The 72089-nt window shown below is 39.1% G+C and overlaps 3 protein-coding genes across 4 annotated transcripts in view; 2 read left to right on the top strand and 1 right to left on the bottom strand.

Annotated features, from left to right (window-relative positions):
• dpf1 (double PHD fingers 1) overlaps positions 1-15849 on the top strand; it is a 67975-nt gene extending 52126 nt beyond the window's left edge. For both annotated transcript variants that reach the window (XM_072690725.1, XM_072690726.1), the window contains exons 9-12: positions 11087-11206; positions 11294-11406; positions 11695-11776; positions 13180-15849. In XM_072690725.1, the coding sequence (XP_072546826.1) occupies positions 11087-11206; positions 11294-11406; positions 11695-11776; positions 13180-13250 (386 nt within the window). In that variant the 3' untranslated portion in view covers positions 13251-15849. The remainder of the gene's footprint in view (positions 1-11086; positions 11207-11293; positions 11407-11694; positions 11777-13179) is intronic.
• An 18123-nt stretch (positions 15850-33972) lies between these two features.
• Positions 33973-36474, top strand: LOC140565431 (endonuclease domain-containing 1 protein). Its single transcript, XM_072691335.1, has 3 exons — positions 33973-34313; positions 34472-34628; positions 35895-36474. Exons 1-3 carry the CDS (start codon positions 34014-34016, stop codon positions 36281-36283), a joined length of 846 nt encoding a protein of 281 aa, XP_072547436.1. The 5' UTR covers positions 33973-34013; the 3' UTR covers positions 36284-36474.
• Positions 36475-52984: 16510 nt separating this feature from the next.
• On the bottom strand, positions 52985-63693 carry LOC140565109 (TRPM8 channel-associated factor homolog). Its single transcript, XM_072690920.1, has 7 exons — positions 63398-63693; positions 56057-57636; positions 55673-55767; positions 55256-55469; positions 54931-55170; positions 54483-54820; positions 52985-53227 (listed from the first exon to the last, which is right to left on the bottom strand). Exons 1-7 carry the CDS (start codon positions 63691-63693, stop codon positions 52985-52987), a joined length of 3006 nt encoding a protein of 1001 aa, XP_072547021.1.
• Between the last annotated feature and the right edge of the window lie 8396 nt (positions 63694-72089).

The following is a 72089-nucleotide window of genomic DNA, read 5'->3' as shown; positions in this document are numbered from 1 at the left end:
AATGCAGCAAGCCAGAAAAAGTTATTATGCAAAAATGCACTGGCAATAAATCTAAGCTCAGGGTGCTGAGGATGTGTATATGTGTGTGTGTGTGTGTTTGCGCTTGTGTATATCTGTATGCGTTTTTATCCACGTTAATCTGCACGGCTGCATCTGCTAATGTGTTGCAGTGTGTGCCCTGTTTCAGTGCCAATATGCTCTCTACACGTTTCTGTGGGAGGTTTTTCTTCAGACTGCAGCAGCAGTGCTTCGCCCGAATGCTGAATGCAGTGCCTTACATGTGAGTGGCACTGGCTTCAGCAGACGAGCTGCCGGCAGACCTGGAGTTTTTCTCCTCATCCTCTGACTCACTCACTGCTCGGCTCCTCCTCACTGTCCTTCTCTGTCTGCCACCTCTGCTCTTCACACTCGCACTTACATACGAAAGTTCCAGAAGCTTGTTGGAAGCTGGCTTTCTTTCTGTTTCATAATCAGCCATGTTTAGTGCAGCGCAGTCCTGATTTATTTTTAACATTGTAGTTCATTTCAAGTATTCACAAAATCCTGTTTCTATACCTTTAAATAAATGAATAGCTGACTGAATGAATGTATTAATTAATGATTGAATGAGTTAATGACCTATGCAGACTGGGTTTTGTGTGTAGTTGCATTCAAAAATGTGTCACATCACATTGTCTTGTACCACCGGCGTGCTTTTTCCAGAGAGCTTGTAGAGAGAATTACCGCTTGAGAATATCGTCCGGGTTTGTCAGGCACTAGAGGGCGCTCCCAAGCGGGTCCGAAATGAATGGGGTTGCTTAAAGTATGGAGCATTGGAGCAAAACCTTAGTTTATAAATGTTTGATCATTTTTATACAAATGCCCTCATTTCTTCAACGCAGAACAGCATCGAGTGTTTTGGTACCGCAGACATTTTTTCTCTACAAGTAGTTTTGAAAGTGGTATAGCAGAGATAGGAACCCACAGTTCGTTTGGCATATCTGATTTATGACCTTAAGGTTATATTAATTACATTTCATGTAGATTTTGTATGCTATTTACATTCCTTCATTCTTTATTTCTTTTTTTCATTACTAATTTAAAGAAATAAGATGCACTCTGGATTCCCTATATTTCTATATTTCTATATAAGTTCCATCTTAAAAAGAAAGGTCAAGGAAACACAAGTTACATCTTATTTGCTGAAACAAAGTGGACTACAAAAGCTCCACATCTGAAAAGGTGTCGATTTTGGGTCGATTGGCTTATCTCTTGAATGGCAGCCTTTCAGTCCATGGGGATATGGAACCTGTTGACTGTAGACAGTGATACTGGTGCTGCAGGAGCTGCCAGCTCATGGTAGGCCTGTGCCTTGGTGGTTCTTGGCTTGCTACTGACCATCTAAACCGATTTCCTGTCAGCTGAAGGTTACAGTTTGGGTCTTCTTGCAGACCTTGGGAAGGTGGTTACGCCTCCCAATAACTTCTTGGAATCTTGAAATGACCAAACTGCTGAAAAGCAGCACAAAAGAAGTCATTTCCACTTCCATGCTTCACAGTTGACATACGTGACATCTTGTGCTAAAATGCTGAAGCTGGTTTATGTCCTCTGTTACTGTGTACAAATAATTCACACTTTTGGATGTCTTGGTGTTGGTCCAGGTGTCCTCTGGAAAAATGTAGTCTTACCCTAATGTTTTTTAATGTGCAAATGTTTCCTCCTTACACACCTCGCATTAAAAAATCTTACGTTTGTGTCCCTTTCTGATGGTAGATGCTGTACTTTGACTTCAGCTGTGGCAAGAGCTACCTGTAGATTCAGTGATGACATTCTAGGGTTGTTGGAGACTTCTTTATGCATCTTGTGGTCTGCTGTTGGACTCAACAAGCTAGTTGACTGCCTGACCTGGCCATGTTGCACTTGAACCAAGAGCAAACCAAACTAAATGTTTGAGGTTTAAATATGACAGGCGCCTCCAAAAACCCCTCTAATTTTAAGCTTTTGAAGTAGTAGTGAATGAATGTCCAGATGTTTCAATACATTAAAAAGGACAAAGGTTTTACGGGGTGTCTTAACCTTATCACATGACTGTAAACATGGGCTACTTGGATCTAATTAACTACATTACTGTTGCATTTCAAACCGTGCTCGGTTGTGCCTTAACCCCCTCCGTCAACCCCCACCCCCCCAGCCCCAGCCCCAGCCCCAGCCCCAGGCCTCTACACACTTTAGTTAAAAAGAAAAAACGCACACACACACACCCTCTCAACTCCAAACCCCCGTGGTACCCGTACAGGAGTGTCAGACTGGTGGTGTATTTTACTGCATCTCATTTTCCACACTCTTCTGCGCTTTTACTGTAGTTGTGGGTCTCATGGTGCACTTCAGGCGGAGAACGGCACAATTTGGTGAATTGTTTTGTTGGTCTTGCTCGCGGGTTGATGGGTACACTGAGACTGTGTGTGTTTGTTTATAGGGAGTGTATGAAGTGGAAGGGGCCTTTGTTAATGTGAACAGGTGGTTGCGGTTAATTCCTGGGGAAGCGCTAATTCAATAAGACTGCGGCTACTGTAGCGCCAACCAGGGACGTCCTGATCTGAACAAAATCGGATCGTGTTCCTCTGGAACGCACTGGAAAGAGAGAGAGAGAGGGAGAGGGAAAGAGAGAGGGAGGGGTGTTTGAGGAGGACTCTCTCTCTGTCTTTTAATTCCCATGGGGACTCGCATGCGCACACACACACACATTCACACGAACACACACACTTGAAAGCTGTGAAGTGTGCTGTTCTGCCTGTATTCTCTCTGTAATTGGACGAGGGCTGCACTGGGAAAGAGAGTGGAATACAGGCAGAGGAAGGAGGTGTATCACCTTCTACCCAAACATACGGAATCTGACAATGACTATTTTCTCTCGCTCTCTCATCATCCTCTCTTTTTCCTAACTCTTTCCTCTGCCTCTTTCTCTTCATTCCTCGCACTCTCTCTCTCACTCTCCTCTTTCTTTCACTCTCACTCTTTCTCTCTTAGTCTTCTTTCTCTTGCTCTGTTCCTCTCCTTGTCGTTTTCTCTCACTCCCCTCCTTTCTCATCTTATCTCTTCTTACTCTTTCCCTCACTCTCCTCTTATTCCACTCACTCACTCCCCTTCTCACTTTCTCATTTTCTACTTTTTCTCTCTCTCCTCTGTATTTCTCTCACTCTCTTTCTCACTATTCTTTCTCTCACTCTCTCCTCATTCTTATTCTATTTCACTCCTAAATTTCACCATTTTCTGTCATCTTTCTCACGCTTCTCTTTCTCATTCTCCATTTCCTTTCGTTCTCTACCTTTTTAGCTATCCTCATTCTCTTACTCTTTCTCTCCCTTCTCTGACTCTCTCCCTTTCTCACTGCTTCATCATCTCTCTTTTTGGATATCTTCTTTATTTCACCCTCTTTTCCCTCCCCTCTTTACCCTCTTCCCCTCTCTCCTCTTTCTCTTGTTCTCTCGCTTCTCTTACTATCCTCTTCCTCTCACTCTTTTTTCTATCCTCTTTCTTTCACTCTTTTTATTCTGTTTCTCTCACTCTTTCTATCCTTTTTCTCTCACTCTTTTTTCTATCCTCTTTCTCTCACTCTTTTTTTCTATCCTCTTCCTCACACTCTTTTTTCTATCCTTTTTCTTTCACTCTTTTTATCCTCTTCCTCTCACTCTTTTTTCTATCCTTTTTCTTTCACTCTTTTTATCCTCTTTCTTTGACTCTTTCTATCCTCTTTCTTTCACTCTTTCTTCTATCCTCTTTCTTTCACGCTTTCTGTCCTCTATCTCACTCTTTTTTCTATCCTTTTTCTTTCAATCTTTTTATCCTCTTCCTCTCACTCTTTTTATTCTCTTTCTCTCACTCTTTCTTTCACTCTTTTTTTCTATCCTCTTTCTTTCACTCTTTTTTTCTATCCTCTTTCTTTCATGCTTTCTGTCCTCTATCTCTCACTCTTTTTTATATCCTTTCTTTCACTCTTTCTATCCTCTTCCTCTCACTCTTTTTTCTATCCTCTTTCTCTCACTCTTTCTTTCACTCTTTTTTTCTATCCTCTTTCTTTCACTCTTTTTTTCTATCCTCTTTCTTTCATGCTTTCTGTCCTCTATCTCTCACTCTTTTTTATATCCTTTCTTTCACTCTTTCTATCCTCTTCCTCTCACTGTTTTTTCAATCCTCTTTCTTTCACTCTTTTTATTCTCTTTCTCTCACTCTTTCTATCCTCTTTCTTTCACTCTTTTATTATATCCTCTTTCTTTCACGCTTTCTATCCTCTCTCTTTCTCATTCCTCTTTCTCAATTTCCTCTTTCCCTCACTCTCTCTTTCTCATTACTCTTTCCCACTTTCCTCTTTCTCTCACTCTCTTTTTCTCACTCCTCTTTTGCTCCATTCCCCCTGGTCTCTCTTTCTCTCCTCTTCCTCTCACTCTCTCTCTTCCTCACTCTCTGCTTTTCCTTTTCTTCTCTCATTTTCTCTCTTGCTCACCCCTCCTCGTTCAGGTCCTGCGGTGCCTGTGGCGTGCAGCAGACGTTACACACAGCTACAGGCATTTAACTGTTGCTGTCCTTCTTTTTTTCAGTCAGGCAGGCCAGAGGGCAGCTCTGAACATGCTTTTTACCACAACAACTGCTGAATCATTGTCCGAGGCTGTGTGTTTTCTTATGTTTGGTATGTATGTGTGTGGATGTGTGTGAACAGACAGTCTGAGAGAGAAGGACAAGCAGTGCTTTCTGTTTGAGCAAGTAAACGAGAGTGCTGCATGTGTATGAGTGTGTGTATTTGCGTGCACATGTGTGTGCTGGCACGTTCGCTGCTTCTCCATGGGGATTCTTGAGCGCTGTCTGCAGTCAAGAGATGAAATAAAAGACAGAAGGACAAAAGAACAGATTTCCACTAGCGCGCCTCGTTCCCTCCTCCATGAAAAGGCAGTCAGGATTAGGCAGAAGGAAGCGTTTCTTTGGTGGCCTTTGAAGCATCCGAGCACATTCGTTCAATAATCCAGAGAATTCCTCTTGTGTGCTTCACATTCCCTCATTTCTCCACCTTCCAACGATGTTTACTCAACACTCTTGTCGCTCCATGTAATGCATGCTTATTTTTTTGTTTGTTTAACTACCATTGTGCCAATTTGTCTCTTTTAACATTGTTGCTACGCCATTTTATTGTGGATCACACGGAACACACTACCAGAGGTGCTGTTCCAATTATTGCAGTATTTGCCACTAGAGAGAGAGAGAGAGATAGAGAGAGAAAGAGTTTTTTTTTTAGAAAAACTACATTACATGTCCAAATGCTTCTGGACACCCCTTAAATTTATGCTTTCGGCTGCTTTAGGTTGCACCCATTGCTGATACTGATGTAGAGAAGTATTACCAATAGAATAAGACTCTCCGAAAGCAGCTAATCATGAATGTATTGGCACCATATCTAATGCCAGGCGTAGAATACAGGGATATAACCGACCCCCCCTCCCCAGCATGAGCTGTGGAGCAGTGGAATTGTGTTCTCTAAAATGATGGTGGTGCTCCATTCAATACTTTTGGAAAGAGTTGGGGATAAGGTGACCTCACAAATGCTCTTTGAATGCAATCAAATCCTCACAGCAATGCTCCCGTTGCAAGACAGCGTACCCTTTGGAATTATCTTGATTTCTGCATTGATTACTAATAAAATATGATCCGATTATTATCAAAGCGACAATTGTCTAACTAAACTAATAACACAAAGTGTTGTACTGTTCATGTCTTTTTTTGAGGACATTAAGTGAACACCCACAGTGCAGGCTAGAAAAAGTAAGTGAACCTTTGAATGTAATAACATAATAATCCCCCTTTATCAGTAATCACCTCCACCTCCATTTCCTGTTGCTGCATATAAGATTGCGGAATTTTGGACCATTCCATTTCACAGCTGGGGTTGCCAGGCCTCAACATTTTGATTCATTTAAAGCAGTATTATGTAGCATTATTACCCTAAAATAACAGCTTCAAAATCATTGTGATGTTCCACTGACCTGTAATAGGGGGAATAGCAAGTTTGTCATTGCTACTCCGGGCTCAACACTGTGCTAACTGCACTTGATAACAGGACTTACATGTGACCAAGGACAAGGCTTACAAGAACGACATATGCTGTGTAACTTTATTATGCAGTCATATTCGTGTAAAACTCTTGTACTATTCCTACTACTCCACCGCCTCAGTCTTTCTTTCACTATCAGTGATAATTCGCTATCTCTCAGCTTGTCAACAAATGTATGTGTAAAGTGGTGTCCTGCAAATTTCACTTCCCAACTGTAGGAGGAGCCAGTGAGCAATACGCTGCTTTAAGGCAACGACCTGGCCATTCCAAAACACAAATTTTCTTCATCCTCAACCATAAAGTAGTTAATTTACACATGTGCTTTGGGTCATCGTCTTGTTGCATTACCCAGCGTCTCTTCAGCTTGAGGTCATTTATATTCTCCTGTAAAATGTTATCCATACTACTATAAATTCATTATTCCCTTAATAATAGCAAGGTGCCCAGGCCCTGAGGCAGCAAAGTAGCCCCAAATCATGATGCTCCCTCCACCATGCTTAACAGCTGTTAAGCACCCAAAGCTTATGTATTTGTGAGAGCAACAAAAACAATCCCGTATAGGTAGATCGGACAGACCATTGACTTCTAACATTTTTAATGATAGCTATGGAAAGAACACCTTAGAAAACAGTACATCACTTTTTAAAGTCCTGAAAATGGGCACTGAAGCGTCTGGACTGGATGCTGGAGCTATGGAAGAATGTTGTCTGGTCTGATGAGTTTAGGTTTCTTGGATATAGGTGTACAGTAGTTCATGAGGCTCTGAGTGCTCCGCCATTGCTCGTGCACTAATTATAGAGATTAGACGCCGTGCTCTCGGTGTGAATACCGCAGAGAGTTGCTCGCTTCTTTATTTACAGTGTACTGAGGCTCTGCTCCCTTCACTGCTGCTTGCATACTCACCTTCTCCTCCACACCTCTGCCCTCCCCTGTGCTGTATGAATCACCTTGCTTTAAATGGGGACTTTAAAGCTTCCATCTGTTAACATAGACTTGATGTTAGCGCTGCATGATGTGAACATAGAATGAGATGTTCAGTACAGCTGCTGGGTGGTAGCACAATGATGATTTGAGGAGCAACAAAATGTGTACTAATAACAGATGTATCAACTAAAAAAAAAAACAATATTTAGTTAAACCTCTCAAAATGCTCTGAGCAATTATTATGGCCTCATGAGCTGACTGTTTTGATTTTACTGTAGTTCAGTCTTCCATGCTAGAGCTATCACAATTACACAGTTATCAAAATCATTAGGTGACCTAATGGTCATTTTTGTTGTGTAGTGTATTATTGTGTGTTTCTGTTTGTTTGCCACTTTTCCTTTAGTAGCCGTGTAGCGAGAAGGCCTGTGCTTGTTTAGGACCATGGACAGCAGCACAGCACGTCGCTTGCAATAGAAAACCTTCTTCTTCTGCTCCTAATGTAGGCCATTTGAGCCACTGCTGCAGATGAATAACATAATTTACTGTGTGTGCTTGGCCTCATAGTGTCATGACCAGCTCACATGATCTATACTGATGATGTTTAATGTACCAACCATTGTCTTTAGCAATTCAGGTCAATTCCAATTACTTGTATTTGTTTAGCTGTTTTCTAATGCTCATGGTCACTAAACAGCTTTACAGAGACCCAGGTAAAACCCCATTGCAAGCAAAATGAAGGTAACCATGGTAGGAAAAACTCCCTAACAGCATGAGGAGGAACCACTGACAAGAACCAGAACTCAAATGGGGAACCATATTTCCATCCAGTATCAGCAAGTGGAAAAAATCCAATCGCTAGTAGACATTTCCATGTAGTTAGCTAGATGCTTTTTACAATGGTAGCTTGAATTCTTACTGTTATTACAACAGGCAATGCCAAGACTCATTTAATCATTTTTCTTTAACCCTTTGGACTCCACAGACCCATCGTTTTCAATAAAATGTATAAATGACGTTTTAGATATTTAGTTTTTAATCCAATTATTTCCTTTTGATTTCTCCAACAATAACACTACTCACTCACTGTGTTCAGATAGGTGGGTCAGCAGCAATTATATGGAAGTAAGTTCAGTGCATACATTTGTTTTCTGTAAACATTATATATAACTTGGAAAGCTATTCCAGTATTTGATGAATGTTATGTATGCCTCCAAAGTGGTTTGTGTGGTACTAATAAGTCTTTTGGGTAAACCTGGTGAAATGTATGTCCAAAAATGTTAAAATATTTGCGGATATGTGTTACATTTAACCACTGCTCTCCCTTGGTTCAGCTTTCTACTTCTGAGACATGAAAACTGAAGTGCAGGCAAAAAAGTGACATGCTCAGAAACGAGTCCTCTGTATCAAAGTCTGCAGGAATCATTCTTTGGAGAAAACATAAATAAAAAGCTAAAATACAACGATTATAGGCTTTTCTAAAAATGGCTGAATAATGGTGCTTTTTTCTTGGACCCCAGTGATGGCAACTCAATTCTTACAGTAGATATGACAGTCTATAGAAATCTCATACATTTCATACATTAACTAAATTTTTCTTGGATGTCTTGGTTGCTAACAATGACCATTTCCATATTTAATTGTCTTTACCCATAGCTTTCTGTTCATGGTTTTGTAACATTCTCTTAGTTCTGATTGACCCATAGTAATTATATACTGTATATCTTTATCTAGGTTGCAAAAATACTGAATGTGAGTTGCTTCTGTGTTTGGGGGTAGACAATGAGGATTTCCATTCCTTCTTAAAATGAAACAAAATGATTCAAAACAGAAAGGGGACTGGTTCGCATTTGTGACTTCTGCTGGACTTCTTTTGTATGCTAACTAACAGCACACAGTCTGGAGCCCTATGCTGTTTCAGCACCATGGGCAGCGGCGCGGCTCATTGTATGCTTTTGGGCTTTTGTCTGTTTTACAATAATGCACACGGTTGCTTTTGAACCGCACTGTTTGCAGTGTGTGTTCAGTTGGGCCTGTATGGATCACAGCTTTTAAATACTGCACGGACTCGTCCTCTCTTCCTCTCATCCTGATCAGAGGCTTTCTCCTCTCTCTCTGGGGATTAGAGAACAGAACAGCCCCATGGAATCCCAAAAAAAGCAAAAAAAAAAAAGCAAAGAAACAGACCCCCCCCCCACACACACAACACATACACACACCCTTCCCCCCACTGATAGAATCTCTGGAGAGGGGAGTGGATTAATGACCTCACTGGAGAGGACCCGAGCTCTCTCCAAATCATCCAGCAGCCCAGCACACAGTGGCTGTCATTACTCTGAATTTGTGTGTGTGCTCGAGAGCTGGTGTGCAAACGTTTGCCATTTTCTGTTGGAGCACAAAGAACCCTCTGTGTATTATCTGTTAGTTCACCAGAACAGTGTATTTTTGTGTTCGTACCTTGCTTGAGCCACCCTCCCGAGTCACTCTTTAATTCCCTCTTTGCCGCGTGAACGTGCGTCTCCGGAAGCCGCCATCTGAGCGGCTAAGGCGTGGAAAGCACGCGTCACGGCTTGTCTTCCTTGTTAATGATATAACCCAGTGGCCTCCCGCAGCACACCTGTCTCTATGCACCCGGCCCTCCCTCTGTTCCTGTGACAATATTTAACAGAGCCCGAGGCCTCCCGCTGGAGAAGAGCCCCTCCTTTCCCTGCCCCTCCCCCATCTCCATGCTGTTACAGTGGCTGAGCCGGAAAGGCCCAGGCTTCAGTGGGCCTGCATACCCGAACTAAAACTAACATATGGAGAGAAAAAACCCAGCACTCAAACCAGCTGGGACTAACTACCAACTGGCACAGCTCCCTTGCTTTCTCTTTTTAAAATGTCCTCTCTTTTCCTGTCCTTTCTCTTTCATTTCGGTCATTTCTATCCTTTTCATTAATGTTTCTCTTCCTTGTTCCTTTGTTATCCTTTTATTTTATTAGCCTTTTCTCTTTTTATTTACCTTTTTACTTTATTTTTGTTTCATTTTTATTTATTTATTTGTCCTTTTTTATTATTATTTCCCTCCCTATTTTATTTCCATGTCCTGTATTGTCCCATCATTTACTGCCCCGTCCTTTCCTTCTCTTTCCTGCCCTGTCCTGTCCTGAGCTGTCATGTTTGTCCCTGTTGTTCCTGAGCTGTTCTGCCCTGTTTGTTGCTATTCTGTCCTGTCCTTTTCTGTTCTGCCCTGCTCTTTTCTTTCCTGTACATGTTCCCTGCCTTATTCTGTCCAGTCCTGAACTTTCCCTTTCCTGTCCTGTCCTGTCCCAAGGTGCCATGTTCTTTTAGGTGTATCCTGAGCTCTTCTGCCCTCTTTGTTGCTATTTTGTCCCACCCTTTTCTGTACTTGTTTCCTGCCCTATTCTGTCATTTCCTGCCCTATCCTATCATGTACTTTCCCTCAATTTCCTTCCCTGCCCCGTCCTGTCCATTCCTTTCCTTCTTTTCTGCTCTGTCCTATTCTTTGCTATCCTGTCCTGAGCTGTTCTGTCCTGTTCGTTGCTTTTCTGTCCTGCCCTTTGCTTTCCTGTACTTGTTCCCTGCCCTATTCTGTAATGTCCTGCCCTGTCATATCCTGCCCTTTCCTTCAATTCCCTTTTCTGCCCTGCCCCGTCCATTCCTTTACTTATTTTCTGCCCTGTCCTATCTTTTCAAACCTGTCCTGATCTGCTCGGTTCTGCCCATTGCTATTCTGTCTTGTCCTGTTCAGTCATGTTCTGTCCTTCCCTTTGCTTTCCTGCCCTATCCTGTCCTTTCCTGTCCCTTATTGTCCTTGCCTTTTAATCCCTGTCCTTTGTTGTCTTGTCCAAAAATGTTCTTTTCTATGCTACCTTGTCATGTCCTTTCCTTCTTCATTCCTTTATATCTCTTCACATTTCCTTGCCTTATATGTGTTTCTTTAATTCTCCTTCAATTTCTTCCCTTTTTTCTTTTTTTTTTATCCTTTCCATTTTTTCTTTTCATCACATTAGGCATAGTCACAGCTCATTTTTAAGTATGATCTCTTGTGGCTTCATTCCTTCCCTTCTGCCTTCCCTTGTGTTGCAGCCAAAAAAGCAGCAGACGGCTCAGTCATCCCCAACGGTTACTGTGACTTCTGCCTGGGAGGCTCCAAGAAGACCGGCTGCCCGGAGGACCTCATCTCCTGTGCAGACTGTGGCCGATCAGGTGCAGCAAGCTCACTTCAATAGCCAGACATGTTTTGTCAGTATGAAGAGCTTCAAATGCCTAAAGTGTGTATTTTGGTTCTCGTAGGCCACCCGTCCTGCCTGCAGTTCACAGTCAACATGACGGCAGCGGTGAGAACCTACCGCTGGCAGTGCATCGAGTGCAAGTCCTGCAGCCTCTGTGGCACCTCTGAGAATGACGTTAGTACTGTTCACTACAGAAAACTCTGTAGTTTAACAGCCCACACCAGGGGTCATCAGTTCAGGTCCTGGAAGGTCAGAGTCTAGCACAGTTTGCTAATTTCCCACCTAAAGTACACCTACACCAACTAAATCGCATGAACTGAATGGGATATGTTAGAGCAGTGAAATCACCAAATTGTGTTTGACCTCAAAAATAGAATGAATGACCCTCTGGCCTACACATACTTTATTTACTTGTTAAAGTTATAAGCAAATGATATTGAGACCTATTCATCTTTCCAACAGGATCAACTTTTATTCTGCGATGATTGCGACCGAGGGTACCATATGTACTGTCTAAGCCCGCCTATGGCAGAACCTCCAGAAGGTATGCATTTGAATTTATTTGTTTATTAATGTTCTAGCTATACTAGGGAGAGGTTACTGAACAGTTGGATCTGTTCTCCAAACAGTTCTTGACTATTTGAAGAAATTAAGACATGGCACCTCCGGATTTACTGAAACCTTGCAGTTCCTGCTGCCTTTACTGTTGTGTTTTACAATTTTGACACGTATCATTTATTGAAGAAAAAAAATGATGACTGCAACTGCATTTTTTGCAGAATTGCTTTATCCCAGCCACATTAGAGGGCTTTCAGTTTAAGGTCCTGCTGCAGAATCTCAATAGGTTTTAATGACAGGACTTTTAGTAGGTAAATCCCAACCATTATTTGTTTTCATTTGTTTTTTCCTTCTAAATGGGATGGACTTGCTCTTTGTGCTTATGTCATTGTCTTGCCACTGTAAAAACTGCCCTCCTAAATCAAATAATTCAGTTAACATAATTTACATACATAAGATAATTTAAGCTGATTTGGCCAACTAACTCAAAAATGAATGTTTGAGACGTGCTCAGGTAATTTGTGTAAGATCAAGTTTTGGGCATATTTTCAGTTCAGGTGAATTAACTCAATTGGGTTATATTGACTGCAGTGAACTGAGTTGTTTCAATGAAGTATGGTGACATTTAGGGTGTGTCTCATGTTCAGGCAGTGCAATCTTGATGGGTAAAACTCAACTCTCCCATTGGCTCCTGGTACCATCTATTTGCATTCTGGCCATGTCCCCCCTCTGCTCTTGGGTGTACATTTATATTTAATATAATGGTTATCTCTCTGGCCTCAGTGTTGAAGGACTGTAAGCACAAGTTCCCATTTTCTGTACTACTGAGTGTGACTGTGTGCTGCCACATAGTTAGGTGAACCCTATGGTACAGGATTTTGTGTTGGAAAGCAATTATGATGAGTCCTTCTAAAGCAGCAAAGCATACCCATAGCATTACACTACCACCACCATGTTTGACAGTTGGAGTGATACTCTTACTGTGGAATGCTGTGTTAGCTTTGCACTATGTGTAGCGGCACAACTCTTCAATCGACAGGACATTATGACAAAAATGACAAAAGCACGACATCTGACCTCATCTAGGGGTAATTGGTTGATTTTGTTTTAAAAGAACTAGTTATTACCTTTTTTTCCTTTAATATTTGAAACTATCATTTGAAAACTTGTTTACTCTGGTAAATTATACTTTGATTGAAGGTCTAAAACAGTTCTCACAGATATGGAAAAAGTGATGGGGTTAATACTATTTTTTTACCGTACTGTATGTGGAACTACCACACTTTTCCCTCATTTGCATTTACTGTTCATAACACCTCAACAACACAAGACTGCTCAGCAAGGAAACATCACATAAAAGTGATAACCATGTTGGCCTCTCTTTTGCAGGGAGCTGGAGCTGTCACCTGTGTCTCCGGCAGCTAAAGGAAAAAGCGTCTGCCTACATCACGCTAACCTAATCCATGGGCCCTCTCCTGTTGCGCCCACCCTGCCTCTGCCTCCATGAGCCCACCACCACCAACTTGGCAGATCCAAAGAAACCCCCAACCTAATCCCAGACACATTAACACACGTACTGTTCCATCTCTTGACCATTCAGTTCATGGCAAGATCAAGTTGCCCCTCATCTTGCACGTCTACGTACTGACTCTGAAGAACGGTACTCCCATCCCTGTACCAGCTCACCTCTCACAGTCAGGCCTTGAATGGGCTTTTGCCACATCTCCTCGATCTCCAACCTCTCTGGATGACTCATGAACTAGACAGCATCTTAATTCGATGCGTGAGTTTATTCGGTAGTGCTTAGCCTCGCTGACTGAGTGGCAGTTAACGCTTTGACTCGAGAGGGCACTTGAAAGGGAAGAGACCCCGAATGTCCCATTGGAAAGCGTGGCACCCGCTGATGATGAGGAAACGCCATATGATCTCCCTGCTCTCGTAAGCGGCTCTGGGTCGCCAGCACCCCGACGATGAGATTCTGTTCCATTTTTTTTTTTGCAGCTGTCACGCCACCCAATCCCTGCAGCTCACTGTGAGGAGGCTAGACACCAGCAAGCGACGTGAACATATTTAGCCAAGCCACCAGAATTGGTCTTATTCAGGCTATAATTAGAGGATAGCTCATTAAAGTTCGACGAGACAAATGAGTCCATCTATAATTCAGCTTCCTTTTCGAGGTGCAACTTTGAGAGCTGTGGAGTTTGACACATCGCCCTCAGCTGCGAGAAGCTCCATCAGAGCAAATATTCATGATGCGCGAGGTCTGAGAGACTCTCCAGTGCCGACTGGGATTGTTGTTTTTTTTTATTATTTGTGAGGCTCTAACTTTAAATTCTTTACCGTAGGAACCTTGGCATCCCGAGCCATTTCTGTGAACGGATACCCCTTTAAAGTTTGAGGTCTGTGGTGCATGCCGTTCGAAGCTTGGGTGGTACTTTCTGTGCATCGAAGAAGAAGAAGAAAAGGGAAAAAAAACAGAAGAACTTTCTACCGAGCTCCCACTGTACATTCTAACTGACCCCCACTCCTTTTTTTTCTTCTTAAAAAGCCAACGTAAGATTCTCTCTCTGTCCAGGTGTTCGCCAGGGTGTATATTAATGACTAACATCTGGCCTTGTTTTGAAAACAGGGCATGTTTGATTGTTTCTTTTTATATGATTACTTTGGATGCATGTTGTATAAATTGTTTCGAAATAAACCTTTTAAGAATGAGAGAAATAACAAAAAAAAAATTGATGAAAGCACACTTAATTCGCAATAATGTGTTTGTGATCCTCTTGAGGGGGCAGTTGCGTCTGTGTGTGTGTGTACGTGCGACACTTCCTGTAGGAACTGTGAAACCGCTGGGCAGTGAACTGGAAGGGTGGGCGGGACTTGGAATGGTTGGGCTTCTACCTGATGCCATCCACATTTGCCCTCCCTCCCCTCTTCTTTTTTTTAATTTTTTGCTTTTCCTTTCTCTTGCCGAAGACCGAAAGATGCTCCGAAAATAGAAAACCTTTTTTGGTTCTACAGGACCGCTTTATGGGACAGTATAATTTGCAGTGTGCTTTAAGTAAGGACAAGTAAGGAAAAGGAAAAAAAGGCTAAAAGAGCTGAAGAGTATCAGTGGGGGTGCCAGCATGTTTTTGAGCTTGTGCTGAGGTGACTATTTTGAACCCAAAGTCCGTCTGTGGCCTATCTGAAAGGACTGTCTGACTTTTTTTTTGTTTGGTCTTTTTTCTTTCATTCAGCCCCATGAGCTTTAATTTGGGAGACACTCGCTGTACATAGACTGTTGCTCTGTTGATTTCAGAATGGAACAGCCAAGATGTTTTAATGGTTCACGCATTAAAGTGTGTAAACCAACTTTTTTCCGGCATACGTTTGCAGAACAAGAGAAATCGGTTTGGTCATTTCTATTTTTGTATCTTCAAAAATATCTCTAAAAAAAAGAGTTTTTAACCAGTTGAAAAATTTGTTCACTTAGTATAGTATCCCATCAAAAACTAAATACAATGAGCAGAAACAAGTTTCAATTCCAGATTCAAAACTTACCCCCCCCCCCCCCCCCCGTTTACTACATTATCTTTTTTAGACATTTTTGATGACTATTTTGCACAGTCTTGAGTGTGATTAGAAAAGAGGCACTACAAGAACCATTGTCAGACAAGAGAAGCAATGAAAACAGCCAAATTTCATTGGAGGTGTTTTGCATGTTGTGATGTCTCAGGCTACAAACAGAATGTAGTGAATCCTTCCTGCTAAAATCACACTTTTTATGGAGGACCTGAACGATGTTCTCAGCACCATGTGTAGGGATGTCCTGATCTTATTTGAGGAACTTCTTTGTCATTACAAATAGCTTACACCAATACAAAAACCATCCTAAGCAAGCCCACAAAAGTTGCAATTAAACATTCCTGATGTGCCGATGCATCTTTTTCCCACTTATTATTTCCAAACACAATGGCATACAAAAATATGGTCACATCTGTTACTGTGAAAAGTTGAGTGAGTAGAAGTTAAATATGAAAGTTTATTTTTTAACATTTAGTAAAAAAAAAAAATATATATATATATAACAAGATTACTGTTTTATATAATAGTGTGTTACAATAATTGTATGGATACGGACAGAACCTTCTTTGCGTACCTTGTGCTCATTTTGTCAGCAAGTTGTTGGCGAAGAATCTCTGGCAGAAAAGAAACTTATGCTGGCACTGTTCTCAACTCAAAACTCAAGAGAATTTAACAAATTCTGGACAGAATCAATGTTTATTATGCTTGGTAAATGCAGAATTTTATTAAAAACCTTTCAAACTGTTAAGTCAGGGTTGGATCGATCATGTTTTGGGCTTGGGTTTGCCTACCATTGGCATGACCTGTGGAACATTTTAATGGTAGTAAGAAGAATGGGTTCAATTAAATACCAGCAAATTCTAAAAACAAACATCACAGTCTATAAAAAAACTGCAGATAAAGAGGAGAAGAAAGCTTCTACAACAGGATAATGTTAGTGCATCCTAAACACCTCAAACTACACAATGGACTACCTTAAGAGGCACAATCTGAAGGTTTTGCCATAGCTCTTGAAATCCCCTGACCTAAACATCATTGAAAATCTCTTAAAGACTCTTAGCTGGTTGCAAAAAAGCATATAATATCTATATTTGCCAAAGGAGGTGTTACTAAGTACTAATTTTTCTTAAGGTTTATTTTGAAACTGTAAAAGCTGGAAACTAAAAAGTAAACTTGCTTAAGAATTTTTTAAAAGGCCTTTGTTAACTCTAGCCCTTTTGGAAATCTGATCATATTTTACTTGCTTATCTATTCACAGTAACAGAAATGTTATTCATCATTTTGACTAGCATGATCCTAACATTTATATGCTATGGTATATATATATTTGTTTAAAAAGATTATACTATACCTTACCATGGATAAGTTTTAATGTCCTAAAAGTGCACACTATGTGAGCCCGTTTACACCTGGTCACAGCAAGTGTTACTGGTGTTTTGGTTGCACTAGGAAGAGGTTTGGGTGTCTAATGTGTGTTTAATGCGTCCTCTGCAATAACTTGGGACTCAAATGCATCTCAGACCACCTCCTCAAATGTGTCTTGGGTGCGTTTTTATAGGGCTGAAGACGGATGAAGTGACCAGGTCTAAACAGACTCTTAAAAAAATACCAGATCAGACACTGCTAGTACTCGGACTGGTGTGTAGGGCACATATGTTAGATTGGGACATCCCTAAATGTACAATACATTAATAATGGAAGACTTGTTCTTGATTGCCTATGTTTTTGCCTACGTTAATTGCCGCCAAGCCACTGTTACCCTGTGGCTGATACCTTCCCCAGAGGGGACCTGTGCTTGGTGTGAATGCTGTTTGTTAGTTCATTGGCCTTTTTTGGGGGGAGGGGCGGAGGGGGTGGGAGGTTATGGTTGCGGGACGGGGGGACTGATTGTATTCATGTGATCTGATTGTATTCTCATCTTGAATGATGTAGTTTGAGTGTGTGTGTGTGTGTGTGTGTGTGTGTGTGTGTGTGTGTGTGCGTGCGTGTGTGTATGGGCGAGTAAATGTACAGTGGACGTGTGTACGTTGGCCGTAACTTGCCCTTTGACCGTGGTTGTGTCCAAAGAGACAAAATTGAAACGTTCTACAACTGCTATCCAGCACTCTTCAAAATGGAAAAAAATTGAAATGCTCCAAAGTGGATGTTGTATGTGACGGGCTAGATTTTTTTTCATGGAATTAAAAAAAATAAATAAAAAAAAGCAGAGGGAAGAGATTATTTTTTAATGATGAATTTCCATTTAAAGGAGCCTGCTTAAGAGTGACTTTTTTTACAGCCTCTATAACGTTTATACTCTCTCTCCCTCTCTTTCTGAGTCTGTTCATTCTGTGGATGCAGTGACCAGGTGTGGCCGGTCAAAGCCAGAGACAGGCTCTGTTCTTCCTGTTCATTGTTGTGCTGTGATCTTTGCTTGCATCTCTCGCTTGTTTTTTATTTTTGTTTTGTTTTGTTTCTTTGTTACTTTTTTTCCTTTTGCCACGCGGAGATGTTCCCGCATCGGAGAGTGTGAGTGGTTCCTTTGATGTAAATGTCCATAAACAAAATAAATAAATAAATAAATAAATGAGAACAAAACTACGGAGAAAAAGGAATGTGTTCGAGATCAGGGTGACTTGTATCTCTTTTTTTGTTGCTCTGGAAATGAAACAAGCGATGCTACATAACCTTCCAGCGGCGTCACAGATTTTTTCCCCTTCAAAGAATGCCGGGTCTTATTTTCCCTCTCCTTTAAAGCAATCAGCAAGACAGATGTGTTGACATTGGGCTTCATCCACCAATATCTAATAATATCTAAGATCTTTCTTACATTTCTTCTTGAGAAAAGTCCAAACACAAGGTCTGTCAGATTCATGATGTTTTTAAATCCACAGAGTTGTTTACAGCTAGGCTCTTATAATGATTGTACACTGTTCATTATAATGATTGTACACTGTCCATTGTCTTCTTACACTGAACAAATCTCCAATGAGAAAACAGTGGTGAATGTCAGAATTTCGTAAACGTTTCTTCTGAATAACTGTTGTTGAATAAGACCCATTGATCTCAGGTTCATACTGCAGTGATGCTTCCAATGGAGCTTGAGAAACTGTTGGTAGCACTTTATTTGAAGGCAGTGGTGATTCAAGGACCTTTCGTTTGAGTTGTCTTTTATAAATCTGTGCAGTAAAGCATCTGGGTAAATAGCTTGAACATGTTCTGTTGAGGCATAATTTACGTTTAGTAGATTCACTGTTCATCTGTACATCAAGTAGACTTAATATGTTACTTCCATAAAGCAAAAACCTAACCCTAACCTCTACCTACAACTTAATCCTAACTATCATTCTGACCCTAATCCTAACCCTAACATTAACCTCAATCCAAACCCTAATAATAACCCTCATTATAGCCCCAATCCTAACCCCAACCTATACCCAAAACCTAATCCTAATCCTAACATTAACCTCAAAACAAAACCTAATCCTAACTTTAACCTCTACCAAAAACCTTATCCTACCATTTTGGCCTAACATTAGCCACTAACCCTAACATTAGCCTCAATCCAAAACATAATTCTAATCCTGATCGTGGCCCTAATCCTAACCCTAACCTCTACCAAATACCTAACTCTAACCATCATCCTGGCCCTAATCCTAACCCTAACCTCTACCCAAAACCTAAACCTAACTATCATCCTGGCCCTCATCGTAACCCTAACAATGACCTCAATTCAAAACCTAATCCTAACCATCACCCTAGCCATTATCCTAACCCAAACCTTTACCCAAAACCTAATCCTAACCCTAACCATCATCCTGCCCCTAATTCTAACCCTAACATTAACCTTAATCCAAAACCTAATTCTAACCCTCATCCTGGTCCCTATCCTAACCTTAACCCTCAATGTGGCCTATTAATCCCAGCCTAATTCGGTTACAGGCTGGTGTCATTAGCAGGTCTATAGCAGCTGGTGGAGGATGTTGAGATGGTCTATATTAGACCTCTTAGATGATCAATGATCTCTCAGGTGAACGTTTACAGATCTGAACTCCAAATTAAATGAAAAACAGCTAAATCAAGCAGATTCTAAACTGATTTTATTGATTCAGTTCAGTCTCTTGATAGTCTACTGAATGTATTCAGAGCCTTCACTGCTGCTACATCACTGAGGTATTGTTTATATGTTACTGAGAGCCTGATGATCCAACCCCCAGAATGTATAACTGATTCAGAAAAAGCCCAGCCATTTAAGTCATGCAGGACACATAAGCCCCTCTCCCTCTTAACTCCCCCACCCCTTCTCTTGCAGATATATATATATATATATATATATATATATATATATATGTATTTATGATCATTCACAGATTCTTTAGAATGTTCTAGAATGATCTTTTACCCAACCCATGCACATGCTCTTGACATTGGTAGGGTAAAGACTGACACACCTCCTCTGACGTGCCTCCTCTTTTTCCAAACTGCTGCTGCTGCTGATGCAACATACTTGGAGGAAGGCATTGTGTACCTGGCTCTGATGCATTGGTCAGCATTGCACTGAGTGATGTGGGGAGATCTACCCACCCGTGAGAAAGCTAGGCCAATTGTACTCTTTCTTTTTGGGCCCTTGCTGCCGATGCCTAGCAGCATGACTGGGATTCGAACCAGCGATCCTCTGGACATAGTGACAGCACCTTACTCCACTTGACCACCTAGTGCCCTTAAAGCAATCTTCTTTTGCTTTGCTTACAGCATCTCTGATTTTGAATTTCTGCTACTCTACATAGTAAAGGCTGGATCAAAATCTTAGTCCTCAAACCTTGTTCTAACAATCAGCAGCCATGGGCTCCTCTAAGCAGCTGCCTAGCACTCAACATTAAAATAATTAAAGTCCACAAAGTAAGAGAAGGCTGTAGAAAGATATCAAGTTTCCAGGTAACCGTTTCCTCGCTTTGTAATATAATGGCAAGAAATGAAATGGCAAGCAATGATGTCTTTTGCTTAGTGACATTTTTCCTTTTTTGTTATTTTGAAACTGTAACAAATAGGGGCAAAATAGCCTCACATATTAAAATAATAATCTTTACTTTTATTTTGACCAGGGGTGCCTAAACGGTTGCATGCCACTGTAAATAAATGTACAACTGCAGATCCTTTTCAATAAGGCAATGACATCAATACAGTAGTGAGTGTTTGACGCTGCTATGATTATCAGATACAGCAATGCTGCTTTTTAAATGCAATCAGTTACCACTGTAGTCCACCACCCAAAAAATATCCTGCCAAGAGAGTCTCTGTGAATGAAGCATGGCAAAAGAAGGGCTACAGTTTCCAGTGGCACGTTAAGAGAAGGAACAGGTTTGTAATTCAGGAGATGCACTGCACTACGCAAGAATGCTTTCAATTAAGTTTCAATTAACCTACGCAACATTCATTCTGCAAATGTTTGTTGCTTTGGAGCAAACCAACTTAGTGTACAGCTGTGCTTGACAGAGCAATGTATTCCTGATTTAAGAAAGATATGCAATGCACACTGGAAGTGTGGGAATATTTTCCATTGTATTAGTCAATGCATTTATAGTCAGGTCCATAAGCATTTGGACATTATTTGGCTTCTGTACACCACATAAGTGGATTTGAAATGCATGCAAGTGAAATGATTTAACAATTTATGTTATTACATTATTATTATTATTATTATTATTATTAGTAGTAGTAGTAGTAGTAGTACTTTCATTTTCCTAAGGTCAAAAGAAATTAGACAACTGACTGATAAGCCTTTTTTTAAGATGACAATGCAAGTGGAGGGAATCATTGAGTTAGAATACCATGGAATTGGAAGACAGCTATAGAAGATGATCGCCAAATTCTTTGCTTGGTGAAGAAAAGCCCCCCTTCACACCATCCAGCCAACACTTATGATGTAGACATACTATTATCAAAATCTACAATACAAAAAGTAGTTTTGGGTAAAAAAAATTATTGAGTAGACTTGAGTAAAGTTGAACTATCTTTAGCATACTAATATCACTGTACTAGTAGTATACTTGTAAGTGTACTATTTAATACTTCTAAATTGTCCCACTTCTTATACTAAGTATACTTTAGGTGTAAGAGTAGTAAACACATATACACAACTAGTTTTATTCTTATATACTTAAATACATTTTTATATACTTCTTTTTTAGTAAACATTTTTAGTTTATGAAAGTATACTTTTAAGCACACTCACTGTAAGCCACTCCTTATAAAAAATAATACTAAAATTAATCTTAAGTAAACTTTAGTAATGTTGAAGTATATTTCCTAAGTATACTTAATGTAGTATGTAGTATACTAATATCAGTGTACTAGTGGTATACTTGTTGGGCCATTTTTAGTTTTATTTTGTACTGCAGCTATACTAAAAGTAAGTGTATAGTTATACTCTTTAGCTTGTTATATACTATACTATTATACACTATCCTACTTTTTAGTTCCTGAAAGTACACTTTTAAGTATACTTACTGTGAACTACTAGTTTAATAGTTTTTACTGCAAGTGTTCTGCTAGGTTTTCTTTAAGTGAACCTGACAGAACATATAGTTTGCTACATATATTTTGCACATGTTTACTACTAGTACTAGGTAGATATTTTTTGGTTTAAATATTCCCTTAACTGTACTTTAAGTACATATAAAGTTAACTATTATAAACCTTACCAGTGAACTACACAAAAATGTAAAGTACATAATAGAATGAAGATTTTTTTATAAATCAAAATTCTAAAATTTAACTTAAACCGATATTCCAGTTAAAAATAATAATACAAATAGGGCAAAAAGAGTTCCTATTCTGAAGCATGTCACATCATCTGTCAAACATGGTGGAGGCATTTGCATAGACACATATGGCTGCCAATGGAACTGGGTCACAGCAGTAGTAAGATGCTCAAAGTGCTCAAAAACAGACAGCAAGAGCAAGAGCTTGCTACCCCTGTAACAAGAAATGGCCTGCCAGTGGGCTGAAAGTGTTTGTACAGAAGTCCCTGTAGTTACTAATTAATACACCTTAGTGTGTAATAAGCCTTTCTGATTTAAGTGTTAAACAAAAAAAAAAAAAACACTAAAGCAGCAACTAAAGGGGCATCCGTAAAGTCCTGGCATTGTATCTCAAAGGAGGAAATGCAGTGTTTGCTGATGTCCATGTATTCCTTTCTAAAGTCATTGACTGTAAAGGATTTGCAAGTATTAAAGAATAGGAGAATGTAGGGACTATGTCTAAATGGCTGAAACAGGTAATGCAATATTTTGTTTAACCCTTAAATTAAAGCTGGAATTCTATGTTTCACATTTGTATCACATTTTGATTGCTTCATTTAAAATCCATCAATGTGGTGTACGGGGGCAAAATTACAAAAATTGTGTCACTGCCCAAATGCTTATTTTGTTGTGGCCTATGATAGATGCCAACAGAAATATCCCATTGTGCAGATTATTAAGAGATAATGAGTGGTATAACCTCACTTGCAATGCCTCAAGACAAAATATGTGCAAATATAACACAGCTAACACATCTTTGTACTGGAACAGAGCTCCAAAACAATGATAGCTGTTGTGTTTTGTCCTTGTGTGGCCACATATTTTGTCTGTAACTGTGAGCAGCCCATACCGTGATGTGAATTCTTCCATTGATGGACCACAAACCACCACACTACATCCAAAAAAAAAAAACCCTCTGCCCTGCACCCCAACACTCACACACAGCACCCTGCCAAAAAAAAAAAAAAATCATTACACCGAGCTCCATCGCTGGTTCTTCACACCATATATGTTTCTGGCTCTGTGGAATTATCATGTAGCAATTCATTTGTGTCTGTTTCCAAGTAATTGTGTGGTAGTGTGCGAGTGTGTGAGAGTGTGTGCACACGTGTGTGTATGTGTGTGTGTATGTGTGTGTGTCTGTGCGCGTATCGAAGGGTGATTGGAGACTCCAAGCCAATTACCACATCCACCAGACAGGCTCAGACTGCCGGAGCCTCGTAGCCAATAGGAGCAGTGCTGCGTAGAGCTAGGCCTGAGGTGGTTGCCATGGTAACTCCAGGGGCTGCTTGCATGGCGGATGATGCCGGGGTGATGGATTACAGTAATGGGATGGGGTGTGTAAAAAGAGAGGGTGGGGGTAGTCATGCATAAATATACTGTATGAATAAATCTAACATGCATTGACTTGAAGGGCTATAGGAGGGGAGTGCGGGGGTAAGGTGGCGAGGGGGGGGGGGAGGTGCTTTAATTCATCTTTTTAAACACTCCGTTCTGGTCCTGCTTTCGGAAGGGTTTAGGTGTGGGTCCAAAAATTCGCAGCAGTGTTGTTCTGGCACACCTTTTGTGTTGGTGTATTCCACAGTAGGGCTATGCCTCTTCTTACTATTCTGCACAGTGTGCCATTTCTGCTGCCATCCATAAGCCATGGCAAGATATAAATACATTGACACTGGTGCTGATGCTCTCCTCATATTTTGCTTTAATTTAGATGGTTTCACGATTTCAATATATATATATATATATATATATATATATATATATATATATATATATATACACACACATACACACACACACACACATACACATATATAAAAATTGAGTTTTGGAATTTTTATACCCACACCTAAAGCCATTCAAAGGGTCCAGAACAGGTGTTTAATCCCATCAATATGTATCATCAATTAATCCCATATATATATATATATATATATATATATATATATATATATATAGTGTGTGTGTGTGAGAGAGTATATATGTGAGAATATATGTGTGATAGATTTGTAGTTCTCAGACTTCTCAAGATGTAAGTCCTGATTCAAAATCATTTTCATACCTAAGCAATCACAGTCATACAGCCTGAAGAACTGTTCCTAGAGCAGGACACTTGCTCTAAAAAGCTTGACAATGAAGCCTAAAAAATACTTGACAATACATCTAAAAACTTCCACTATTCTGCCATCTAGTGTTCACTAGAAAGCATGAACCCTAGAAAAGCTTACTATTAAAAGGTATGCGTTCATTACTCTTAGCCTCAAACAATACACTATATTTTCACTAGGATACTTTCACTTCTGCCTGAGTTATTATTTCATACAAGTTACTTGTGTATGCACGTAACCCTTTAACAACCACGCAAATGACGCTCCTACAGCTGGATTTATTGCTCAGTAGTCATTGTAGCCAAATAATACTAAACCAGAGACATTAAGATATTACGTTCCTCTAGCCATACATTCCTTAATGCCATGAATGTAAACAATTTGAAAAAGCATATAAACAACACTTTAAAAATCACAAATCACGAATGACCACAAGACCTTACACAGGCTCGCTTCTGAGTACCTGCAAGATCTCATTTTCTATTATGAACTTATTCACTTAGATCACAATGTGCAGGCTTGAAAGCCTCAGCAGGGGGAGGAGCCTTTTCTTTTAAAGCCCTTCAACTTCGGAATAACCTTGCAGAAAATGTTCGGGACTCACAGTCCCACTGAGACACAAAGTCTCAGTCTTCCAGTGAAAACCCATTTGTTTAACTTTTGGTCATTAATGTTTCTCTTTAGATAAAGGTTGGAGATTCAGGGGTTCATGGACACAATGAATTGTGGTAAACTGAGATGCTGGAGCTGTCGTCTCACTGCTTGCACGTGGTCACTCGGGTTTGTGGATGGTGGAGCAGATGGACACCAAGTGTTTCTGGGTGCTCCTGTGGCTGTGTTACCATTTGGCTCTCTTTTTTTAGTTAGGCTGTTATAGTCAGATCTGCTGGAGTCGTCAGCCACACTGGAATCTGGTAAATCTGCTTTGTGACGACGTCACTTGAGAGCTATAGAATCAAACTTGATTTGATTTGACCAGATCTTTTTGAGTGGAGTGTACTTGGTGTACTAAATCACCACAATGGCCTAAAATATTGAGTACCACTTACTTTTTATGAAAAAAAAAGTTTAAGCATATGTAGATAATCTATATAGGACTATTAAAGTAATGTGTGTATATTCATTCCTGCTACTTGGCAAATGTTTAACCCTCTCTCTAGACATTAGCAATTTGTAAATAAACAGTTTGGTTCTTTGCAATAAAACAATCAAACCTGTTCACACAGACTGAATCGTCTGCTGTTCAGGACCTATAGTAATTAGGCTTTCATAATTACTTGTCCAGATTACCAAGACTAAGCAAGGATTACAAACACTCTCTCAAGAATGAAAGACATCATCGTCTTTCCAGGCTATAGAGCGCAAGCATAATTATGTTTTGTAGGTTTATGATGCCAGTTACAGTGGGGCAAAAATGCATTTAGTCAGCCACTGATTGTGCAAGTTCTCCTACTTAGAAAGATGAGAGAGGTCTGTAATTTTCATAATAGGTACATTTCAACTATGAGAGACAAAATGAGAAGAAAATCCAGGAAATCACATTGCCTGATTTTTAAAAAACTTATTTCTAAATTATGGTGGAAAATAAGTATTTGGTCAATAACAAAAGTTAATCTCAATACTTTGTTACATAACCTTTGTTAGCAATGACAGAGGTCAAAGTCTTCCTGTATGCTTTTTACAGAGCCACTCCTTCGTTGCCCAAGTGGTGTGTTTGGGATTATTGACATGCTGGGAGACCCAGCCACGTTCCATCTTGTTCTCACTGATGAAAGGAGGTTTTGGCTTAAAATCGCACTATACATGCCCCCGTTCATTCTTCCCTTAACACAGATCAGTCGTCCTGTCCCCTTTGCAGAAAAACAGCCCCAAAGCATGATGTTTCCACCCCCATGCTAGGTATGGTGTTCTTGGGATGCAACTCAGCATTCTTCTTCCGCCAAACACGCCGAGTTGAGTTTTTACCAAAAAGTTCTACTTTGGTTTCATCTGACCAAATTATATTCTCCCAATCCTCTTCTGAATCATCCATATGCTCTCTGGCAAACTTTAGACGGGTCTGGACATGTACTGGCTTAAGCAGGGGGACACGCCTGGCACTGCAGCGTAGTGTGTTACTGATGGTAGCCTTTGTTACTTTGGTCCCAGCTTTCTGCAGGTCATTCCGTGACCCCTCCGTGTAGTTCTGGGATTTTTGTTCACCTTTCTCATAATCTTTTTAACCCAATGAAAAGAGGCTCCAGATCGAGGGGGATTATCAATGGTCTTGTATGTCTTCCATTTTCTTACAATTGCTCCCACAGTCGATTTATTTACACTTGCCTATTGTAGATTCAGTCTTCCCAGCCTGGTGCAGGTCTACAATTGTCTTCCTGGTGTCCTTCAACTTTTTGGTTTTGGCCATGGTTAAGTTTGGAGCCTGACTGTTTGAAGCTGTGGACAGGTGTCTTTTACACAGGTAACGAGTGGAGGACAGAAAAGCTTCTTAAAGAAGTTGTTACAGGTCTGTGAGAGCCAGAAATCTTGATTGTTTGTGGGTGACCAAATACTTTTCTACTATAATTTACAAATAAACTCTTAAAAAATTCTACACTGTGATTTCCTGAATTTCTTTTTCTCATTTTGTATCTCATAGTTGAAGTATACCTATGATGAAAATTACAGGCCTCTCTCATCTAGTCAGTGGCTGACTAAATACTTTTTAGTAACTTTTTGTGACAGTACTTTGCCCCACTGTATTTACTATCAACATAAAACTGCCTACATTCATATAGTCTTGTGTTTCTTGTTTAGGTAATGTAATGTCTATATTAATTGTCTATATTAATGCAGCAATATATCACTTTTACAACCCTTTTAAAATGTTAAAAATGAGTTGAAAATAAGACCTGGTGCAACAAGGAGAAGTAATCTAAATCACTAAACCATCACTTGCCTAGTTTATTTGAGAACATTGAACAGCAGACGCCGCATCAACAGTTTTCTCATTTTCCATTGTATTTTAAAGTGAACCAAGACAAAGGTGATCCTAAAATTCAAGTACTTGTCTTTGCTGCTTCACTAGAGCCATCTTCTGGTAGCTCCTAGTTATAAGGACCATGAGATATTTCCAGTCCAGGTGGGTCACGCTGTTTCTGGTTCACTTGTTGGCCCTTCTTGGAGCACTTTTGTTAGGCACTATCAATGACTATAGAAAAAAAGAATCCAACACAGGTCTAGCGTCTTTGCAGGCTGGTTACAGTGTAATGTGTAGCTGCATCCATTCCCAAAAGTTTAAATGTTTTTGCATTAAACATCTTATTTTTCTAATTAGTTTTCCCTGTGCCAATATTGGAATTTTTTTAATGTTCCCCCAGAAATCAATATTTAAACCCTTACTCTGCTATACTGGAAAAAGGTGGGATGACACTTAAGAATGAAGTGATAGAAGGGGGTGGGTCTATGAAATGAGTAGGCGAGTCTGGCTTGACTTCTGCGGTCTACTGAGCAGACTGTGGTTACAAATTTGACAACATGGCAGACAATTTTGGTGTAATTTTTCATAGAACAGAAGGAAATGGAACCATGGCACCCATGTTTTCTAGAGTCAATGAGTCCTTTTAACTTCATCTCAAGAAAACACCCCACAAATAATCTAGCCATCACACTTTATATACCACCCTTTATAATCAATGTTATCCATGCCACATGAGTGGTTTTAATGTTATAGCTGATTGGTGTATAAGGAGAGGTCATTGATGATGTGTCGATCATGCCTGCTAACACTAAAAGACACCTGTAGGTGGGCCCATTCCTTTTCCAAAGTGTTTGAAATGCTGGAACACAAATGTCTTCTTTGTTATTTTAACAGGATTATGATTCAACATGATTTTAGTGCAATCTCAATCCAGCACCCATGTAATTTATTAAGAAAAAGAGTTTGAAATTCTTAAAGTTTGAACATCCACCAGTCTCTGCCTGTTTTATGGGGTATATCAGCTAAAAACAGATTTGATCAACTGCTTTTGTAATTTGTCAAAAGCCAACATATTCACATACACTAATCAGCCATAACATTAAAAGCTCTGACATGAAGTGAAGTGAATGACATTGATGATCTGATTACAGTTGCACCTGTCAAGAAGTGAGATATATTAGTCAGTTCTTGAAGTTAATGTGTTGGAAGCAAGAAATTGAGCAATCATAAGGATCTGATAAGGCAGGTCTTGTGGAGTGTTCCTGGTATGCAGTGGTTAGTACCTGCCAAAAGTGCTCAAAGAAGGACAACAGGTAAACTGGCAACAGGGTCATGGGCACCAAAGGCTTATTGAAGTGAGTGGATAGTCACGGCCAGCCCATCTGGTTTGATCCTACAGAAGAGCAACTGTAGCAGAAATAGCTGAAAAATCTTGTGTAAATGTCTCAACAAATTAGAGCTGTTTTGAGAGGAACCTACATATAAGGCAAGAAGTTTAAACGTTATAGCTGATCGGTATTGGTCTACCTATTCAGCACACTCAAGTAGGCTGTTTTTTGTAGAAAATGGTTACAATGATCACAGAAACAACTTGAATCTGACAAAAGTAATAATAATAAAAAATGCTATGAACATAAACCAATGAAAGTCAGACATTGCTTTTCAACCATGCTTCAACAGAATTATTTAAAAACATAAACTAATGAAACAGGCCTGGACAGAAATTATGGTACCCTTAACTTAATGTTTTGTTGCACAACCTTTTGAGGCAATCACTGCAATCAAACGATTCCTGTAACTGTCAATAAAACTTCTCCACCTCTCAGCAGGTATTTTGGCCCACTCCTCATGAGCAAACTGCTCTCAGTTCTTTTCCAGATGGCATGTTTCAGCTCCTTCAAAGATGCTCAATAGTATTTAGGTCAGGGCTCAAAGAAGGCCACTTCAGAATAGCCCAATGTTTTCCTCTTAGCCATTCTTGGGTGTTTATCCTGTTGCAAGACCCATGACCTGCGGCTGAGACCAAGATTTCTGACACTGGGCAGCACATTTCTCTCTAGAATCCTTTGATAGTCTTGAGATTTCATTGTTCCCTGCACAGATTCAAAACACCCTGTGCCAGATGCAGCAAAGCAGCCCCTGAACATAACAGAGCCTCCTCCATGTTTCACAATAGGGAAAGTGTTCTTTTCTTGATTTCCCTCTGTGAACATAGAGCTCATGTGTCTTGGTTCTATGTCTAAGTTCTATTTTTGTCTCATCTGTCCATAGGACATTCTCTCAGAAGCTTTAGGGTTTGTCAACATGTAGTTTGGCAAATTCCAGTCTGTTTTTTTAATGATTTGGTCGTCTCCCATCAAGTCCACTTTGGGAGATGGCAGCAGGAAAACATTTTTTTACCATAAAGCAAACAAAACCAAAAAAAAACACTGCTTTTTTAACAGCACATTACTCAGACATAGTTCAGGTGGGAGAACACAGGCCTTAGGGCTTGGTAGGGGATTTTCCTCATTTGAGGGTAAGAGTGGGAAGAGGCTTCTACCCACTGGCAGGCTGAGAAACATCACTGTTCCAGTAAATCCTGACCATCCTATTGAACTCCAGATGCTTCTCTTCCAGCTTCTTCCAGTGCTTTTCAACATCACAGAGTCTGTTGAGATGCAAATGGAGGAGGGCCAGAATGGTTTCCTTTTCAGCATGCTGGTGTTGTAAAAGGGTTTCAGCTTCACTGTGTCTCTTGCCAGCTTCTCGGCCCTGCTCAGTGCTTGAGGCTCTTCGACACTCATAGCCTGGGCCTAGAGTGTGGTAGGGGGACATATTCTAATCTCTCGTAATCCTAAACAGAAATGTCCTCTGCAATGATTGGCTGTCCATATTCTTCCCTATTTAAGAGGATGCTCTTCCAGGTCATCAAAGAGCCATTTGTCTCCTGAGTCACATATAATCAAGCTCTTCTAGTTGTAAGTGGTTAATGCTTGTAATGCAGTATCTACCTTGACACCTTAGGGAACAATACAGATTGGATAAAGAGATTCAATCAAATAACATGAATCAAATATTACACACATTTTTTTTTGTTAGCTAAAAGGGTCCACTCTGCTGACTGATAAAATTCCTGATAGCGAATTCTCATTTTACACTCCAGTGTGATTAATCATTTACAGCATGACAACTTTATTCCAATCGCGCATCTCGCTCTGAATAACTGGGTGTTCCAGAAATGTGGCCTGACTCCGCATTGACCCACTTCTTAGCTCTGGCTTTGTCTCCACCAAGAAACTCTAATTAAGATTATTCAAAAGGCAACTTCAACTTATATTATTTGTATTCACTGCTTCACTAACTAATGCTATCCCAATGACTGTCTGACTGAATCATTACACAAGTGTCGAAATAAGAAACTGATTTCTCTTTGCAGTAATCCACCCAGAATAAAACAGAGCCATCCAGCCTGGAAACAAGAATTAGACTGGGCTTCCCAAAAGCATAGTAGTACAAAATGCCTCTTAATTCATAGAGCAAGCATCACACTGAAGAATTTATAAAATAGTCAAGATGATTTTAACAACAACAATTGACCAACTACATTTGGTTTACTGAATTCCTCCAGGACAATCTTTTTTTATATGTTCAGGCAACCTATGAACTCACATGTGCACTACCACATTTTCACGGGGAGACATTCTATGAGATTGGTGTAACTAGGCAGGTAAGAAAAATTGAGTTTGTTTGTCTGATTGGATTGTCTGTTCTGGTTTTGACTATTCCTTGGTTTACCAACTGCACTGTTAGCCTTTAACCTTCCTTATATTAAAGTATTATTTTTTGTGAGTGCCTTGTTTGTCATTTGAGCATTACAATTTATTATTACTGTATCAGTATGTGTGTACATGCCTTCTTCTTGCCACTGCTGGTCTACCCTCAGACCACCCAGATCAATGCTTACAAAGTCTAGTTTTGTTTCTTCTTCATCTTCTCAAACAGATTTTAAGACTTTTATTATAGAAAAGAAACTTTTTTTCAAACAATGAGATTCTGAACTATTTTATTAAGGATAACAAAAGCAAGAAATAAAACTTTGCAGTTCATGGCCAACAGTGCTATCCTCTTGCTATCAGTGACTAAAGCAGTGGTTCTTAAACTTTTTGTCATGTCTGAAAGTAACATGCATGTTTCATTCCGCATCTCAAACAAGCATGTAAGGACTTTGCAATGGGGAAAAAGACCCCATTTTGTGACAAAGAAGTGAAAGGAGTCTGGTATTTATTGTACAATTCACCACTTTGGTTGCTATCGGGAGAACATCATTAAGCCTAGGCTCTAAGCGGTCTTGGTAGCAAGCATATCCCTCTGGAAAATGCAGTGGGAAAATGTGGCATGACATCTAGAACTTGCTTTCTTTTGTTCCTTTCAGTGTCATCCATGCATATGCCAGTGTATTTTTCCCAACACAGCCCTTCCTCCTCCATCTTACTGTTAAGCCTGTAGAAAATGTCATCACCTGTACACCTTACCTTCAGCGCAAAGCTGATCAGTATGTTCTGCTAGAGTTTTGCTTTGTGACTGCAGCAAATAAACACTACTAAATTTGCTTCATTTGTCGTATCAGTAGAGTCATGACGTTTTTAAGAAAATCTATTCTTTCGCACACACTCTATGAGTTGACATTTAATATGTCTCATCAATGCACTCAGAGATGTGTCATTCAAGAGGGAGAATTGCTTAACTGCACTCATTCACTCTTATCATCGTGTGTGTCATGTAATGTAAAGCTGTGAGTGATTTGGTAGGTAAAGCAGCCTTTTCCTGGAGCCATCATTCAATCTTTTTACCCCAGCTAGCCAACAAGTCATGCATTCAGCTTGTTTTTCTTTCTTTGTTTTTTAGGTTGATTTCTACACTTCCAATCAGGTACCAACCCATATAATATAATACAAAATAATAATATTATATGCCCTTAAACTAGAACATTTAATCTTATTGGTCCAGTTCAATCAGCACTGTGCAGGCTTCTAGTTAAATTCTGTAATAATAATAAAATTGTACTATTGAAGAATATAGCCCTACAATGCCTCGCTTCTGTGTACCAATATGATTACTCAGATCACAAAGTGCTGTCTTCTTACTAGTTCCCAGAATTCAGAGCTTATAAAGCCCCCCCCCAACTCTGAAAAAACTTTCCAGATATTCCAGACAATATTTGGGACTCAATTATCAAGTCTATACTGAAAACACATTTGTTTAGTTTTTGGTCATTAATGTTTTCCTGCTTATTCCTGCCTGAAAGTACATTCATTATGAAATAAATAATATCATGTCTATTAAGATTATATTAGTTTCATTATATTATGCTTATGCTCAGCAGACCTGAACAACCGAGAAGAGAATCTTGGTGGTATGGTCACTTTTTATCAATAATTTATGAACAGTTTTGAAAAATGTGTCCCCCTTGTGAGTCTTGGGTCCTCCAAAGGATTCTTTCTCCAGCTCTGAAGGAGTTTTTCCTTTCCTTGCCACTGTCGCCTTCGGCTTGCTCGCTGGGAGTTTAATGCTTTTTACTTTTGTTTTGTTCAGTTTGTTTCGTCCTATTGCTGGATTCCTGTAAAACTGTGCGACAGTGCCAGATGTCAGTTGGATTACTTTAGAAAAATATGTCATGTGAAAGTGATTTTAACAAATAATCACCCCTTTAAACTTTATTTAACAGAGGTCTAGGTAATTGGTGCTACTATTCAAAAAAATGAAATAGAGATCACCTGAGTGCTGTGAATGTGTCTCAAGTGATTATATTGTAAAGACTGTCTGGAAGGTCACTGCTTAATCAGTATTCCTTGCTACAAATACACCATAAAGATAAAGGAGCCCTCCTCGCAACTCTGAGAAAAGGTTACCGAAGAGCATTAGTCAGGGAATGAATACATGTTTAATGATAGGGATTTGTTTTGTATTCAAGAATCAGTAACCTTTTTCTCAGTTGTGTAAAGTGTTGTTGTGTCTTCAGTGTGTATAAATGTATAGATAGGAATACTGATTTATTACTTTCAGACAGATACCTTTAGTATTTACCTTAAGTAAATCACTGTATTTTTTTATTATATGCATAATAATTGACACAATGAGGGATGTTAATTTATGGCAAGGCCTAGCATATTAGAAACAAACAAAAATAAAGATAGTATTGGTCTTTTTTTCTCCAATCTTTCCCATGTTGCATACTGCTTTTCTGACTAGTTTTTATTGTTTTTTAACTTGCATATGCATGTTATTTTTGGGCCTTTCATTTTTCCATTGCACCTTCTATTAATATCTACTGAAGGTGAGATGAGGTCAATTCCATGAGGTCAGTTCCCATGAGAAACCATGAGAAACCAACACATGACACATACACTTGTACAACCTCTGTGAACCATTCTCTACTCTACTATCATAATCTACTGCTAGGTGTGTCTGTTCTTTTACAATGTGACAGTTTGCTGGAGATTTTTAGTCTCTGAATCATGACTATCAGCTTTTTATCATTTTAACTTCCCAGTAAAGCAAGCATTGTAGTCTGTTCTAAAGTATTTCTGCAAATATTCACATTGTTACACTGACACAAACAACAAGGATGTTAATATAGTTGCTTTGTCTACATACACCCACCTTCATTTGGTCGCTGGGTTACCTTGTCAAAAGACTGATAATCTTGAAAAACAAATGCAAAAAAGGAAAAAAGGAGATAAGGTGGTGGATATAAGGGGAGTGTGTTAAAAATTCTGTTTGGCAGTTGTGAAGGTGTATTGAGCTCTGTGGTGTAGAGACTATTGATTTAAAGGCTATATGATGCAGGCATGTGGCATTCTCTGTGTTATTGTAAGCTTTTTCCTGGCCTTTACTGAGGGTGATGTGGTGTCTGATTTTCGTGAAGAGCCTGAATGCATAAAGTTCTTCTACAAAGACAAAGTGCCGCTGTGGGGATCGGCTACGCCTGGTACTGCTAGGCTTTGCCAGCGCTTCCAGAACACGTATCACTTTGCCACGCTATACGACACGTATAACCGCATTGCTGTCTACTCTGCTTACATTTTTGGACCTAGCAACGGAGGAGGCAGGGAGACTCGCTGGTTTGTGGAGCCCCAGGTGGGTGTTATTAAGTTCCAGACTACATAGAAAATATTAGCTGATATTTTATAGTGATTGATAACGGTAATTGATAAGTGGATTATCAATTACTTTGCCTGTGTTGACATCAATTTTACAATACAAGCAAATGCTTATGAATACATTGCATTTACCAGCTGGTGAACCAAAACTGGGGAGGTGAGATGCGGGACGGTTACTGGCTTGGACAAGACTATCCTGGTGTCTACCAAGGTGAAAGGCAGGCCCTGAATGAAGACTATACTAACTCAGGGTTCGATCGTGGCCACCTCAATCCCAATGGGCACCACGCAGGTATCTCACTAATGATAATCAGTCAATCCAAACCTCTGATTCCAGATATTTTTGAGAGGTGATGCAGAGCTGGCTTGGGCAGCATAATGAATTTGGAAATTTACAAAGGAGATTGTTTGCAATAGCTATGTTTCCTTCAACCCTCTGCTCAAATTACAAACTGTAAAATAAAATTGCCTAGATGATTCTAGCTGCTCAGCAGCTTATTTATATCCAACTGACTTTAAGCAATAAAGTGGTGTAAAACCAAGATTTAATTTTAATATCTAATTTCTTGTACATTTGCCTTCCCTGACTTCCCCATAATCTACTAATAAGAATTATTATGATCATTACAATTATTGTAATGATGAAAAGTTATAATGTATAAGTAAATATATTATTTTCCCCCTCAAGACATTTTAAATGCAGTTGCCTGCAAATGTAGTTTCCCGTAATATTTTGAACATTGACTACATCTACAATCTTTTTAAGACATTTCTTAAATTGAATAATCCCTCAAAAATGAGGAAATTTAGATCATGTTGCTCTCAAGAGAAAGACAACGGTTCATTTTATGTGAAACATACTAAGTAACTGTGGACAGCTTTCATGTTCGTAAACAAGAGCTTTTGCTCTTCCAGTTGATCTGCATCTCTGCTGGCTTTAAATTCCCCAACAAACAAGTTAAGCAATTTTGTACAGGTGTGCAGTGTGCAATAATACAAGACTTGCCCACTGGTGGTTCAAGTGGGTTTAATACGTTATATTAAATGTTTAGGTTTACAAAGTAATAAAGTTTACTGAAGCTATGGGTCAGTCTAATTTTAACTTTGTTCCCTTATTCCTTGTAAAAAAAATATTTAACTGCCCAAGTCCTACAGGAAATTAATTAGACACATTGCTGTTTCCATGGAAATTGTAACTCATGGTTTGGTGCCAGGAAAGCATGAAGCAGAAGCAGTCCCTAGCAGCTGCATACAAAGCCAGTTACAAAGCCAGCTATAGAGTGGAGTGGAGTTTAAGGAGCAGCTTTTCAAGTGCTGTCAGGGTCAGTCAAGACAGAATGTGCAAGAGCTATGAGTTTTATATGTATGAGTTTTATATTTACAGTTAATCTATATCTATCTATCTATCTATCTATCTATATATATATATATATATATATATATATATATATATATATAAATAATGTAATAGTGTTTCTTATATATGTTTTGCAGATAAATATTAATAAGAATGTGTGGTCACTTACTTTGTCTTTTCTTATTTTTTTGTCGCTTTTAGTCCCAAGCCGTAATGCCACATTCACCCTTACTAATGTGGTGCCACAAAACCCCAAACTAAACCAGAACGCCTGGGCTAATCATGAGTCCAAACTGGCAAGTCTGTTTAAATCTCAGTGCAACAAGGCATACATGTTGGTTGGTGCCATCCCATCTGCCAACAACTGGATCATCAAGAATAACATCCAACGGGTCAACATCCCAGAGTACATGTGGAGCGCCTACTGCTGCACTGATAGCAATGGCCTTCCGGTTGGCAGTGGTGCTGCAGTTGCCCTCAACACTGATCAGAATTTAGTTGAGGAGTACACACTGAGTAAGATGGTTGATTTCCTTCAGAAATACTCTAATACACCAGTAGGGGAGCTGTTCTACGATCAATGCCAGTAATAGTAGTATTTCTTAAACTGGCTGGTCAGAATTATGACGGAGTAGATCACAATTTGCTTTCATAAAAGATACACATGAAGAATAATGTCATAAACATTGTAGCATGTTCTTTTTTAATGTATATGGCTACAATTATAATGGCATTACCATCTGAGATAAAAAAAAAAACATTAAAAATGCATATCTCATCACTGGTAGTGGTATTTATTACTTTTATTAGGTGGTAAACTAATAAATGTACTCTTTGATCTCTGTCTTGATTTTAGCACAATAAATACTAAATAAAAAAAGGGTAGCATCAACAGCTGAATGCAAGGATTGGACAGCTCTGTTTCAATTAAATGTTTTGTTCATTTTCTTAGTAAAAACAAATCCAGAAGTGGTTCTAATACAATCCATATGTTCAGATTTTCAGAATGGGTAATAAGATGAATATTTACACTCTTAGCAAAAGAGGGGTACAACACACACAACTTCTACAACCTTCACCATCAAAACCTCCTCTAAACATTCAAATGGTTCTTTGAGTTGTCATTTAGATCAGTTATCTTTACTAAAGAACCCTTGAAGATCCCTTTTTAGGGATCTGCCATCACTGATAGGACGAACAAGATTTTCTCCTGGGATTTTTGGCTCTTGTCGTTCAAACAAATTGTGATATAGTTGTCATTGTACTCTTTTGGCTGGCATCAGGGTTTATAGCTTAAACGATTGCAGACTACCCTGGTGGACCCCACTTTAAGAACCATGACTCCACAGTTTATCAATATAAAAGGTATTAAAGCCGCAAAAATATAACAAATATATCAGACTTTGTATACATTTGACCACATGAAAAGCTAGGAGTAAACACCCCCAAGATGCACTGACCCCGTTTACACCTGGTCACTTCATGTGACTAGAATCTGGATTGTATCCTGTTGAAAACATCTGTACTGGAGTACCACAAGACAATGTGCTCTCACCCCTGCATCGCCAGTAACCCATCTGTGATCTGGAAATTTGTGGACAACATCACTATAGTTGGCCTTATAATCAATGGAAATGGGTCAGCCTACAGACAGCTTGCATGCACAAACACACAAAAAACTGCAGAGATGGTGATGGACCATGCTCCCCTCCCCAAAACGAATGGCTCTAGTTTCCACTGTGGAGTAACACACATTCCTGGGTATTCAGACACCTGAACTGGGTATGGAACATGGAATCAGAGCAGAGCATGTTCTTTCTGAGGCAGCTAAAGAACATCAACCTGCCACAGGCCCTGATTATCCAATTCTCCACCACAATCATCAAGTCCATCCCCACATCATCTATAACCATCTCGTTTGAATCGTCCACCTCACAAAAACAAACCAAACTCTGCCAATGTTTCAGGATATTAAGTGTATTAACAAGGTTATTGCTGATTCCTCTGTCCCTCATCCAATCAGTTCCCTCAGCCCAAGAGCAAAAAATAAGAAATTCATGCAAAATACTGTTTTAAAAGGGTGTCCTAGATAGGCATGGGTGAATAATGATTGGTCCATATAATTGACATACCATAAACCACAAACACTGTTGTTTCTCCATATAACAGAAAATTTAACATTATTAAAAATAAGGCTGTAAATTGAGCCAATTTGGCAAGTCATGAAGAAAAAGCCAAGGAAGCAAACATTTGCTCCTTTAAAACCAAACTGGACCGCCTCAGCAAACTGGAGCTAAACACACATTAGAGGCAAAGGGTAGTTGTTTTTACTGGTTAGACTCGAGAAAGCCAAACCTGGAGGAGCAAGTGAGGGCAAGACTAAAAAAGGTTACAATCTCCCCACCTAGGTAACCACACTGGGCAGAGAGTACTCTACCCAGTAAGACTTGAGAATAATTACAAAAAATAATTACAATGTTTCTGCTTCAGTGTTAAAACTATGCTATGTGGCATGCATTGAATGTATTGAATTTACATGATCTTCACAAATAAACAGTTATATGAATAACCCATAAATTAATATCAAAAGAAGCATTTGTGGGTGGATAACAAATTTGTGAGGGGTGCTATGCAGTGCGCCGGAGAGCCCCAGCAATCCCGACCACATCACCACAGCGTTGCCAGGTGCGCCGGAGAGCCTCAGCGAGCCGGAGACCACGACCACAACGTCGCCAGGTTCGCCAGAGAGCCCTACTGAGACTTAGCCCCAGCTTCAGTGCCCGCGGCGCCCGCCGCTCCAGCTCCAGTGCCCCGCCTGCTCCTAGATCGCCCGCGCCCGCACTGCCGGTGGTGTCTGCGGTGTCTCCGATACATGTGAAGTCAGCTAAATAAATCAGCCAACAGACACCTCCACCGGCCAGCCTCACAATGGAAGTGATGAGGGGCCAATAGCACTTAATCAGGCTCCAACTGCTGATTCTAATATGCAATCTTCAAGCTATAGTGTCAGCGTCTTAGTCTGCTGAGCCACTCGAAGCCCCTCTTTTTTTGTGAAACTGGGCATCAGATGCACTTGTGAAATTGGGTAAGTACCCAGAATGTTCTTCATGTGGCATTGTGCTCCCATCCAGTCTATTAGTTTAAACATTTTTAAGGAAGAAAAAAGTTCAATTTACCTCAGTTGACCACTTTACCTTTGTTGACCAAACGGTCCCTGTAGAACCTGAGATCAGTGATTTCAATCTCTTCAAACATTTATAAAGGCTCATTCTAACACTTAACAGCTGTTCTAAAGGCTGCTCTCATGAATCATCCTTCTTGGAAACCACTTTCAATCAGGCTTGTGGCAGCGAATCAAAAACACTACCAAGTAAATTATTTGGTCTATGTAGCTTTTTTTTTCTTTTATATTCAGCTTCCCATAACTTCCCATAAAATATGTAGTTTTATTTTATTTAATTAACAGGTTTTGCAATGTAATTATTTGAACCTCAGAAATCTCTCATGGAGTATTAAACATGTTTGCCAGACGTTTATCCCTTTAAATTGTAACATTGTAACAGAGTAAACCCATTTTCACAATTAAACTGCTGTAATAAAAACTCAAAACCCATATTTGGCTGCTTGACCCCTCACTGAATACAGTGTGCAATGCTGTTTATATCCACTCGGTGGCAATGTCAGAAAAGGATATAACTGTTTGAACGCTGAGAATCGGTATGCTGCAACTTACAGACATGTGCTACACAGAAAGATGGACTCAGGAAAACAATTTCGCCAAAAATGATTTTTACAACTGTATTTTTAGTATAACGGCGGTGTGACTTTGTAAGAATTCACCCCACCCCATATACATAAATGCCACTGTCACGAAAATATCTATATTTCTAGGCAGGAAAAAACTAATCTCTTAATTTTCACTTCTATTTTTCCATTTTTATTGGTTCATTCATTATTAAATTTGACCTCAGTGTAAATATAAACGGTCGGATTCACAATAATAGTAAGAGTCAAAAGGGCGAAAGTAGCGCCACAGGTTTTATCGTGATCGCGACGATAAGTAAGGGAACCTAAAAATATATACATAATTATGCCCCTAGAGTGTATGCATGTAAAATGTGAGTAACCACCTTACTGCATTGGATTGAACTCAATTTAGCATTACATCACTATTAGATATGCAGCTCAGCTATAGTGACATGCTGTTACTTTACCTGAAAAATGTTATAAAACAAAAATCTGCCACCTGATATATAGCCTAATTTCTATAGCTAAAAATATTCCACAAAATATCCATACTTATGGTTGATACAAATGTCTATTCCATGCGATGTTAAAATGTATGCATTAAGTCTAGTAAAAATACAGTAAGTCTACACAAATAAAAAATGACAATAATTGTTCAGTCCAGCATTTTACTAATGTAGAAATGAGGTGGACATAGTTTATTGTACTTGTTTCCACATTACACTTAATAACTGGATGTTGAACTGTCAAAAAATAATAAGATATTATTGAGGAAGTGATTCAGGTGCTTTGGGGAGCCTTCAAGAAAGCGAGCCGGAGACCACCACCACAGCGTCCCCAGGTGCGCAGAGGAGCTCCAGTTTGCGTTCCAGCTTGAGTGCCTGCGGAGCCTGAGCCTCCAGCTTTAGTGCCCGCGGCGACCAACGCTCCGGTTTCAATGCCGGTTCCCAGATCTTCCGCGCCCGCTCAGTGATTTCAATCTCTTCAATAATTTTTATAAAGGGTTATTCTAACAGTTAACAGCTGTTCTAAAGGCTGCTCTCATGCTGCTTATATCCACGGAGTGGCAATGTCAGAAAAGGATATAACAGTTTGAAGGCTGAGAATCGGTATGCTGCAACTCTACAGACATTTGCTACACAGAAAGATGGACTCAGAAAAACAATTTTACCAAAAATGATTTTTACAACTGTATTTTTTATTGTGTTACGGCGGTGTGACTTTGTAAGAATTCACCCCACCCCATATACATAAATGTCACGGTCACGAAATTATCTTGTATTTCCAAAGACAATAATAAAATGAATCTCTTAATTTTCTCTTCTAATTTTTTTTCCCATTTTTCTATAAATACATAGATTATTATGCCCCTAGAGTGTATGTATGTAAAATGTGAGAAACCACCTTATCGCAATGGATTGAATTCAGTTTGGCATTACACCACAATGCCAACAACCACCAACTGACACTTAATAACTAGATGTTGAAAAAAATAAATAAGATATTATTGAGGAAGTACTTCAAGTGCTTTGGGGAGCCTTCAAGAAAGCTAACCGGAGACCACCACCAAAGCGTCCCCAGGTGCGCAATTTGCGTTCCATATTTAGTGCCCGCGGCGCCCAACTCTCCGGTTTAAATACCGTCTTCCAGATCTTCCGCGCCCGCTCTAGCGGTGGTGTCTACTGTCGTTTCGTGCCAGCGGCGCCCTTTGCATCCGCTCCGAAATTAGAGGTGGTGTTATGCCTCCACTTCACATCCAGGTCGTATGCTCCTGTGTCAGTTTCCAAAACTGTGCCCAGGCATGGACGGTAACTCAGACCTTTCGGACATAAACATGTATAGAAAACTAACTAACTAACATTTGGTCCCTTATTCATTCCAGTATACTAATCTCTAAAGTAATAAATGCCTATGTGAACATCGTGAACCCCAACGCCACCTGCTAAATAACTAATAACTAAATAACTAATGCGCCCGGAGGAAATCACCGAATCCCCAGCTCTGATGCATCAGCCAACAGACGCTTGTGCCAAACAGCATCACAATGGGAGTGATGAGGGGAGAAAGCACCATTTATCTACCCAGGGAGAGCACGACCAACATGTTTCTCTCGGGCTCCCGCTGCTGATTCTAACTTGCAATCTTCAGGCCATAAAGTCAGCGCCCTTCTGCTGAGTATTAAACATTTATCCCTTCAACAGGGATTGTAACAGCACGGAATAAGGTGTGCAACGTCGATTATACCCACTGGATGGCAGTGACAGAAAATGATATAACCAAAACAAATGTATAATAATGTATCTACTTTTTATTATTAAAACATAAAATATCTTAGATTACTAAAAAACATAAATGGCAAAAAAATCTCCTTGTGTCTTTGCCATTGTGATAGAGGCACACAAGGTTAAATAAATTACATATAAAAAAATCATATGTCCCCCTAAATTATAGTCCTGATGCAGTAATGAGGTGTTGTACATTGTCCTCCAGTTTTTGCTACCAGATTCACCAGTAGATCACAGAGGGGTGTGATGTATGAGTTTTTCAAGGGCACTGCTTTCCAGGGAACAGGAACCAGGCAGGACAAGTTAAATAGCACTGGCACTTATTCCTATTTAAGGCTCAGGTTGTAGAGGTTCTGAAGAATTTAGTGAATTTAGCTGGGTGGTACAAACCAATACACTAGGACATCATTAGGCCCTGCAGCTAAAACTTGGTTCACCTGGTTAGTTGTCACAGCTAAGTGGGGGATTTTGAATAATCAGAATATGGCTGCAGGAGACAGCTGTGGAAATCCTGTCTTAATAATGTCTTTGAGGAATTCAACTGCTGATTTATAAATATCATAATCGAATACTTGCATGCAGAGATAACTGACACAATCATTACTGAGCTGAATAAGGAATTGCTGTAAATAATCTCCCAGCTGCTGGTCGTGGAGAACCTAAACTCCTAATTGAACTTGTCCCCTTTTTCCATAGCTAATATTAGTAGGACAGCACATTTCTCTTTAGAATCCTTTGATTCTTGAGATTTCATTGTACCCTGCACAGATTCAAGACACCCTGTGCCAGATGCAGCAAAGCAGCCCCAGAACATAACAGAGCCACCTCCATGTTTTACAGTAGGGACAGTGTTCTATTCTTGATATGCTTAATTTTTCTGTCTGTGAACAAAGAGCTGATGTGCCTTGGCAAAAAGTTTTTGTCTCATATGTCATCTCACATGAAGTCCACTTTGGCTCAAACAACGACGGATGGTGTGATCTTACACTGATGTTCCTTGACTTTGAAGTTCATCTTTAATCTCTTCAGAAGTTTTTTTCTGGGCTCTTTTGTTACCATTTGTATTATCCGTCTCTTTGATTTGTCATCAATTTTCCTCCTGCAACCATGTCCAGGGAGGTTGGCTACAGTCCCATTAATCTTAAATTTCAGAATAATATGTGGAACTCTAGTCACTTTAACATGCTTGTCTATAATGTTCTTTCTAATCTCTTGAGACAACTTTTTCCATCACTTCCTTTGGCCCATGTTGAGTGTGGTACACATCATGTCACCAAACAGCACAGTGACTACCTGTAGCCCTATATTATATAGGCCCACTGACTGATTAAAAGATTATTAGTTAATTAGTAAATTACATAGACAAGCATAAGGGTTAGCTTATGTTTAGGTTAAGTTATGACTGAATAATAATCATAAAATCACACAGGTTGTATTGGAACATTCTCTGTGAAAATACAGTGTATCACAAAAGTCTTTTCATGGGACAACACTGACAAAATGACATTTAATGACTTTGACACAATGAAAAGTAGTCTGTGTGCAGCTTATATAAAAGTGTATATTTATTCTTCCCTCAAAATAACTCAATATACAGCCATTAATGTCTAAACCACCGGCAACGAAAGTGAGTACACCCCTAAGAAATTACACCCCTAAATGTCCAAATTGAGCACTGCTGTCATTTTTCCTCCAAAATGTCATGCGACTCAGTGTTACTAGGTCTCAGGTGTGCATAGGGAGCAGGTGTGTTTAATTTTGTAGTACAGCTCTCACAGTCTCTCATCACTGTAAGTTCCAACATGGCACCTCATGGCAAATATCTCTATGAGGATCTTAAAAGACGAATTGTTGCATACATGAAGATGGCCAAGGCTACAAGAAGATTGTCAACACCCTTAAACTGAGCTGCAGCACAGTGGCCAAGATCATCCAGCATTTTAAAATAGCAGGGTCCACTCAGAACAGACCTCGCATTGGTCGTCCAAAGAAGCTCAGTGCACGTGCTCAGCGTCACATCCAAATACTGTCTTTGAAAGATAGGCGCAGAAGTGCGGTCAGCATTGCTGCAGAGATTGAAGAGGTGGGGGGTCAGCCTGTCAGTGCTCAGACCAAATCATTTGGTCTGCATGGCTGTCACCCCAGAAGGAAGTCAAGCATGGTGGTGGGAATGCCATGGTCTGGAGGACGTTAAGGAGGAGTGGAAAAGCATTCCAGTGGCAACCTGTGAAGCTCTATGGTAAGGGAAACTCTATGCCCAGGACAGTTAAGGCAGTTCTGAAAAATAATTGTGGCCACACAAAATATTGACACTTCAGGAACTTTCACTAAGGGGTGTACTCACTTTCGTTGCCGGTGGTTCAGACATTAATGGCTGTATATTGAGTTATTTTGAGGGAAGAATAAATTTACACTGTTATATAAGCTGCACACAGACTACTTTTCATTGTGTCAAAGTGTCACAGTGAAATGTGAGGGGTGTAATTTTGTGATACACTGTAACTTGATTTCTTCTTGTCTGTGTTGCATAGTTTGTGCATGTACACAACAGTTACACTGTGTTTAGTATACGATGTACAAATCCTGAAATGGCATATTAGTCACATATGTACAAACTTCTCTTGAGACCAGACTGTGAAGTTTAAAAACCCCTGTGTTTACTCCCGTGTGTTTTTTTTGCCTGGCCTTTTTCTATGGTTTATGCTCCTTTATTTTGTATTCTTCTTTGTTTGTGTTTCTAGTGTTTTCTGCCTACTATTTTTGCCTAGTATATTTCTTCTGCATTACTTCTATTGTGCTTTCATATATGTCCCAGCCCTGCTGTTTTCTACTGCTCACTTCATGGACTATGATAATAAAGACTATGTGTCTTTGCATCTTGCCTCCATACCTGCTTTCAAGAATCAAGAACACTGTTGTGACTTTTCACTACTCAAGATAAACGTCCTCTAGTGTGCAAGTTGTACAAGTAGTTCAGCACCGTTGAACTTAAAGCCGATGTAAATTAATGTAAATTAAAATCCAGTTTAACACCTTTAAACTGTTAATGATTAAGTAGCAATGAGATTTCCATAAGCACTCATGGATGATTCCTGAACTGATTCCTGATGATTTTTTAAGGGCTCTTATTTTTACCATTGTCTGCTGAACACAGTACAATACAGTATGCACACTTTCAGTCCAGCAACTTATTATTTTAAATAACTAAAATAAAAAATGTAATTATCTGGGCAGTATGTAACTGACAGACAGGGACTGTTGTGGGTTTTATTTCTTGTAAATAAAATATGCTTCATTTTCAGGCACGAATTGCTGCAAGGACTCAACACAGGTCCTGGTAGACCAATTTCAGTCACTCCTACATTAACATGTGCTTTCCGACACCACCATAAACATTCAAGGTGACTCATTCTTTGTCCAGTGAGTTTATATGTGCTTGCTAGATTGCTAAAGGAGGATTTTATGTATTTACCACATTTTGACTAACACTGACTCTAAGCGCTAACAGCCTCTGTCAGAGCTGTGAGATAATAAAAGTAACTGATCGACTGACTAACATTAACTCTCAGCTTTACACAAAGCCTGTACGAACTGAAATATAATGTGTCCCAATAAACATGTTTATGAAGCATTCGTTTTAACACTGCAGGTTCAAACACTGCTCTAACTGTGCTAGATTTGAATCTGTTTTTTTGTTGTTTTTTAGCAATTGTCCCTTCATCTGAAATAGAAAAAAAATTACGCATTTAATTTTATCAAGTGTTAACCCATGCCCATCACATTATGCTATTATACAGCGCTTTTTATAATTTTGTTAGACAAAAGAAGAATGACGTTCTTGAAAACCTACCTTGGTTCTATCCAGGTGTGATCATGGAGTTGACTCCAATACACTGTAAAACCTTAATGACCACTAACAACTATGGCTACCTCATTTCACAATTATTATTGGTAGAGGTTGGGGACAATGTCATTATTTGACCAGATTGCAAACAAATCCTGCAGACTAAAACATGTCCCACAGATTTAAATGCACCAATAACATGCTAGCACAATGTTGCTTATTGACAAATTTGGGGGGTGATATGCAGTTTGCCGGAGAGCCCCAGTAAGCCTGACCCTACCACCACAGCGTCGCCAGGGCTCCCCGGCTGCTACATTTTCAGGGTCGGCTCCCAGATTGTATGTTTCTGCTTCAGCAATGGTGTCCAAATTTATGGGAATGCGATGCCTCCGCTCCCGTGCCAGCAGCGCCCGCTGCTTCTGCTGCTGCAATGGCACCTAGGTCGTCAGCTTCTGTGTTAGTTTCATGTGCCCAGGCTGACTTTTCAGGCATTAGGTAACTTATATTATATTATATTTATAGGAAAATTATATTTAAGGCATTTAGCAGATGCTATGATCCAGAGCGACTTACAAAAACGTTTTGTTGTTTACTCACAAAAATAACCTTATCTAGTTTGTAAAGACTAGGATCCAAAGACACCTTAGCTTAGATAATACTAATCACAAAGTCAGTATGGAGACCATTCTACTCAACACTACACTTCACCCAAATACTCTTTGTATGAGCTGCGTTTGAGCTGCGTTTGAGCTGCGTTTGAAGACAGCGAGCGACTCCCAGGGGAAGTTTGTTGCACCACGCTTGGATGATTGTCTTCCGTGGATCTTAAAGGAAGACGTTCAAGCCAAGCCATATTTGAAGCTCGAATGGCTCTTGATACTGATCGGCTTTTGACCATTGTCGCCAAGTATGAGTTGGTCCATTCTTGGCTTTGCAGACCAGCTTCAGGGTTTTAAATCTGATGCAGGCAGCTACAGAGAGGCAGTGAAGAGAATGCAGCAGAGAAGTCACATGCAGATGGTATGTTTGCTGATTCACAGCTGAAGACTGCACAGCTGAAAATATTCCACAAAATATCTTCAGTCAAACCATACTTCTGCTTTACAAAAAGACTCATTCCATTCTATGCTAAAAATGTATGCATTGAATTGAACACAAATACACACATTTTACACAATTTTTTTTTTATTGAGAATAACTGTGTAGTCATTTTACTAATGTGGATTGAGCACGCTCAATAACTGTATACTATTAAAAGTATAAGATCCTTGAGGAACTTATATTACTTATAAGTAATAAATATGATTGTAACTTATAATTTAATATAATTTAATACTGGAACCTCTTCTTAAAGGTGGAACCTCTTATGGTGCTTTGAGGAACCTACTTTTAAAAGAGTTTTAAAAAAAATGGTTTCTTGATAGTTCTTCCAAGTACATTAAAAGGGTTCTCCACAGTTTGAAACTGAATAACTTGCAAAAGGTTCTCAAGGATCTTATACTTTTAACAGTGTAGCTAACAGAACTCCATCTTTTACACTGCTAGAAAACACAGGCTTGAGTTGTATCCGTTTAAAAAAAATCTAATTATGTAAACACTAAATAGATATGAAACACACAAGAAGCTTCCAGCTTGAATGCCAGCAACCCCACTAGTCACTCACATGAAATGCTCCGGACACTAGTAGGGTAGTAACAAGAACATGCCTCTTTTCAACCTGCTGGCAATGAAGCATCACTAAGTAACCAATGCACCAGGAAAGCACCGGATCCCCAGCTCTGTTAAATCATTCAACAGATGCCTGTGCCAGACAGGATCACAAATAGAGTGATGAGGGTAGAGAGCACCATTTATCTACCCATGGAGAGCACGGTCAATTGGGCTCTGTCAGGCTCCAGCTACTAATTCTTGTAATCTTTAAACCAAAGTTCGTGTTCATATTGTACTGAGCCACTGGATGGCAATGTCAGAAAAGGATATACACACATGGAAAAATTGTTGGTATCCCGCCGTTAATGAAAGAAAAACCCACATTGGTCACAGAAATAACTTAAATCTGTCAAGAGTAATAGTTAGTAAATAATGCTGTGAAAATTAAGCAATGAAAGTCAGACATTGCTTTTTCACCATGCTCCAACAGGATTATTTAAAAAAATAAACTAATGAAACAGGCATGGACAAAAACAATGGTACCCTTAACTTATTGTAGGGTACTTATACAAATTTTGTTGCACAACCTTTTGAGACAATCACTGCAATCAAACTATTCCTGTAACTGTCAGTAAGACACCTCTCAGTAGGTATTTTGGCCCAAAAACTGCTACAGTTGTCTCAGGTTTGAAGGGTGCCTTTTCCAGGTGGCATGTTTCAGCTCCTTCCAAAGATGTTCAATCAAAGTTAGGTCAGGGCTCATAGAAGGCCACTTCAGAATAGTCCAATGTTTTCCTCTTAGCCATTCTTGGGTGCTTTTAGCTGTGCGTTTTATCATAATCCTGTTGCAAGACCCATGACCTACGAATGAGACTAAGCTTTCTGACACTGGGCAGTGCATTTCTCTCTAGAATCCCTTGATAGTCTTGAGATTTCATTGTACCCTGCACAGATTCAAGGCACCCTGTGACAGATGCAGCAAAGCAGCCCCAGAATGCAACAAAGCCTCATCCATGTTTCACAGTAGGGACAGTGTTCTTTTCTTGATATGCTTAATTTTTCCGTCTGTGAATGTAGAGCTGATGCGCCTTGGCAAAAAGTTACATTTTTGTCTCATCTGTCTATAGGACAATTCTTACAGAAGCATTGGGGCTTGTCAACATTTGGAAAATTCCAGCCTGGCGTTTTTATGAATTATTATTATCAATGGTGTCCTCCTTGGTCGTCTCCCATGAAGTCCAATTTGGCTCAAACAATGACAGATGGTGCGATCTGACACTGATGTTTCTTGAGCTTGAAGTTCATTTTCAATCTCTTTAGAAGGTTTTTTGGGCTCTTTTTTAGCATTCATATTATTCGTCTCTTTGATTGGTCATTAATTTTCCTCCTGTGGCCACGTCCAAGGAGGTTGACTACAGTCTCATGAATCTTACATTTCTAAATAATATGTACAACTGTAGTTGCAGGAACATCAAGCTGCTTGGAGATGGTCTTATAACCTTTACCATAAACATGCTTGTCTATAATTTTCTTTCTAATCTCCAGAGACAACTCTTTCCTTCGCTTCCTCTGGTCCATGTTGAGTGTGGTGCACACCATGTCACCAAACAGCACAGTGACTACCTGTAGCCCTATATATATGCCCACTGACTGAGTACAAGATTATAGACACCTGTGATGCTAATTAGTGGACACACCTTGATTTAACATGTCCCTTTGGTCACATTATTTTCAGGGGTACCGCCACTTTGTCCAGGCTTGTTTAATGAGTTTACTTTTTAAAAGAATTCTGTTGAAGCATAGTTTTATAATCAATGTTGGATTTTCATTTGTTAATTTTCACAGCATTTTTATTTATTATTACTTTGGTCAGATTCAAGTTATTTCTTGTGGGTTTTTCTTTCGTTAACCGGGGGGTACCAACAATTATGTCCATGTGAGTAACTGTCTGTAAGCTAAGAATTGGTATGACATTTACTTCAAGCTACATAAAAAGATGGACAATTGTTTTTACCAATATTTTTTCAAAATGTATTTTACAGTGTGATGATAATGAATTCACCCCACTACATACACTTACATATTATCACTGCCATGCAACAAACTTTTTTCCAAAATTACAAGGAAAAAAACTAAACAAATATGCCCCTAGAGTGCCAGAGTGTCACTATATCACATTAAATTGCATTCTGTATGTCATCACAGCACTATTAGACATGCATTTGGGTTCTCCTGCATTGCTTGTGTTGTGTTTTCCTAGATGTCCCAACCTTGCTACTTTGTGCTGCTCACTTCATGGACTATGCTAATAAAGATTGCTTGCACTTGCATCTTTCATACAGGAAACTGCTGACTTTTATCTTCTTTCTCTCTCCATTTATTTCACTGACTTCCACTAACTATACTGACAAGTCACAATGTCACCGTACAATGTATCTTCAGTGTTTTTTAGTCGCTCTTCATGCTGTAGCTTTTCTGCTTCTGCAATAATGTTCACATGTTAACTCAACAATTTTCATATAATAATGGTATATAGTATTCTCCCACAGCATGACAAAGAAGCAACTTAAAACTATTTGAAAATATAGTCCTAATGGATAACTGTCGATATCTCAAAAAGTGAAAAGATGACCAAATCTGATCCACGGTTAAGACAGTTAAGACTTAAGAAATATACTTGAAAAATGATTTCAGCATTACAGATATACATAACATAGGTGAAATATTTAATAAAAAAGAGCATATTCAATAGTTAACATATTCACAACTCAGGAGAGAGAGCACAAAATGTAAGATGAAAGATTATAAAAGCCGAAAGTGTATTACATCAAAAGGATCGAATCAACAATATAAATATTAAATACAATAAAATTAATTGTATCTACTATTAGATACAATTATCATTAACCTGATAACTGTTGAATAGCATCTATCAATACAACTTTGCCACAGAGTCTAATAAAATTCAGTGTCACATATCGATTATATGACCATGAACAGCAAAATAACATCTTGTTGTTCTGCTCCATGGCCCTGACTAACCAGTCTAACCAGAATCTTTGAGGGTTTTGTTAATGCTATTCAGCAAAACATCTAAGTCTCCTAAAAACCAAACAACTACAACCAACCTCTAAGTCGTTGTGCCCTTGCCTAGATAAATGATATATGTTCTCCTATATGTTTTATGACATTGTTAAAGTCAGCATTTCAACATTTTATTTTCTTGCTGAATTAAACTTACAAATTACACCTTTAAACTTTCAATGATTTAATAAGATGCATATAAGCACTGGTTGGTGAATCCTACATTTTCATGTGCTCTTATTTTTTTACTATTGTTTGCTGAATACAATGCATATGCACAGTTACATTGCAGCAATTTAATTATCTAATTTGTTTATTACAATGAAAAATCTGCTTAGCAAATGTTTAACACCATGAAGACGAACATGGTTATTGCAATAAATAATGGATTTACATACTATTTGATACTCTACTAGTTTAACTAGTAATCTTCAACACTTTTCCTAAGGAAGCCCCATTGTATTTGTTGTTATCATCCAGTACTTGGATAGGTTAGTTAGTACTTCATTATGTTAAATCAAGCATGATGGAATTGTATTTTCATTTCCCAAGAATAATAAATCCTTATGTTGACTGTGGGCAACAAAGAAGAATTTGGAATTGAAAATTCTAATCAGCTCTGACATGCATGCAAAAGATCAAACTTATCATTAGTGTAAATAGGTAAGCAAATAGTAGATGAACTGATCTCCGGTAAAAAATAAAATGTTTATTTCAACATTTAAAGTAAGACTTGTTTATTATTTTGATCAGCACTAAAGTGAAAACAAATCTAAGATACACCAGTGCAAAAAAGAGTCTCTTTATTTATGAGCCTGTCCTGTTAGTGGCTTTGTGCAAAGTAAAATCATTATACAGTAAAGAGATGTTGTTCATTGTGGTCACTGGTTGTACAAACAATGTTCTTTACCAGTCCTTGCTACCACATTGACCAGTAGATCAAGGATGGTGTGATGTATTTTCCACCAGGAAACCAGGCAGGATAGCAATAAAGAATTCCATGTAGCTGGGTGGCACAAATCTTCAGTGCCCTGGGATACCATCAGGCTTTGCAACTAAACCTTGATTGATCTGGCTAGTTGATCTAGCTAACTGGGTTAGGAGTTATCAGAGTATGGCTGCAGGGAGGAGGGGTTAATGTGAGTGTGAGAAGGAAAAGGAAATGGATAATGTTAGAAATGCAAAAAAATAGAAACTCACCACTGTAATCTTACTTTTAGAGCAACAAGGATTACAAGCATGTACAGCAATATCTCACCGAAACATTTAATACACAGCAATTACACAGCAATCAGTACAGAAGGCATATGATTTTAGCCAGCAGCAACACATGGTCATCTCATTCTGCTGATGTACAAAATTAGGCCTTTTTTTTCTTTTTCTGCTGGTTTATTGAGTTTCAACTTGCTGCATATCAACCTTTCTGTTTCATGGATGTATCTCCCTTTGGAGAACCACATTATTACTTCTACTAAACTTAATTTAACTTTTATGAGTTAAGCTCAAATAAACATTTCAGAACAGGAACCCTAGTGGAACTGTACAGTAGCAGCACTACTTTTTTCCCAATACCTTCAATGCTTGGATATTAGAACCACTGCTCTGTAGTCATTCAAGGAGGAGGGAGAGCCATGAAAAACATTTTACACTAAAGAATCAGCTTCTGGTAACCTCTTTTGATTGGACCAGATTTTGGTCTTTGAGTCTGGACTGAGGAACTTTTATACCTGCTAATTTAGTTTAGACCAAACTGAAGAGTTAGAAGGTCTGGACAAAACAAGATGGAAAGAATGAAGGGCTCATCTTTAGTTTAGTTCTGAATCCAGCTCTGCATCCTCAGAGTCGTTTAGGACTGTTTTTGGGTGCACCTGCTCTCTTTTCTTCTCTAAAAATATTTCACGCATTTGAATGATTTTTACATCTAGATGTGTTACATTTTAAAGCATGGGATCTTTTGTTTAAATCCATTCTTTCAAACAAAATGCAACACTCAAGATGTATTCGAAGTGAACTGAAACTACCAAGACTTACAATGCTAAGCTTAAACATCTAAAGTTCTAACAACTTCAGAAGGCTTTTGCAAAGTGGCAATTACTTTTACCTATTTTTAAAATTTCTATTGAATATGTTTTATCACCACAAATCAACTCAATCCCAACTCATAAGTAAAGAATGCCAATAATATAATTAATGCCAGTAAATTAAACCATAAAAATTAAGAAAGACTGAATGGCATAATCCTTGTAGTGAAACTCATACTGAACAAATCAAAACAATGTGTTTAAAGACAGTTGAACTAAATTACACTGAGGATTCTAGCAATTAACCGCCACACCTACATTAGCATCTTAATGACAACTGTTTTAAACCTATGTAGACAATAAAGACTTCGACTCTTATCATGAAAGGCTTATGCAAATTTCATATAGCCCTTTAACCCTTCAGTAAAATGTTACCAAGTGTGTCCTGATTGCTAAGCTTAAGCAGACCGATCTCAGACAACTGTTCACTCATGGCAAATGCAAACCTATACAAACACATTGTGGGGTAATCCAGAGACACAAACTGAGAAAACACGTAGCTTCATAGCAAGTTTCAAATATTTTTTAGGACAAGTGGAACAGTGAAATATGTATAATCTGAGACAGAATTCTTTAAGAGAGATGACATGGTTGGTTTAGCTACTTATACTGAACTAGAGGGTGGTCACTCCATTCAGGGAGGCTGCAAAGCTTTTCTTCAGTACTGGGCTGGATGGGCCAGCCCCAGGCCTTGAAGAAGGAGACTAGATTCTTCTCCACCACCTTGGAAAAGGTTTCAGCGTACAGGTTCATCTTGCCATTGTTGTCCTTTGGCACATTCTTCATGTCACGGTAAGCTGTAAAGACTTTCTTAAAGGCATCCCAGCCAAACTGTTCCTGCAGCTTTAAAAAGAGAAGAAAACAAACTAAAATAATGGAATGAAGCTAAAACCAGGTAATGGATCCTAGTATATTAATAAAATCTTGTGAAAAAAACATTTACAGACTGCACTCTAAATGAAAACATTTCCCATGAATTTGTGTCTAAAAAGGCTTGGCAAAGTCTAAAATGAAGAGTGGTCTGCAGTTACACATCCCTTAAAATTATAATAATGTACTTAAAATACATAAGGTAAGGGTACAATGTCTGATGGAAAACCAGCCTGTTGTTAGCAGAGTGAAATATGTACAGCACTTAACTGACACTCCAATTCAGAGATCTCTTCCCTATCTGGGAAACCAAACCCCAGTCTACCATGGGGAAGGCAGCATTATCCAGACCACACTGACCCTCGTGGTCCTTAACGCCATTTAACCTATCTGCAAGCATTATATTGCAAGCATTATATTGCCCAATATTAAGTTTTGGTGGGCAACAAACGAAGCAGGTGTCCAACCAATTTCATGAGAAAAAAACATAATTCCAGTCCAGGGGCCAGTGACCAAAAAAAGAAGAGAAGCCTTGTTGTTCAATTTCATCTACTTCGGTTTGTGTGATCTTGTTCTGGGTTTAATAAAGTATCTAAGTCCTGGTTCAACCCTATGTTGATATACATTTAGGGAGAGTGCTCAAAAATCTGGTCTGTGACAAGATATCAACAAATTAATATAATTCCAACCTCATACAATCATTGCTGGTTACCCCATACTTAATTACTTACTACCAAAAGCATTTTGTCAAACTTGTGAAACTTGTAAGTGGTATTTAACCAAATATTAGGTGTGCAGTATGTATGTTTTTATATTGTGAACCCTATATTTAGTATTTTGTTAATTATCCTAGTGCTGAGAGTTTTGTGCATGTTCTGTGGAGACAGCGTACTATTTTAGTCTCTCTCTGTAACTGTATATTATATAACAATAATTTTGAGAGTAACTGTCTTGGCCCACGTAGAGGGTTTAAGGAGGTAGATTTATGCCGGTGAGTCTCATCCAGTCTGACATCAGCTGCTGCAAAGTCCAAGCCTCAGTGGAGTCTAAAATCTTAATGTTATTCAAGTTGAATTAGTCATTGTCTGTTTTAAGCTTTAGATTTGAGCTATGATATTTGCATGCAAAATGTTTGAAAAGGTTAAAATTTCTGCTGATTTGTTTAAATCTTAGTCAAAGTGCAACTCTCTGAAGTCAGGAAACTTAAACAGGGGTCTTCAGCACTTACCTGAATATAAGTCTCCAAGGCTGTAAACACTTCCCACTTCTCCAGACGCCTGCCTTCCGCGATGTACTTCGTAATTCGGCTTAGACGATTCTGCGCTGTCATGCTCCCATGAGCATTTGCCCTGTTTACACCCAGCACCATCTCATGCACATACACTGACCACAAATTACAGGTAGCCTCAGTCGTATGTGGTGGGAACTCCCAGTAAGAGCATTGCTGGTTATGTCCCAGCTCATGGATAGCTCCCCAAAAATTACTTTTACCAGGAACAAATGGATTCACCAGATGTGGAGCAGAGCCAGTGTGCATCATAATGGGGTAACCAGAATGCATGAAGCCTGTAGGAACAGGTAAGTCATGTAAATACTGCAAGTCATGTAATCACATTTATTGTAGTTGTAATAGTTCTGCCATAAAAAAGATTAAAACACTTCTACGTGATACACACCACAAGAGATCTGAACATCAGCAACAAAGCGCTCCTTGCGGGGAAACTTTGCAGGCTTAGCTGCCAAGTCAGCTATACTCCTCATAATGGAGTCCCAGAGAGCGGCAACCATGTCTGGACAATCCAGTTGGCGTATCACCTCTGATGGAAAGGCCATGATGAGATTCTCAAACTCCAGCTCTGCCCAAGGTGCTGGCGCTGTACGGATCTTGGCTACCCAGTCAGATACACTGGTATGTCCTGAGAAAAACATTTGACTTTTACCATAGAATACCATTGCTCAATATTGACTTTCTAATGAGGAATAACTATTAATCAGATTTACCAGACTTGTAGTATGGTGCCTTCACAGCTGTCTCTATGACAACCTCAAAGTCCTGTACTGTACTTCTAGGAGGTGCAATCAGGTATATGAGGCCTCCCCACAGATTACAAACTTGGAGACTCTCTTTTTCCAAAGGGAAACGCACACACACCTTTTGAGCCCGTTTCAGTTCATTCGCATTGCTTAAGTCATCAGTTTGACAGCCAATCTGAACCTGCAGATTTAGTGTATTTAATTATATCAAACTATTAAATAATACAAATTTCAAATAGTTTCAGTTCCAGTAGGTTTGTGATATATTTCACTACAAACCTTCTGTGTTTTAACAGTTCAGTCTGCTAGCTAATGTGGTGTTGTGTTGGAATAACACATTAAACAAATGGTACGAATACAGTTTGTATACAAATAGATGTGTACCTGCCATCCTTTGCCTATTATTTCTCTGGGCACTGTCATGTAAGTCTTCATTCCAGGAGAAAGATAGAGACCTGTGCTTATCCATTCTTCGCTATCTAAAATGAGAAAGCAATTAATTGACCATCAGTTTGACCAAAAACAATAAACCCACCACTTAGCCAAACATACATTCCACAAAAGAGAATGTATCATTGTGAACAATCACCTATATTTTGTTGTACTATATTATCTAAATGTTTTGTTGACCAAACCAACATTAATTTGATTAAGCAAACAAAGTCACAAAGTTGTAAAGTTATAGAATTTTGAGTTATGATGTTTGGATGCAAAATGTTGGACAAGGTGAAGAATTCAGAGCGACTACATTTTTACTATTTACTTTACCTGCTGTACTTGCACGGATCTTGACTCTTGAATTGGCCACAGATTGAAGGTTAGTTGGCTTTAAAATCATGTGTGGCAGAAGTGCATCACGATCTTCGCAAACTTTGAACATTGTAGTCCCCACTTGGAGAAGCAGACGATCTTTTGGACTTTTAGCAGGGCATTCAGGAGACACCTGTGGAAATCCTGCCTTAACCAAATCTTTGAGAAGTTCAACTACTGACTTATACACATCACAATCGAGTCCCTGCATGGACAGATAACGGACACAATCATTGCCAAGCCTTTTTAGGAATTGCTGTTCATAATCTCCCAGCTGCTGGCCGTGGAGAACATGCCCAGCAAAACGCTGCAACAAGTCCTGGAAATGATATAACCTTGTAGAGATAATTCCATGTTGGTTCACCTCTGGGGCCTTGTACGTGCCAGCAGTCACAATTTTCTCTGAGAGACACAACCCCATTTTGTCAAGAATATGATTTCCAGGGAAATCTGTCTTCACATTACAACCAGGGTTGCACTTGGCCCACCACCAAGCATGTCCACCAATCAAAAGGCCTCCACCAGCAGCCACAAATTCCTGAATCTCTTTAGACTGAGCATCACTGTAGGAGTTGCAGACAAAGACACTCAAGTCTTCTTTGAACCCAGTCAACTGACACTGCAATCCTGACTTGCTCAGCTGGCTGTAAGCATCTTTAAGTTCAGGTAGGACTCCAATAACACCATTAGATCTTTTATCAAGCCAGTGAACAGCATTGATCATGAAAGTGGACAGGGATTCACAACCTAGGTAAGATTCATGGCTGGCTACTATTACACGTCCCTGTCCGTAGTATGCCCCAGCAAGGAATGCCTTTCCCTCTGGGGTAAGCCCAATAGGAAATGCTGAAGGACCGTTCACCAGCACCTCAGATGGTGCAGAATCACTTTGGATGTCAAATTCAGACAAACCTTGCAAAAGGAATTCTAAGTCACCTTCAAAAACATGAGGAGCTTTGTACAAACCAGCACTTACAATGTTGTCTAAAAGGCACAATCCCATCTTGCTGAGGATGCGATTTCCAGGACATTCTGTCAAAACATTACGGCCACGATGACTTTGGGCCCACGCCCAAGCATGTCCACCTATCAAGAGGCCACCACCAGCAGCAACAAACTCCTGGATCTCTTTACACTGAGCATCATTGTAAGAGGTGCAGACAAAGACACTCAGCTCTCCATTAAAACCAGTAAACTGACACTGTAGTCCTGACGTGCTCAGTATCCTACAGGCATCTTTAAGTTCTGGTAAGACACCAATAACCTCCTTAAGTCCTTTATTAAGCCAACGAACTGCATTAATCAAGAAAGTGGACAGTGATTCACGGCCAAGGTAGGATTCATGGCTAACCAAAATTACTCGTCCCTGTCCATAGTGGGCCCCAGCAAAGAATGCCTTTCCATCTGGTGTGAGTCCAATGGGAAATGCTGAAGGTCCATGCACAAATACTTCAGATGGTACAGCCGGCCCTTGTATGTCAAACTCAGACACACCTTGTAAAAGAAATTGCAGGTCATCTTTGAAAGTCTTGACACTCCTGGTGAAGAAAACCATAAATAAGAGGTTTAAGATAATAGTAAATATGTGTTATTTACAGTCAAACCCATGAAAATGTGGGTATCAACCAAGTGATCATTTTTTATTTTAAATTAAATAATGAAAATAAGCTGCAATGTTTTGTGCTGCATCATGCAACAGAAATGCAATTTGAGTAGAAATGTAGAAATGAGTAGAAATGAAAAAAAAAAAAAAAAAAAAATTACAGAAATCATTTCTATGCATTGTGGAGATCTGTTCATCTTCTACTATTGACCGCAAATGCCAAAACTTTACACAGCGCTTTACAACTTTATAAGAGGCTTTACTGACCGGATCTTTACAACACAGACTTGACTTTTAAAGAGGTTACAATGATGCTGCAGTGCTATTTGCACCATCATGTCCCTTAAACAACTCAAATTAGTTGAACAATAGACATTTAGACATTACATTTACATGACTGTAAATTTGACTTAAAGTTGATGTAAATATGAAATACATACATGGCTGGAAATGCCTGCTTCTGTCTGCAGCAAGTACAAGATGTGGCACAAGAGACAGCAGCACAATGCAACAAGGGCAACCAGCATGAGCTCTTATATACACATAGAGCCAGTTCATCCCTCCCTGATCTGACAGGTTTGGGACACTCCCACTTCATATACTGAAAAAATTGTGCATTCATTGTACACAATTCAGATTTGTTACATTTACAAAATTCAGGCAAAAAGACTTTTTCTGGTTAGGATCTTAAAAAGAATCTTACGATTGGCTAAATTCAAAATCAGATGAACAACAACAACAACAATTCACATTGTTGTTATTTTTTTTTACCAAAAAAGTCAAAATGCAGAAACAAAATTAAGTCTGAATAATTAATACATCCTTACTGCTACCATACAAATTAGGAGAGTAATTAGATACAAGGTACTGCAAATCAAAGGTAAATGCACACACATCATTTTAGCTCATATCAGTTCATTGGCATTGCTTAAATCATCTGTTTGACAGTCAATCTGAACATGAAGATTTTGAATATTTTATTATATCAAAATACGCAATAATTGCAGAAGCATGGTTGGATGCAGAGCTAACTGAAACAATCATTTCCAAGCTTTTCCAGGTATTGCTGTTCATAATGTACCACCTCCTGGCCGTGGAGAACCTGCAGCAAGTATAAGATGTGGCGCAAGTTGGTCTTAGACAGCAGCAATAAAATATGCTGTCAAAGATGATCCCGACTGAGCTGTTGTGTATACAAACATAGAGCAAGTTCATCCCTCCTTAATCTGAGAGGATTGGGACACTCCCACTTCATACAGTGACAACATGTACATGATTAAGATGTATTACGTTGAAAGAATTCTTAGACAAGCTAAATCTTCAAATACACACTTGGACCATTTTGAAGTATTTGAATTTTTGGTTTTACAATCAAATCAAAGGATGTAATAAAAAAGAGTAAATAAAATAAAGAAATGAAATGAGATGAAAACTGTAAAGGCTACCTATGGAATCTACTCACTGAATATGAGGTAACAATTTGCAGGGGTTTTTTTGTGGTAAATTTTACCCCATATTTTGAGTAAACGTGTCCTAAACTTTTGCACACTAAAAGAAATAAGATAAAGTGTACCTAACTTTCATTTTACACCAAATTACTTGTAAACTAGAGTCACCTTGACGTGAATGTCAATTCATCATTTACTTCATATTTTTTAGTAATCAATCAATATGACTAGTAAACTATTACTCATTTAGAGAATGCCAGATGTACTAAAAAATAGGGCTATGACTTTGCTTACAATTTTTTTTAAAACCTGTCGATGTCTGAAACTGAGAACAAGGAGGAAAACAAAAATCATAGATTAAACCTATTTTCAGGAATCAAGTTTTTGGAATATGTCTCTCTTGCCTCTTTTAAATGTGAAATGTCTAAGCAACTAACAGGTCTTTTACATGAAGATAGTGAACTTTAACTGCTTTCACTTTCATTCAGATTGTCTACATTTCCTCTACAGAGACATAATTTCCTCATTTATCCACAGGGCAGGATTTATTGGTGGTTTTGAACTCTGGTTCTAAAAGGCACAATTTCATCTAAGACACAGAACCAGAGAGTCATGTAACTAAGAGAATAGACTATTAAACATAACTATGGACTAATTATTAAGGACACGAGTGCGAACAGTGCATTTAGGTTTAGAGAGAGGGGCTTAAAGTTCTGCCTTGAAGATAATACTACTATGGTCTGACACTGCAAGATTTTCTACGCAGACAGAACGAACAGTCAGACCCAGAGTTAAAATTAGATCTAAAGTATGCACTTTAGTGGGCCAGTAATGTGTTTGCTAAAATTAAGAGATTCTGTGATTCTTAAAAACTCTGTAGCAAACTTATTAGTGTCCTTGTCTATGTGTAAAAGTAAAAAGAAAAGTAGAAGAACCTGATAAAAGTTGAGAACCATGTGAAATGTGCTGTTAGACTTAAAGGGTGATACACGGTAATGCACAAGACAGGATTTGCGTACATGATCTTAAAAGAGAAAATTTAAAAATACAAGACATACAACATTTTATGAGAACATTTTAAGTCATGTTTATACACTGTGGCAAGACCTCTTCCCCGGCCGCAAGTCCTCCTGGGAATTAAAATACAGGTAGTCCCGGGGGCAGAGTTCTACAAGTTGGCTTTATTTTGCAGATTAAAGCCATGTCTCCATAATAAATAAAAGGTCCAAGTCCTGGGACCATATGGAAGGAAATCTTTCAAAAAAGCCACCCATAGAGTACGCTGCAAGATAACCACCAAATACAGCAAACACAGTTCCCCTGACCACTTTGCCTAAACTTGACACAAAAATGGCATCATCTTCCAAGGATTTCAAATCTCTAAGCAGTGGGCCTAGCACTTTTGGGTAACCATATTGGTTGACATAAACCACCTTACAAAGAATGGAAAGGTAGATTGAAGTTGGAGTAGATTTCAATTGCTTTCTCAAGGTGCTCAGTAGGATTTCTTAGAACTGAGCTGGAAAGAAAATACATTTTCTCTACTAGTTAATCAATGCATAAGTTAGACACATTGAACATGCATTCCAATGTAAGGAGAAGAAACCCCAGTCTCTAAATAGTTTTGTTCAAGTCCTCATCCTCCTCAAAGCAACAGTAGTTTTGACTTTCATAAAATTCAGTTTCTTCATGTGCTTGACTACGGTGCTTAAAATCCTCCACTGAATGGGGATTGTGTTTTCTGCTCTTGACTCATGACTGTGGCAAGCTGTGTTTATATTTAGTATATAGTTAGCCCTGCACATATGCATGGAAAAAGATTCCATGTCCATTGGACATACAAAGTAATCACTAATCTCTGTACTTCAGAGGCTGGAGCAGAGACAGCAGCACAGGAGCACCATAGGGGACAGTACTTTTCAACGTTCCAGAAGACCTACAGGTATCTTGGACTCCACTTGGATGAAAGGTTGGACTGGTCGGCCAACACAGATTGTTGTGGTGGTAGATGCCTCCAATATCGGGGTAGGGGCAGTCCTCTCCCAACAATACAGGGAGAGCAACAAACTCCACCCCATATCATTGTACTTATAGAAGTTAACAATGGCTGAACGTAGCGGTGGCCAAACGTAACTTGCAGTGTGCTTGTTTTTTTACTTGGGTTTCATCTTTAGCTTGTAAGATAAGCTGTTTTTAAAATATACTTTTAACTAGATTCTGCTAATATTCTTGTCTTTGGGTTAACATAGAAGCTTGGTGCTCATTTGATTGGGGTGCTGACATCACAATTCCACTATCTCATTTACCCACCTTGTTCTAATACCAAGCGGATGTTGACTAGGGGACTCTGGAATTGCCAGTCTGCGGTGCAGAAGGCAGATTTCATTTCAGCTTTTGCTTCTGCTCTGTCTCTAAACGTTGTTCTCTATCGTTCTCCTGGTCCTCCTGGTCCTCATGTTCAACCAGTCTGCACCAACACACAGAGCAGGGAAAACTCTGGACCTTATCTTTGTCCCTGCTCTGGATGTGGCTGTGACTCCTCCGGATTTCCCTGATCACCACTTTCTCAGTCTGTTCTTTCCAGGTTTAGAACTGAAGTTGCTGCTGTAAAAGCATCTTTCTACAAGGGGAAACTGGAAGCATCTGCATCTGACCGACGCAAACTTTTCACCATCTTTTCCTCTCTCCTTAACAAACTCTGGACAGCTTGGACATTGGCAACTACAGACCCATTTCTCTTCTCTCTTGCAAGATTCTTGAACGCTCCGTCTACAACCAAATGTCTCTCTTTCTCACTCAGAACAAACAGGACCCTAACCAGTCTGGCTTCAAGGCAGCACACTCTACTGAAGCTAAATCTGCCAAACTGTCATCGGTTCTGATTCTCCGCAGCTCAACCTCTCCGCAGCTTTTGACACAGTGGACCAAAAGATCCTTCTGTCTGTCCTTGCCGGCCTTGAAATTATTGGCTCTGCATGGCGATGGTTTGCATCGTACCTGCAGGGACACTCATACCACGTAACAAGGCAGGGGGACGTTGTAGTCTCTCCACTGGCATTCCACAAGGCTCGGTTTTTTGGTCCTGTTCTTTTCTCACTTTACACTAGCTCTCTTTGTAAAGTGATATCCTCTCATGGAATCTCTTACAACTACTACACCGATGACACACAACTCATCCTTTCTTTCCCACCATCTGACACACAGGTTCCTACCCACATCTCAGCATGTCTCACTGATGTCTCTTCTTGGATGGCGGCTCACCACCTCAAACTCAACCTAAATGATCTTGCCATCTCATTTGAAAACTCACTGGTCACTCCATTTACAGAAGCTTGAAGCCTTGGTGTTGTCATGGATAATGAATTATCGTTCTCAAGCCATGTTGCAAATGTAACTCAGCCATGCAGATTTCTTCTGTACAACATCCAGAGAATTCACATCCTTCCTCTCTAGAGAGGCCACCCAGGTGCTCGTTTAGTCTCTCGTCTCTTCAAGACTTGAATACTGCAACTTTCTTCTGTCTGGTCTCCCTTTGCGCACCATCCGGCCCCTACAACTTATGCAGAATGCAGCAGCACGGGTCGTCTTCAACGTTTCTAAATTCAGCCATGTCACTCCACTGCTGCGTTCTCTTCACTGGCTTCCTGTAGCTGCCCGCTTTAGATTCAAAACCTTAATGCTGGCCAAGCAAACCACAAAGGCAAGAATGGACCAGCCACTCTGTAATTGATGGCAATGGTCAAAAGCCAATCCGCACCAAGAGCCCTTCAAGCTTCAAGTACGGCTCGGCATGACCTGCCATCCCTCAGAATCAACGGAATACAAGCGTCCAAGCTTTTTTCTGTCCTGACACCAAAGTGGTGGAATGAACTTCCCCTGGATGTCCGAACAGCAGAGTCGCTCGTTGTCTTTAAACACAGACTGAAGACCCACTTCTTCCGAGAGGACTTGGGTGAATAGTAGAGTATTATGGTCACCTTATTGAGGTATTGCTCTGGATAAGAGGTATTGAGGTATGGGATTGAGGTATCAGTTTGCTAAATGCCATAAATGTAAAACTGTAAATGTAACTACGGCGTAGGAAACAGGGAGCTCTTCGCCATAAAGATGGCATTAGGGAATGGTGTCAAGGGCTGGAGGTTGGCGCCTTCCCATTCCAAGTTGTCACAGACCATAAAAACCTTGAATATCTGTGCTAAGCTAAGTGTTTAAACCCCCGCCAGGCCTGGTGGTCCCTGTTCTTCTTACGCTTTCACTTTTCCTTTTTTTACCAGCCTGGCTCCAGGAACACCAAGGCGGGTGTCCTTTTCCGCATCCATCAGAAGGGGGAAAGTGAGGAGACCATACTTCCCTCCTCCATAGCCATCCATGCCATTCAGTGGGACATAGACTCTGAGATTGCTCAGGTCCTTGCACACACCTCTGTACCTGCTGCGTGCCCAGCCGGAAAGACCTCTGTACCTGTTTTCTTTCAGGAGCGCCTTATTGCCTGGCCTCACACTTCTCCTAAATCTGGCCACCAGGGTTAGACCCGCATACTCCATCTCCTCTCCCTTAAATACTGGTGGGAGGGTATACGAGCAGACATCCACTTCATGCAGCACCTGTGCCCAGTTCAAATACCCAAATACCCTCCCCTCGGGCAAACTTATGCCTCTTCCTGTGCCTGAGCGTCCCTGGTCACATGGTCACTTAGTTTGTGAGGACAGCCTACATAGGTAGACTTACACATGTTCCATATTCCTTGCCTTTCTGAATGAGGAATTCTAATGGAGCCCTAGTGCGCTTTATTTCTCCATTCTCTAAATTATGCCAGGAAAACTCTGCCACTGTACCACTGTACTGTGACTAAACCATCAAAACAGGTGTCTTTATTCTACAGTTATTTAGGACACATTCACTGCACTCAGTTGTTCTCCATTTCAATAATGGTAAGACTACTATTATGAAGAGCAAGCATTGATTTAAATTGTGTGTAAAGTGTAAAAGTATTTTCCCTTTGCACTGAAGAATTCATGTGTTTGCTGTTTTAGTACAGTGATTACACATCTTTAATGGGCCATTCAAGAAAAGCAATACTTGATGTCCTAATAGATGGGAAAAAGACAGAAACTGTGATGTAGACTTTTTTGAGATAATCATTTTTGTCATTATTTGAGACACCGATGATGTGGATGAATCCAATTCTACATTGATAAGTAAACAGCAAAAACTTTGCCAATTACATATTTTCACCAAATTACTAGGAACCTTTATGGGACATGCCAAGTACATTTCTCCCGCCACCAACAGCCATGTAACATTGTGTGCTTACATTGCAAGCAGGCACATTATGGTATTGATGTAGGCTCTTTTGGAAATTATAGTGCCCCTTTTGTGTTTCTCTTTGGCTTGTCTAACAATGTGCTGTATCTGTCTTAATATATTTGCACTCCAGTCTTCAGGAAAAAGGCTCAGCCTAAATAAAAGATCTGGTTTTGATCTTAAGTCCATTCCAAAGAATTCAAGATTGCCAGTGAAATTCCAGACCTCAACCTAATTGAAATGCTGTTGTAGGACTTTATATGCTAAAGCTGTCCAAAAACCTGATTTGAAGCATGAAAACATGAATTGAAGCAACATTGTAAATAAGAGTGAGCCAAAATCCCTGCTGAACAATGTGAGAGGATGATAGTCACTCAGAAAACAACACCTTTAAGCAATTGATTATTGTGGTGTAATTTACACATGGTTTTATTTTATTATGTCCTATTCTGTAAAACCATTGAATTAAAAGAGTGTATATTTTACTGTATGTGTCACAATATCACAGTAAATCAAATTCTAAATCAATAAAGGATCAATTGGACAGATTGGACAGAATAAACCTTACAACAAGTGTACATAAAATCAGATAGGACCTCAACAAGTAAAACATTAAGAAGGGGTTCATTTACATTCTTTAATGCTGGTGTGTCCTCTTTCTCCATTCTCCGTGTGGCCTATCATTTGCATTTAGCCTTTTCAGCCTCACTTCTATAATCTTCCAAAGCTGCCATTATATTTAATCTCAAAAGGCTTTTGCAATAGGTTGAGTGTATGTAAATTGGAGTTACATGTTGGGGATGTAAAATAACATAAGCCAAGACACTTCTGGGGCTTTGAATTTGGCTGATTTCATATTTGAATTTTGGATATATGATTTCCTTTTAAATGAAGAGACAACCATGTTTGAGGTTCATGGTTTGTCACTTCAATGTTCTGAACTCTATTCAACTTAATTCCATTATTCATTTAGGCCAAGATAAATACAGTTTTCCATCCTAAGACACCTTCGAACAATTACTTTTTTTCTCTAATTGTTTTCTGATGTTATAAGAGTGAAATCTAACCTTGGGGAAGCTTTGTTTTTGAGTAGATCAGTTCATCTTTGTTTGAAGTATTTATTTCTGCTTAATTCCATACATAATTGCATGCATGTTTTCAACAGTCTGAAATCTCTTCTGAGGTAATCTCACACATCTGGTGTGATAGGGAGGCTGAAGTACCTTTTCACCAGGGAGTTTATGTTCCAAGACCATGACAGATCCTGCATGATATAATATCTGGGTGAAAGAAACCTTGTCTTTCCAAAATGTCAGATATAAAATTTCTTCATTCAATTTTGGCATGTATGACATAAAGTGGCCCCCAAGACATTTGTAACATTTGCATGATGATTTTTCTTACATACTTTAGGATTCTAAAAAAAGCTCCATTCCAATGGTGGCATTGTTTTGCCATATAAGCGAAAAATTGAGAAAACATTGTGTCACAACAGTCACATTCATGCTACTTCTCTACAATTTAGAGCATCTAAAAAGTGAATTTAGAGGAACTCCTGAAGAATAGTTTGATTTTTACATTGTTCTATGGTTTAGGGTTATGGTTAGATTAAGTTTAGATTGGGTTAAGCCTAGGTTAGGGTAAGGCATGGGTGAAGTTAAATAAATTACATAGGCTAGGGTAAGGGTTAGGTTATGTTTATGTTTATGTTCACAATTCTGACAAAACCTTCCTGTAGACCAAATCTGCTTTGCAACACCACCTTAAACAGACAAGGTGATTCTTTGTCCAGGGAGCTTATATATGCTTTTGAAAAGAAGCAATCTTAGATTACTAAAGGAGGATTGCATGTCTTTACTGAGGTGTAATAACATAACACTGACTCAGCTCTACACACAGCTTCTGTCTGAGCTGTAATATAACACTGACTCTCAGCTCTACATACAGTCTCTGTCTGAGCTGTGAGATAATAACAGCAACTGACTGACTTACACTATCTTTCAGCACTACACACAGGCTGTCTGAACTGTAATATAATGAGTCTCAATAAACTTGTTTATGAACAATGTGAGCATTTTTTTTACACTGCAGGTTTAAACAGTGCTTTAGCCATGCTAGCTTTGGTCTGTTTTTTTTTTTTTTTTTTAGCAATTGTCACTATTTGCCATCTGGAATAGAAAAATATTGATGCATATAATTCTATCAAGTGGTAACTCATGCTCAACACATTCTGCTGATAAAGAGCACTGCTAAAGAACTGTCTAATGAAATCTTTTTGCAGAACCACATTAAACTTGCAGCTTGCCAAATAGTTTTTTAAAAACTGAAACAGCAGTTTGTTTTTTAAATTTTGTTAGACAAAAGTAATTACAAGTAGTAACCTAGTAGTGTTCTGTCCATTTGTGATAATAAAGTTGACTCCAATACACTGTAAAACCGTAGTGAGCACTAACAACTATAGCTAGCTCATTTCACAATTATTATTGGTAGAGGTTGGGGACAATGTCTTTATTTGACCAGATTGCAAACAAATCCTTCAGACTAAAACATATCCCACAGATTTAAATGCACCAATAACATGCTAGCACAATGTTGCTTATTGACAAATTTGGGGGGTGATATGCAGTTTGCCGGAGAGCCCCAGTAAGCCTGACCCTACCACCACAGCGTCGCCAGGGCTCCCCAGCTGCTACATTTTCAGGGTTGGCTCCCAGATTGTATGTTTCTGCTTCAGCAATGGTGTCCAAATTTATGGGAATGCGATGCCTCCGCTCCCGTGCCAGCAGCGCCCGCTGCTTCTGCTGCTGCAATGGCACCTAGGTCGTCAGCTTCTGTGTTAGTTTCATGTGCCCAGGCTGACTTTTCAGGCATAAGGCAACTTATATCATATTATATTTATAGGAAAATTATATTTAAGGCATTTAGCAGATGCTATGATCCAGAGCGACTTACAAAAACGTTTTGTTGTTTACTCACAAAAATAACCTTATCTAGTGTGTAAAGACTAGGATCCAAAGACACCTTAGCTTAGATAATACTAAACACAAAGTCAGTATGGAGACCATTCTACTCAACACTACACTTCACCCAAATACTCTTGAAGAGGTGCGTTTGAGCTGCGTTTAAAGACAGCGAGCGACTCCCAGGGGAAGTTTGTTGCACCACGCTTGGATGATTGTCTTCCGTGGATCTTAAAGGAAGACGTTCAAGCCAAGCCATATTTGAAGCTCGAATGGCTCTTGATACTGATCGGCTTTTGACCATTGTCGCCAAGTATGAGTTGGTCTATTCTTGGCTTTGCAGACCAGCTTCAGGGTTTTAAATCTGATGCAGGCAGCTACAGAGAGGTAGTGAAGAGAACGCAGCAGAGAAGTCACATGCAGATGGTATGTTTGCTGATTCACAGCTGAAGACTGCACAGCTGAAAATATTCCACAAAATATCTTCAGTCAAACCATACTTCTGCTTTATAAAAAGACTCATTCCATTCTATGCTAAAATGTATGCATTGAATTGAACACAAATACACACATTTTACACAAATTATTTTTATTGACAATAACTGTGTAGTCATTTTACTAATGTGGATTGAGCACGCTCAATAACTGTATACTATTAAAAGTATAAGATCCTTGAGGAACTTATATTACTTATAAGTAATAAATATGATTGTAACTTATAATTTAATATAATTTAATACTGGAACCTCTTCTTAAAGGTGGAACCTCTTATGGTGCTTTGAGGAACCTACTTTTAGTTTTAAAATAAAATGGTTTCTTGATAGTTCTTCCAAGTACATTAAAAGGGTTCTCCACAGTTTGAAACTGAATAACTTGCAAAAGGTCCTCAAGGATCTTATACTTTTAACAGTGTAGCCAACAAATTTCAAGAACTCCATCTTTTACACTGCTAGAAAACACAGGCTTGAGTTGTATCCGTTTAAAAAAATCAAATTATGTAAACACTAAAATTAAATAGATATGAGACATACAAGAAGCTTCCAGCTTGAATGTCAGCGACCCCACTAGTCACTCACATGAAATGCTCCGGACACTAATAGGGTAGAAACAAGGACATGCCTCTTTTCAACCTGCTGCCAATGAAGCATCACTAAGTAACCAATGGACCAGGAAAGCACCGGATCCCCAGCTCTGTTAAATCATTCAACAGATGCCTGTGCCAGACAGGATCACAAATGGAGTGATGAGGGTAGAGAGCACCATTTATCTACCCATGGAGAGCACGGTCAATTGGGCTCTGTCAGGCTCCAGCTACTAATTCTTGTAATCTTTAAACCAAAGTGTTCGTGTTCATATTGTACTGAGCCACTCAGTACAATATGAACACAAAATGTTTTTTGTGACACTGCTTACATCCATACATGTACTTGAAAACTTGCAGGGTGAGTATCCAGAATGCTTTTCAGGTGGCATTGTGCTCCTATCCTGTCTACTATTTTCCTTGAAAAAAAAGGTATAGGTTTTAGGATTTTTCAAGATATCATTTTTCAAGATGTCATCTTGCCTTTCTCCAAATGTTTAAATTTAAACAAGAAAAACAAGTAAGTTCATTTGAAGTAACACATAAGACAGAGCTCACCTTTGTTGACTTGTTTTATCTTCTCAAAAACAACAAATTGTAAAAATATTTCTACAAAAAATTATAAATGCTTATTCTAACAGTTAACAGGTGTTCTAACAGCAGGTTTACAGGCTTCTGGCAGGAAATCAAAGACAGACGTTTATCCATTCAACAGGCCAATTAACATCACTGAATAGAGTGTGTAATGTAGATTATGTCCACTGGATGGCAATGTCGGAAAAGGATATACACACATGGAAAAATTGTTGGTATCCCGCGGTTAATGAAAGAAAAACCCACATTGGTCACAGAAATAACTTAAATCTGACAAAAGTAATAGTTAGTAAATAATGCTGTGAAAATTAAGTAATGAAAGTCAGACATTGCTTTTTAACCATGCTTCAACAGAATTATTGTTGCACAACCTTTTGAGACAATCACTGCAATCAAACTATTCCTGCGACTTCCTAAGACTTCTGCACCTCTTGGGCCAAAATACCTACTGAGAGGTGCAGAAGTCTTAGGAAAGGGTGCCTTTTCCAGGTGGCATGTTTCAGCTCCTTCCAAAGATGTTCAATCAAAGTTAGGTCAGGGCTCATAGAAGGCCACTTCAGAATAGTCCAATGTTTTCCTCTTAGCCATTCTTGGGTGCTTTTAGCTGTGTGTTTTATCCTGTGTTTTCATTATCCTGTTGCAAGACCCATGGCCTACGAATGAGACCAAGCCTTCTGACACTGGGCAGTGCATTTCTCTCTAGAATCCCTTGATAGTCTTGAGATTTCATTGTACCCTGCACAGATTCAAGGCACCCTGTGTCAGATACAGCAAAGCAGCCCCAGAACATAACAGAGCCTCATCCATGTTTCACAGTAGGGACAGTGTTCTTTTCTTGATATGCTTAATTTTTCCGTCTGTGAATGTAGAGCTGATGCGCCTTGACAAAAAGTAATTTTTTTTGTCTCATCTGTCTATAGGACAATTCTCACAGAAGCTTTGGGGCTTATCAACATTTGGTTTTTGCAAATTCCAGTCTGGGGTTTTTATGAATTGTTTTCAACAATGGTGTCCTCCTTGGTCGTCTCCAATGAAGTCCAGTTTGGCTCAAACAATGACAGATGGTGCGATCTGACACTGATGTTTCTTGAGCTTGAAGGTCATTTTTAATCTCTTTAGAAGGTTTTTTGGGCTTTTTTGTTATTATATTATATTATTCGTCTCTTTGATTGGTCATTAATTGTCCTCCTGTGGCCATGTCCAAGTAGGTTGGCTACAGTCTCATGGATCTTACATTTCTGAATAATATGTACAACTGTAGTCGCAGGAACATCAACCTGCTTGGAGATGGTCTCATAACCTTTACCTTTAAAATGCTTGTCTATAATTTTTTTCTAATCTCCTGAGACAACTCTTACCTTTGCTTTCTCTGGTCCATGTTGAGTATGGTGCACACCATGTCACCAAACAGCACAGTGACTACCTGTAGCCCTATATATAGGCCCACTGACTGATTACAAGATTGTAGACACCTGTGATGCTAATTAGTGGACACAACTTGATTTAACAATCAAGGTGTGTCCCTTTGCTCACATTATTTTCATTACAAGGAATTACAAGGAATAGATCTAAACAAATATGCCTCTAGAGTGCAAGAGTGTCACTATATCACATTAAATTGCATTCTGTATGTCATCACAGCACTATTAGACATGCATTTGGGTTCTCCTGCATTGCTTGTGTTGTGTTTTCATAGATGTCCCAACCTTGCTTTGTGCTGCTCACTTCATGGACTTTGATAATAAGGATTGCTTGCACTTGCATCTTTCATAAAGGAAACTGCTGACTTTTATCTTCTTTCTCTCTCCATTTATTTCCACTAACTATACTGACAAGTCACAATGTCACGGTTCAATGTATCTTCCTCTTCATCTTCAATCTTCATATAATAATGGTATATAGTATTCTCCCACAGCATAACAAAGAAACAACTTGAAACTATTTAAAATATAGTCCTAATGGATGATTGTCGATATCTCAAAAAGTGAAAAGATGAACAAATCTGATCCACGGTTAAGACTCTTAAAATATACTTGAAAAATGATTTCAGCATTACAGATATACATAACATGGGTAAAATATATAATAAAAAAGAGCATATTCAATGGTCAACATATTCACAACTCAGGAGAGAGAGAGCACAAAATGTAAGATGAAAGATTATAAAAGCCGAAAGTGTATTACATCAATCAAAAGGATCAAATCCACAATATAAATATTAAATACAATAAAATTAATTGTATCTACTATTAGATACAATTATCATTAACCTGAAAACTGTTGAATAGCATCTATCAATACAACTGTGCCAAAGAGTCTAATAAAATTCAGTGTCACATATCAATTATATGACCATGAACAGCAAAATAACATCTTGTTGTTCTGCTCCATGGCCCTGACTAACCAGTCCCCATGTGCAAAATCTTTGAGGGTTTTGTTAATACCATTCAGCAAAACATCTAAGTCTCCAAAAAACCAAACAACTGCAACCAACCTCTAAGTCGTTGTGCCCTTGCCTAGATAAATGATATATGTTCTCCTATATGTTTTAAAACATGGTTAAAGTCAGCATTTCAGCATTTTATTTTCTTGCTGAATTAAACTTAAATTACACCTTTAAACATTCAATGATTTAGTAGGAATAAGATGCATATAAGCACTGGTTGGTGAATCCTACATTTTCATGTGCTCTTATTTTTTTACTATTGTTTGCTGAATACAATGCATATGCACAGTTACATTGCAGCAATTTAATTATCTAATTTGTTTATTACAATGAAAAATCTGCTTAGCAAATGTTTAACACCATGAAGACGAACATGGTTATTGCAATAAATAGTGGCTTTACACACTATTTGATACTCTACTAACTTTTTCCAACACTTTTCCTAAGGAAGCCCCATTGTATTTGTTGTTATCATCCAGTACCTGGTTAGGTTAGTTTGTACTTCATTATGTTAAATCAAGCATGATGGAATTGTATTTTCATATCCCAAGAATA

Source organism: Salminus brasiliensis, chromosome 11, assembly GCF_030463535.1.
Source record: "Salminus brasiliensis chromosome 11, fSalBra1.hap2, whole genome shotgun sequence".
In the NCBI taxonomy this organism is placed as follows: Eukaryota; Metazoa; Chordata; class Actinopteri; order Characiformes; family Bryconidae; genus Salminus; species Salminus brasiliensis.
The sequence above is the reverse complement of the archived record's forward strand: the minus strand, read 5'-3'. Positions and strand labels throughout refer to the sequence as shown.

Excerpts from the sequence above, each read along its gene's own strand:
- LOC140565431 (XM_072691335.1), top strand. The coding sequence starts at position 34,014 with ATGATGCAGGCATGTGGCATTCTCTGTGTTATTGTAAGCTTTTTCCTG. Across the intron at positions 34,314-34,471 it reads GCTGGTTTGTGGAGCCCCAG|CTGGTGAACCAAAACTGGGG; the intron begins GTGGGTGTTATT and ends TGCATTTACCAG. Across the intron at positions 34,629-35,894 it reads TCCCAATGGGCACCACGCAG|TCCCAAGCCGTAATGCCACA; the intron begins GTATCTCACTAA and ends TGTCGCTTTTAG.
- LOC140565109 (XM_072690920.1), bottom strand. The coding sequence starts at position 63,693 with ATGGAGTATGCGGGTCTAACCCTGGTGGCCAGATTTAGGAGAAGTGTG. Across the intron at positions 55,768-56,056 it reads GATCCGTGCAAGTACAGCAG|ATAGCGAAGAATGGATAAGC; the intron begins GTAAAGTAAATA and ends TTCTCATTTTAG. Across the intron at positions 54,821-54,930 it reads TGATGTTCAGATCTCTTGTG|GCTTCATGCATTCTGGTTAC; the intron begins GTGTGTATCACG and ends CTGTTCCTACAG.